This window comes from Lynx canadensis, chromosome B2 (assembly GCF_007474595.2).
Source record: "Lynx canadensis isolate LIC74 chromosome B2, mLynCan4.pri.v2, whole genome shotgun sequence".
Taxonomy (NCBI): domain Eukaryota; kingdom Metazoa; phylum Chordata; class Mammalia; order Carnivora; family Felidae; genus Lynx; species Lynx canadensis.
The window spans coordinates 76,654,370-76,726,458 of record NC_044307.1 but is presented as its reverse complement, the minus strand read 5'-3'; the positions used below and the strand labels follow the sequence as shown (position 1 = coordinate 76,726,458).

At 40.9% G+C, this 72,089-nt stretch overlaps 1 protein-coding gene across 1 annotated transcript; it reads left to right on the top strand.

Moving 5' to 3' along the window:
• The first annotated feature begins 17,931 nt into the window (after positions 1-17,931).
• Positions 17,932-47,206, top strand: TBX18 (T-box transcription factor 18). The gene is made up of 8 exons (XM_030315926.2): positions 17,932-18,238; positions 19,392-19,596; positions 21,775-21,876; positions 24,777-24,948; positions 32,834-33,001; positions 36,243-36,307; positions 42,558-42,652; positions 44,205-47,206. The coding sequence occupies exons 1-8, from the start codon at positions 17,932-17,934 to the stop codon at positions 44,927-44,929; spliced, it is 1,839 nt and encodes a 612-aa protein (XP_030171786.1). The 3' UTR covers positions 44,930-47,206.
• Positions 47,207-72,089: the final 24,883 nt, after the last annotated feature.

Below are 72,089 nucleotides of genomic sequence, written 5' to 3'. Positions count from 1 at the left end.
CAGCAGTTTGTGTGTGGATGAAGGGTGGGGGGCAGATGAAGGAGAGGAGAGAGTACAGAATTAAGGCCTCTCTTTGCCTTTACCTTGATGTAGCACTTCACCATTTTAAAGCACTTTCAAATATACTGTTTCATCTGATCCACACAATCAGTTAATGTGTTTGCCAGGATCCACACTGCTCTATTTTTCAGTGGAGGAAAAGGAGGCTTATAAAGGTTAAAGAACTCCCCCCACAGTCACACAGGCAATAAGGGAAGGGCTCTGCACCAGAAATAAAACTCTCAACTCTTACTCCTTCATTTGGTCCTGACTCCTACGTGAACAGTTTTTTATACTTCCACCTAAAAGGATATCAGCCAAATACTTTTACCTATATTTCCTTCAGGTATGATTGGTCTGCCTCTGACCATGCTTTTCCTGCTCTATTAATACAGTTAATTTATTTTTTTTATTTTTCACACAGTTCATGTGGCTATAAACTCTTGAAGGTGAAGGCCAGATCTTCTCCACGGTTAGCACTGTTCACAACATATGTCTCTGGCATTCAATGGATCTCCATTTAGTTTCTCTCTTTGGCCAGAGCTTCTTTGGGTACTTTAATGGCCAGTGGATACTAACCAATCAAGCAGTTTCTAAGGTTCTGGCAGGACTTCTAAGACCTACTCACATATAAGTTCAGGAATGAGAATAATATGTCAGGCTATTTTAAACAATAAATGCAACTGTTCTAAGGGCAGACAACACAAAGGGGTTTTTTTTTTTTTCTAGTCTCTTTGAAGACTAGAAATACAGATCAATGTACAATGCCCATCATCTCTCCCAGAAACTGAAGATTTCAAGTTTTCTTCTATTAACGATCCATCTCATCTGGAAAATTTGAGCTGACTAGTGTTGAACCAAATATCCTAAAATGCTATTACAAAAACTGTTCAGTAAGAAGGTAAAATGCAAAAGCGTGTTGGGTAAAGAACTTAACAAGAAGGCTGCAACCACTTTAGAAGTGTAAAACTCCTTCCACAGGGGAGTTGGGACACTAAAACTTCCATCAAAGCACATGAAAATGACATCAGTGGTCTGTTAGCCCCTCATAAATGGACCAGACCTGGGCAAAGACGTTTGAGCAATGTCAGCCCTTGTCAAACCCATAACAAAATTTGACATCTGTTAAATCATTAAAGATACAAATAAAATGTTAACCAAGACTGAGAAGGAAGGCAGAGTGCTGATAGTATGTATTAGGACTAAAAGTAAAAGGCCAGAAAAGATGTGATTAATTCCTGGACTTTGGAATATCACTATAGCTTGTTGGCTAAACCTTCCCAAGTTTCAAGACACTGGAAATGACTCTGGTAATAAAAAGACTATGGAAATCTGGACTAGATGGATTTAGGGCTTTTCACACTGATATGGCTGTTTCTACAATAAGGGGATATCCTTTGGCTCCTCACATCTTCATCTTCCTCCAGATACCTGGTTTCAATTTCACAGAATGTAATTCCCCCTGACCTCAAAGAGAACTTTGTCCTTGAACTAGCTCCACAGAGCAAAACCCAACTACTGGCCTATAGTAATCATCTTAGCTTTTGTACCTGATTAAACAGTGTTTTCTGTTTTCCTTGTCCTTTCAGTATGGGTCATGCTAGCTTGGAGGTTCCCTTGTCCAGAAAAGAGAAGAGTTTCTCCTCAAAATTTGTGACAGAGAAAAAGCTACTCAGACATCAAATTGTTTTACTTCCATTTTCCTGGGAAAAAGGAAATACCACATTTCCCATATTCTTCTGTAGGCACATGGTGCTTTGGGAATGATTGCTGGCTAACAGAATGTGACAAGAAGTCACACGTGTCATTTCCAGGCTGAGGTAATTAAGAATGGGCATGCTTTCCCCACACATTCTCTCTTCCCTTTCCACATCAAACTTGGAAGTCAAGTTCTGAATGGCATAACTATAAGAAGAGGTCAGCCTAGGTCCCTGAGTCAACAATTGGAGAAAAGATGCCACCTGACCCACATGGGGATCTTAAGTAAATGAGAAGCAAACTAGTATTGGGTTATTCCACTGTTATTCAGAGATTGTCTGAGACTGCACTTAGTATTAATTTCCATGACTAATAAATAACTTCTAGGGGTACCTGGGTGCCTCAGTTGGTTAAGTGGTTAAGTTTCTGACTCTTGGTTTCAACTCAGGTCATGATCTCATGGTTCATGAGTTTGAGTCCCACATAGGGCTCTGTGCTGACAGCATGGAGCCTGCTTAGGATTCTCTATTTCCCTCTCTCTCTCTCTGCCCCTCCCCTTCTCTCTCTCACATGCTAAAGAAAGGAAAAAAAATAACTTCTAGAATGTTGAAATTTTCTAAAATAGGTAAGTCTGAGACTTACATAATAAATGCACCATAAATGGATGGGGATGAATATGCAGCCAGTTGACCTCAAGGAAACCTAACTGGCCCAAAGGAGAACAGACTCCAGCCTTCATATGTGGGTACATGGCAACTTCTTGCACTACAAAGGTGCATAAGAGGAGAGGTACACAGGAAGTACTATTCCACACCCTTGGGACCTGCCAATGGGACCTTTTCAAGGAAAAGCCGGAGTGCACTAACGCACTAACAGGGACCTTCACTGCTGTCTGGGGGTGGGGCTGGGAAAGGGAGAATGGAGAATCAGCAGGAGGAAAAGGCAAGTAATCTGGACCACCACAGCCCAACTCGATACAGGTAAGAAGGCAACATGCCAGCAGGGCTTCCAACATGCAAGTCCCAAGTGTGAGCCCAGGCCTGGCAATGAGAAGCTGGGATGACTATGGAGATCATATCAGTATCTTGAGGGCAGTGAACAACAGCAGCAGAGGCTCCAGAAGCACCAGTCTTCAAAGTGGAAGTGTAAGACTGTCGAGCCAGCTGGGGCAGGTTGAGGCTCTGGGAGGGCCACAGCATGAAGGGCTGCTTGGAGGGGCTTCAGTTTAAGGTGAGCACCGAGGACTGAGGAAGGGGCAGGGTTGCAGGCCCAGTGACCCCAGTGGTGGAAGTAGCAAGGAAGTGCCTTTTTGTGAGAATTTACTAGATCCTTCTCCCACCAGGACCGGTCCAGAAAAGAGTTTACTGGTTCTGCCTACAGCCATATTCCAGAATCTATTGAAGACAGGAGAGGAATCCAGATGCACACCCATTAACAGAGTATGGCTGTCTTCTCACTCTTCCTTTCCACCTCCCTTTCCCTGCAAGAGCTTCAGGGAGTTGGCAAACATGGCCAAGAAAATCATGCCACAGTAACAGGTAGGCCTCGCTGAACTCCCTTCATGAGATGGATGGACCCCATTGCTGGCTGCATACCACATTGTTCAATGCCCACTATCTACACTCATGAGGAGAAAAAACTTGTTCCTCATGTGCCTCTCTCTTCTGCCATCATAAGGCCTATTTTCCTTCTATCACATTCTGTGCATTTGCTAAAGAAAGGAGCTGGATATTTGTTCTAGATCATTTGGCCTGTACCCCGAAACAACAAACACAAGCCTGATTGTGCACCCTGGCTGACATGGATATAAGACAGCAGGACTCGGCACAGAATGAGGCCTAGGTGTGCCAGCCCTCCCAAAGTTTAGCCTTCCCTCTTTTTACACCAAATTAGTGGATGTTATGAATAAAGGGTAAGATTTTATTCACTCAAAAATATTTATTGAGTACAGTGGTACAAAACACTGGAATAGCTCTTTTGGAAACACTGATGCAGACACTGTTCCTGCACTCCTGGGGCTTATGGCATGATAGAGATAAGAAATAGTTTGCAATAATTTTAATGTAAGGAAGGATGTGTTATGTGCCTAAATGATGGAGAAATAAAATGCCACGAGAGCTAATTCAGAGAGAGAGGAGATTACTCTCAGCTGGATTCACTATCATAAAGTATTGGTGCTATGTGGCATCACTGAGTTCACCCCATGTAAATACTTTAGGTAGAAGCTAAGGATGTTAGATGATTACACAAGATCATGGAGCCAGTGATAGAGACAACGAAGCCTTGAGCCCCTTTCTTCTGAATCCAACTTTTTGCCCACCCTGCTATGCCACGCTGCTTCTTAGCAGCTTAGTCATGGGACTGCCTGGAACAAATTACCTGCTGATCTAGATTCAGCCAATCAATGCATAAGCAGCATGAAGTTCATGACTTTGGGAAGCTTACAATCTAGCAAAACAGGTCAAACACATACATATAAGTTTCCGTACTTTTTTAAGATACAACTAACCTCGGCAAATATAGGGACTAGATTGATATATTTAACCCATTATCAACCTGCAAGATTTAGCAGGAGGAGAAAGGTGAGAGGTTAGGGTGTACTGAGCAGGTGAAAGACAGAAAAAGGAAGAGGGACAGAAAGAGAAAATCTCAGAGGCCATTTGCCCGGATAGTGCAAGAAAGGTGGTGGGTCCAGGACAGAGAATTGGTCTCCGTAAAACTTAGAACCACTGCTGGGTCCTCGGCAAGTACTCAGTTTAAAAGCTCTACACAGTAAGAGACAGAGTGAGTGGGGGAAAGGGGTCTATCACCTTGTATTTTGTTCCTACCCCAAATCCCCATTATTTAATAGAATACTGACTTTCTGTAGTGACCTGTAAAACCTTAGTGCTTCCACCCCCATCCAACATAATACTCAGAGACCTATCAGCCTCCTCTTGGAACTCATTCATGCAGTGACCAATATCAAGGTGATCCAAACAGCTGCCATCCACTGGTGACTAGGAGTGGAGCTACTGTATAGAACACACCAGAGGACCTGCAGCCTCTGGACCCAGTCCTACCCTTGCTGGTTCAGCGCAAGGCCTATCTTACCAACACCCTCTTGTGTCTCCAGAGGTTTAACCACTATGGGCAAGAAAGGAGGGTAAGGGAACTCAGAAACCTTGTTCACTTAACTGTACTAAAAGATCTTCACGTCCAAACTTTGGTATTCTCATTTGCTCTGAAACCCAAAAGTACAAGTACTCTTGAATATTACATTGCTGTGGAAAAACAGAAAGGAACCTAACGTTTGTATTATGTTAATGACAATAAAAAACAGCAGTAATAACCTAACATTTATAAAAAAAAAAAAAAAGTCTCTTAGTGCCCGGCTCTGGAATACCCTCTCTATAAACCTATGGGATAGATTGTCTCCATTTTACAAAGAAAACTGGGTTTCAGAGAGAGATTAAGAGCCTTGCCAAGGGTTACAGCAGAACCCTAAGTGCAGAAGCCAGCATTGAATTTAGGTCTCTCTAATTTCAAAGTTCTTTCCAGACATCAAACTGCCTCTATGTAGAGAAACAACTTTATTTATTTATTTACTTACTTACTTACTTATTTACTTATTTATTTATCCACATCCAGTTTGGAGTCCAACTCAGAGGCTTGAACTTATGACCCTGGTATCAACACCTGAGCTGAGATCAAAAGTCAGACACTTAACCAACCCACTTAACTAACGGAGCCACCCAAGTGGCTTGAAAAACAGGTTTATATCAACCATAACAAAGTAAAAATATCCCAAAAAGAGTATCACAATGGAAGCGGTGGGGGAGGGGAGCAGTTGGTCTCACAAATAGAGCAGCATGTAAAACATGCTATGGTGCCTGGAATGTCATGGTTAGCATTACCACCACCACCACCACCACCACCACCACAAGGAATACGCTGCTTACTGTAAGAAACTGATATGATTTCTCCTTCTGCTCATTGAGGATCATGTTTCACTTTTCACTCTTCCTGCTAGGAGGCTCAGAGACAAATTTAAAGTTCTTCTTTAATAACTGTCTAGTATTCCACATACATATCAGGGTTCTTATTTTCTTCTTATCTTGACCCCAGCATGTGATTTCTATTTTACCTTGTTCTACTCATTTACTCATCATTTTCATGTTTAATAGGTGCACTCTCATGAGAGTCCTCAAAACTTCCGTGAAATAAGATAAGGTATGCATGATATTAATTAAAAAATAACTTACCTGGGTAGAGCTTTCATCTGTAGCATCACACAGATTCTTTCGTCCTTTGAATTCTATTGCTAACAAATCTGAAAAAAGAAAAAAAAATCAAGACACCATCTGGCTGTCTTTGGAAAGGCAGAGGTAATTCAGGTCTTTGATCTGCTCTGCACATGGACTGAGAGAGGCAGAGAGGACCAAATCTCCCTGACACAGACAATCACTTGCTTTATTAAACAAGTGTCTTATATTATACACAGAGAGTAGTGCATTATGTGGATGCACAAGAAAAACTTATGATGAAAAGTAGATACTGAGCATACTGAGTACTCTGGGTTTTTAAACATTAACGTCACAGCTGTTTCTAATAATTTTTCTCTAACTGCAAGCTTATTTCCACAATATGTACTAATGTAACTGTAACTGCCCCAAAATGTTTTTCATTTTTTTAAAAAATGAAGTCTTCTTAGAAATAACTATGCATCTGAGAGCTCATGACCATCTTAGATCACTACTCCATACACAGGTTTTGTTGCACTCATTGTTTGGTCTGCTATGAAGGAAGGTGAGGCAGTTTGAAACAGCTGATCTTAAAGAACTTGTGAAATGTGTCTTTATAAACAACAATAATAAAGCAAAACAAACAAAAAAGAGAGCCTCACCAATGAGAAAAATCAAGGAAGTTATTAGGTGGTGCGCCCTGGGATTTTACATGGCAATGGCAATGGGGGAGAAGTTTATTCCTAACCCATATCTGGGGCAATGGTAATGGTAACAGGTCGTGTGGGAAGCTGAGAAAAAACCGGCCGCCGGTTGGCCCAGGGTTTGGGGAGATTTAAGTCTTCTGTTTCAGGGTTGGTTGCATTACAGCATTAAAACTCTGGGGTTTTCCTGTATTCAAGAGCAAAGAAAACGTGTATTACTAATCCTTTCAGGTTCCTCCTTCTAATTACCTTTTATTTTCAACTGTGTCCCTCCGTCCAGGTAGATGCTTAATTTTCCAGATGGTTTTATATTTTTGTGAAAGGTTGGGAGACTTCTGGGAGAAAAAGTTGATTTCTTCCTGGAGAGACTCTCCGCCTGGGTTTGGCAAAGTCAGAAACCAATGCCCTCTCTGAGGCTGGATCTCCTGCGCGGCTCTGGGTGGTCTCCATCGCGTCTGCGCTTCAGGACAACGCACACGGCTTCCTTTTCAGCCCAGGTTACGGAGGCCGACGCTCGGCTCCTGCCGCGGGTTGCGGAGTCCCATGGCTGCTGCCCACCGCCGCGACGAGGTGGAGGGGTCAGCCCGGAGCCGAGTACGGGGCGCGAGGCCAAGCCTGAGTCTTGCGGGACGTGCCGGGCCCGGCAGCTCTGCTTCGGGCCGGGATGGGGCAATGCGGCCAACGTTGCCAAGGGCGCCCTGTGCCCCAACCCGGCGCTCCGGCCGCGCCCGCCCGCCTTCCGGAAGCGCTGCGGGCCCCAAGGAGCCTAAACGTCCACGAGCCCAGTTCCTCCCGGAGGCCGCAGGCCAGGGCCTGAATACCTCAACGTCCACCTCCAAATATCTGGGGCGGGCTGTGAACAGGCACACAGCGGGATAGTTGACAGTCTCTCTGCCTCCCCGCCGCAATCTATTACCCCACCACCCGGCGGGCGAGTCCGGCAAAGATTATCCCAGTTGTAACTTTGAGGAGGTTAAGGCGGGGACGTGATCAAGGTCACGAAACAAACCCGTGCGGAATCGCGTCGCAAGCGCAGCCTGTTCTGCCACCTCCACCCCGCCCCGCCCCGTCCCGGAGTGCTCTGGAAGGGCGGACCACTGGCCTGGGCGCAGGCCGAGGCCTGAGGTCAGGGTGGATAGGAGATTACGCCCCGGGGTGAGGAAGCGGTGGGAGGCGCGGCTGCCGAGGAAGGCTAGGGCCCGGGACCGCGCGCGGGGCGGAGCGCGAGAGGGGGCGTTCGTCGCCGAGCCTCGGAGCCACAAGGAGGCCCCGGCTCCCCCGGCTGCGGCTGCGGGACCTCAGCGGCGAACGCGGTGTGCACCCTACCCGCTGGCGCTGCCCGCAGAAAAGTGAGGCCCGTGCAGTTCCGGAACTAGAGCTCCCCGCGAAGGGGGGGGGGGGGGGGGGCTTAAGTTTTCACTCACTTTGTTCTGTAACCTAGTTTTTAAAGGAAATTCTAAATTCAAATGGATACAACACACGAACCGTCTTCTCTACCCCACTCGTTTCCCTCCTCGGCTCTACTGTGGTAACCGAGATAGGCAGACCAAGCCTCACACGCGCGCACTCTCACGCACGCACTCTTTAAGCCTGGGGTCTTCATGGATTCCAAGGCTTCCGCCGGCAGGGTGGTGTGGCCTTAAGGGTGTGGGGAGGTTTCTGAGAGGCTTGATGGTCCTTATTGTCAGTCCCCTTAGCAAGAGCCAGACGCCGCGCCAGGCGGTGACAGAGGCTTCGTACCCTCTCACAGGCGAGAGGGGGCGTGGGGGAAGGGCGCGGGCGCCCACACTAATCAATAACCCCCTACGGGCTCTGAACAGCAGGGGCCTTTTCAAGACAGATGCCCCGGGAAATGATCTATTTATTGTTCGCACTTACTGTGCACTTAGCACCGAGAGGGTTGTTCTTTACACTTATCAACGGAAACCCGCGGCTGGGATTCCCTTTGGCCGCTGAAGCGCGAGTCCGCCTGTAGCCGCGCGTCGCCGCCGCCACAGGCAGCGCAAGGTCTTGGGCTTTACCATTCCAACAGGTGGCGAGGGCCGGCGGCAGCCGATCGGGGCGCCCCTTGCCCTATCCGACCTACAGGTCCCGGGGCGCCGTGGCCAGCCGCCTCGCTCCCGGGAAGAACGCGAGGGCTTGGCGGGAGCCGGGGTTCCGGAATGGGGCGTGTGCACTGAAAAGCGAATGCGCAGGCGGGCGCCGGACAGCCAACAACTACGGCGCCGCCGCGGTGAACTTCCCCGGGAGCCACCCTTGATTTCCCGTAAGAAGAGTTAACTGTGAATAGCTAAGACGAATATCCCTTTCAAGTGACTTGAGCAGAGGACTTTCTCCGGGATCCAGACACTGTGGAGGTTGTTACTCCATGCTCATCACCGCCCCCCCACCCCACCCCGCGTCAAGTTTGCTTCCCTTAGTCCTCTTTGATTTTACACACACATACACACACACACACACACACACACACACACACACACACCCCACTGGAGAATTCTCGATGGTGAATTGGAGGTGGGGGGGGGGGGTCGCTAAGGCGTAGCCATGCCGTTCTCCCCCAACGTGTTGTGTTCCTTTCTAGGATAACTCTGAACTCGGGACCGAGTCAGCGGGTCGCTCGGATCCCCGCGACTAAGCCCCATTCACTTGGGCCAGGCGAGCCCAGCGGCTGCTGAAAGTAGCTGCTGCTTGCTGCGGGCGCGCGGCTCGGAGCGCGCTGCTTCCCGAAGCCGCCCGCGACGCTGATTTATGCTCCAGCGGCTCGCGAAAACCCCGACGCTTTGGCTGGGTTAATTTTTGTCAATTGTTCTTCATCACACTGAGATAGTTTGCAGCTTGAGGCGGGTCTTATTTATCACCCTGCACATTTGAAATACAGTCAGACATAAAAATAACTGACTCTGGGACTCTGGCGCAATATTGGAGCCGTCGGGGAATAATTTGGCTAACTGACTTGGACGTTTCACCTTCTAAACAGAAATGCAACTCTCAGTCAAACTGTAAATCAGATTGTCTTCGGCAATGGGGGGGAAAAAAGGCACCAAATCCAGAAGGGAACACAAATAAAATGAAAGAAAACGCACATATTGACCAAAGGAAAAATGAACTTCAGAAATCCAGACTGGATTTTAATTTTAGACGTGGAACCTCATCGGGAATGTGAATTCCTAAATGTTTTACCAGCCAGATCCGTCCCAGAAATTTCTAGGGTGCTCCCCGGAAACTGAACTGATTGTTTCATTTCTTATTGTTACTGCTGTTTTTGTTATTGAATGAGAAATGCTTTGGGGGAGCTCTCCTTGAAGAGCTCTAATTATAAATGTTAAGGAGAGGGTGCAGAATGGTTTGGGAAGGAAAGGATGGGAGCTCGAAAGTGACCTAAAACTTGGAAAAGAAGGAAATCAGAAATTGCCCTGGCACTCGCCTTGTTCACAAAAGTTCTGTGAACAGATAGAAAAGAATTTGGTATTGTTTTCTGCGCCTCAGCGATTCCTGTCTCCGCCTAAGTGGAAGCCCCCAATAATGAAAGCTCAATTTCTTACCGCCCCACATAGACCAAGTGGTTAAAAGTCTGGCCAGGACTAGCCTTCGGTAAGGCAGGAACTGGAAAAAAAGAGAGAGAGAGAAAGAGAGAAAATCCATGCAGGTGACCACTCAACAATTGATCACAAAGGGAAACTCAAAACACAACCAAATAAAACTTATGCCCAGAAAGGGCACATCTGCTATCATTCTGCATTATTTCTACCCCAGGTAAATTTCATTCTAGCACACCAAAGTGGGAGATCAGCCTCCGGCTTTCACAGAGCAAATCTGAGGACCGTTTTCTTGACTTGAACCCACAGCGACCTTACCTGTAGGCAGTTGCTCCGCTTTTAGGGTGTTTAAACAAGTATATATTTGTTTAAACTCCTTTTTGACCAAGTTCTTTCACATAACTTGCTTCTAACATTTCTCCAAATAAAGTTGAACAAGAGAGCTGTGACTCTTAAAATCCACAAATTAAATTTAAACTTAAAGATACCACAGGGGGCTTCAGGTAGAAAATTGGACGGATTATTTTAAAATCACTTTGAAGGTTTAAGGAAAGATACCTTGGTTGTTGCTAGTACTTGGTATCCATCGATAATACTGAATATATAATATTATGATTGCAATCAAAATATGTAGTTTCAAAGGTGTGAAATGAAATAAAATTAAATCTAATCTTTTGATGGAAAAAAGATCAGCGATTTGGTGGGCATTTTTTTTTTCCTCAACAGTAAAGTGAACTGGTGGTGCGTTTTTGACATTTGTGGGATCCAGTTCTTAATCTGGTGGTTTTTCTATCGGCCCCAAGCTGGCTTTCCCCAACTTGACATCTCTGCTTCTTCGAAGAGGGATCTCTCTCAATAAATTCAGACCGCTATGCTGCCGGGCAATACCCCTGTTGTGAGTCATCCTTTGCCAATAGATGGTCTGATGTCCTTTTCAGTATAACCAGCTGGGAAATTAAAAGAAGGATGTTTGCTTCTCCACATGTTTATTTATTGGGGTTTTCCCCCCTTTATTCCTAACACATCAAGATGAGTTCTTTCTCATAGAATCCCAAACCACAAATATCTCCAAAAATGTATTTTTCAAAAATTAAATCTACAGATGTAATACATACTGTGAACCCTATAAAATGCGTTTACAATGCTGACTTAAAGAAAGAAATTTATAACTTTCATATGTACCTTCCTTGTGCAATAGGCAACTGCCATATGTTTCCGACTTCCATAATTCAGTTTTTTCCTGGACATCTGTAGCAGGTAGTGAGTGCTTCTTAAAGTACATTTTATGTAATATGAGAAGGAACCCGCACCAAAGACTAAAGGTTAACATAAAAAAGCAGAAGTCTTTCTAGAAATGCTAGTTATTCTAAATTTACATCACCTATTACCAATGGCCTGAGATAGGTTTTTTTCCTCCCTCTTTCTTCATGAGGCTGGATTTGGAAATGCAGTATTGTATACTCTGAGGATTCTTTACAAGCAGCATTTCCCAAACATCGAAATGTTTTGGTAGAGTTCCTCTTGTTATTACCATTCTTTAGGCTTTTGTTTGAAGATTCTCATTTGGCTCTTCCTGAAAACCCAGGTTGGAAATGTATTCCAGTAAGCTTATTTTATTTAATGCAAAGTTTAATATTTTTGTATTTCCCCCTATATTTTTAAAGGAAAAAGAACTCTAACCTCTTCGTTTTTCATTTATCTCAATTGTTCATGATACATTTCTTAAAGGATGAGAGAGTTCACACAATTAGAAGTGAAAAGAAAACAAAACCAAAAGTCATGCAGAAACGTCAGTTTGTTGTCAGACTTTTTGCCCACGTGTTCAAATTCAGGTTTCATTCCCAATGCTATTAATATTTTTCTATAGTTTACTTCTTTTTGTGCAATTCCTGTGCTAACTTTAAATTACTCTGGTAAAAATTTTTTCATTCAGCTGAAACTGAAATGTCTCATCTGTCAGTAGAAAAATATGAATAAATTCCAGTCACATTCTTCATTATTTATACTTTCAGCAGGTTATATAAATGCGCACAAAATTTCCACTGTTTAAGAACTTTGGTATCTGCAGTTGTGAAATATGAGAACAGGCCCCAATTTACAGCCAATTAGAGGATGTAATAATTTTTACAAAAAGCTAAAAACCATACCTAGTATGTCTTACATGGAGCCTAGACAGGGATACTTAGTTACATTTTCAATTCATTTTAGTAAGCAGCAGATTCAAGATAATCTTGGATTATAGGGAAATAATATTAAATATTTAATTGAAAGAATATGAAGGTATGTATTTTAAAAATCAATTTAAACATAGTATTATATAGCATAAGCTACTAAAATGCCCACTAACTACTTAGAGGATATTATTTAATTTCCCCACTCATTGTCTCAGTTTGATTTATATCCAAATCGACCTGTTGCAATATTGGTATCAGCAACATCCAACTACCCATCTTTAGTATTCATTTACATCTGGATGTTACCATTACTTCCTTCAAGCCATCTTATATTTGAATCAGGTTTTAGTGATAGAGAAAGTGTGGCCTTTCTCGGACATTTCTGTTACTAACCCCTAACTGTAGGGTTGTGGGAGGAGTGTGAGTCAATGAATGACCAAGTGAAGGCAGCGATTTTTTTCTAGCACAGGGTGAAAAAGAATTGTAGTATCCTCTGTGGACAGAGAGCAGATACTGCTGGAAATTGGGCACGAATGGGGAAGCTCATTAGCCTAGCAGAGTGAGTTTTGTTATGGACACATCACAGGTCCAACCCCTCCACTTGGTAGGTCAGAGGCATCATTCTCTCCCTTCCTTCTCCTTCTGGATGCTGGAGTGCTTGGAGATGGAGAGGGATGGAGGAAGGAAGCTAAACCTCAGAACCCACTCTCCTTTGGCTCTACCAAAACTCTGTACTCTTCTAAGCCCCACCGAGAAATGATCCTTGATTTAAAAACCAACACTGCAAGACAATCTCTCTGGGCCCTGAGGAGCCCTGAAGGGCTCTTTGGATAGGCTGCTGGAGTTCTTTTGTAGACGCATTGTGTCTCAGATGATTAGAATTGGGAAGAAACTTGTTGTGGAAGAGAAGAATGGTTAACAATCCTCAACACACGCAGAGGTGCCTGTCTGTGCCATGAGGGAGCAGTGAGGAACTGAGGTTCTGGATCACTCTCTCCGCAGGGCCTGGGTTTGCAGTAGTAGCCAGAGACTCCACAGAGAAGCCGGCAAAGGAGCAGCCAGACAGACCCTGGCCACCTGAATTTATTCTTGTAGACTTTGGAAGCTGGCAGGTTGCAACTTATTATTTTTATTAACCCAAATAAGAGGGAGAGGCAAGAAGAAGAGTATGTACAAGGAGAAAGAAGCGAGTGGGGAAAGTAGGGGAAGGAATGGAGGAGAGAGGGAGCCCTTGCCCAAGTGTGTGGCACAGTCCCGTGATGCTGGGCGGCTTCTGGCATCCGTGGCCCCTAATTAGGATAGGGCTCCTTCCCAGATCAAGTTACAAAGTAAGGCAGCCAAATAAGAATCCCTCTTGGTAATTGGATTGGGCCTTCCCTCATGCCGACTCTCCCCTCTATTACTCTATTTCTTGCTAGGCTAGTCTTTTAGCGAATAATAAATGTCTTTCAATGAATGGGAAGGAAGTCCAGATCCTGCCTGTTTGGAAATTCGGAGACAACGTGCTGCGCCTCGAGTTCAGGGCAAAAAATAGACTCTCCTGTATGCCAGGGTAAATCTCCCTGTGTCAGATCTTGAGTCTGGGAAATCAAACATGAGGTTAGAAACTCTTACATCGATTGTCAAATGTAAAAGAAAGACAAAAACAAAAACAAAAAAAGTCTATTTAGAGAATGAAATCCTGGCTCACAGGGTTTTAAAATTTGGAATTAAAAATAGTTGTTTATAAATAAAGTACAAAAATATAAAATACAGAACGAAATGCAAAAATATAAACAATAGTAGCTTAGGTGAGAAGCAGCAGCAAGCTATCTCCAAACATAGATAGACAGGTATAGAGATAGATATACAGTGCACGTCTTGGCTAAAAGCACAGCAGAAGCCTACAGAAAGAGTGAGCTAAAAAAAAATCTTTCTTAAGGATCCAATTTTAAACTGTGAAAGAAAAAAAAGGAAGGAAGGAAGGAAGGAAGGAAGAAAAGAAAAGGAAGAGAAAGAAAGAAACGGGACGAACCAGATATGCTTTTTAGCCTATCCCTGCCTTAGTTTTGCTCTCTGGCTGGATACAGATTCCACTAGGTACCATTCTTCCAAACCTGGACATTCAAGGCTCTTATGTCCTTTCCCCTCTCGCCGAGTCTCAGAGACAGACCCACGCTGATAATGTTCTTCCCTGGATGACTTTTATTACAAATAGAGCCTGGATAGTCTTGCCAGAGGCCTGACGGTTTAATTAAGTTTTAATCATTTCCTTAATATAGCACGACCTGGGAACAGGCATTTTCTCTCTTAAAGTGACAGGAGGCGCACGCTCCGTGTACATAGGCTCTCACCCACGTTTACACGCGCGCAGGTGCACACACGCTCATCCGCATACAGGCACGTATAGACAAGTGCACACGGGCGTACTCACGTGCACACAAGCACATACAGACATGTGCACACGCGCACACGTATTCCACCGAGCTTTTCTTCTGAGGATTCGCATCCTGTCCCCGTTTCTTTTGCTCCCTAGACTCGCTACGTGCAAGGCCCTGGCTCGGCCCTGGCACGCGCCAGCCACGCTTTTGAGAAAACGCCTTGTAAGGGCATTGGCTTCGCCATCCCTCGGAAGGCCGCGAACGCCCCCCTCCCCTCCCCCCCGCGGACTCTGGCCTGCTTTCCTTCTCACGTCTGGGAGAGATTCGGCGTCCCTTCACCCGGAGCAAAGGTCCGGGTGCGGTGGGGTCTGCGACTTGCTGCTTTGCGGGGTCGAGTACAGCTGGTCCTGCTAGTTCCGGAAGCCTGATCCACTTTCAGCGCGACTCCCAGGCTGCGAGCGGCAGTGCGGGCTCCACCGCTATGGTTCCCAAAGCCCAGTCTGGACCTAGACTAAAGGGACCAACGCTTCCTCCTGCCCTCGGCGCCCAGCGCACACCTGGATTATCTCTATCTGACATCCTGGGTGTCTGTGAGGTCCATCTTTCCAGCTGGTCGTCTATGTGGACGCAAGTTCTCCCATGTCTGTGGGTTCCGGGGTCTGTGTCCCTTTCTGCCCCAGGTAAAGGTGAAAGAAGGGGCAGAGAGATAGTGGAGGCCTTGGAGCTGCGTGATCCGGAGAGCGCCCTTGCAGGCGCTCTAGTCCCTCCTACATGAGTTTGAGCTTCGGAGCATATAAATGGACAAGAACCCGTCTACAAAGCAAGCTTCGCGTCTGGAAATTGCGTTCGTCCTGCGGCCTCAGGTTTCTCAGGATGAGCCACTCTTTCTCGGGCCACTGGGCCGGAGTAGGCCTGAGAGCCCCGGCGACTCCACCCATGGGCCTCAAACACTCCTCCGAGGTCTCAAGGGCTGCTCAAAGGAGCCGTGGGTCGCTCCTTCGCGTCATCAAGATCCTGGGCCTGGAGCTGGGCGCTCGGACCTCGCACGCTGCCAATGCGGGCTTCAGACGCCCAGTGCGCAGAGCTCCCGGAGCAGCCTCTAGCCGCATTTGCGCACCCCCCTTCCGCCCTCACTCCCAGCCCAAGCCCTCCAGGTGAACCCTGTGCTCTCCCAGGCCCGCTTCCCCTTCCGCCAGGCTTCAGAAATCGGGTTAGCGCTTACATTTTAGGCTGTATTACCCGCCTGGGGCGCCCTCCGGGGTCTGCACTGCTCCAGACTGTGCAAAGACTTCTTTTACAAATGCAAAACATCTCCTTCCACTTGAATCGGTTTCTTAAGCATTTAAAAAAAGCCCTCTTCCGCGAGGGTGTTGCCGAGTCGTTTTTGACTCAGGTTGCTGTGGCCCCGCAGGGCGGCGAGTTCGTGGATAACCGAGGGCACCGCCTGCTCAGGTTCCTTCTCTTCTAGAAGGTTACCTCAGAGGAACCGCATGTTCCCGGGAGCTGCGGTACAAAGATTTCAGTGGCGAAAGCTACTCCCTGTATTACTCTACTGAAAGCTTAGAGAGAAGTCGGAGATAATGAGGAACCCAGCAGTTGTAGAAGTTGAATTGAGCGAGCGAGCAAACAACAACCCTTTGTTGTGTCTTTTATACCAAAGATTTAAGAGTAATATGTATTAGGAATTTTATTCTACACGAAATTTGCTCTCTTTACACCAAACGCATTTGGGGTTTGACAAAAAAATCGAGTTGAAAGTACAAACAGTACAGATGCATGTTTGGTGTTATTCAATTAAAAAGCGTTTTTTTTTTTTTTTTAATTTGTCTTGAAGAAACTAGTTGACTCTTAAAAAAACTGAGAAAAGAAGTGGCAAATTTTCTAAAGCAGGACAAATATGGAGTTAGGTTAAATTACAGAAACTTTTTAAAAAAGCTGCAATGGAAATTTTATCGTGCCTTAAAACTGATTTCATCGTGCGAAGTTTTGGGGTTTTGAAGCTAAGTCCTTATCATTGAAGCCACACAGAATTAAAATCCTAAGACTTACGTTTTGAAATTAATTATCATACTTTGAGAGGAAAGGGAGGCTTCAGAAAGGACGTGCTTTTACAGACTAGTAAATATGAGAGACTAAGCGATAATGTAAAAAAAGTTCGCTCTCTTAAATATAAAGGACTTAAATATATCTTGAATTCCCACACGTTCCCCAAGAAAAATCCGCTAAGTAAAACACAAGTAAAGAAACAAACATAAATAAGCAACCCTAGTGCCATTCGTGGCACAGAATGGGCGCTATTAAAGGCAGGAATGTTTAAATGAGGAATGTTAAATGAGAAAAGGCGGGCTTCGTGGCTGTGAATTGTCTCCACCCGAAAATGTTGCGAGTTGTAGCAAAATTAAGTGATAAGGGAGTCCAACAGGAGTTTAAGGTTTTCTGGAAGAGTCTTGATATTCTAACTTTGGTGATCAACTCGGTTTAAAGCCAGGAGCCTCACACTTTCCAGGTCTAGGTGAGGAAAACTAGAGACTCAGGGGCTGGAATGGGTTAAGGCAGCCAGAAAGACTGGGTTCAGCGCCCGCGGCTGGCACTTCCAAGCCAGACGGCGGCGCTTTTCACTCTTTTTTTTTTTTTCCTCCTGCAACCTTGTAAGGAAGTGGGCGCGGGCTGCGCGGAGTCGGCACCTCCTGATTGGCTGGGCTGCCAGATGATTGACATGGCCTCAGACTCCACCCCTGCCGCTTTATTGACACTAATGAGCAAGTTCTTCCCACCGCTCTCCTGCTTGGAAGTGCTGACAGATCAAGGCAACAAATTTCAATTACAATCCCTAATTTGTGTCCGCAGAGTGTTTTTTTACCCATGGTAGTCCTCTCTGGCGCATCAGTCGAAGCAGATCTTGGAGCAGCAGGAGGAGGTGGAGGGGGTGGGAACGAAGGAGTGCATCAGTGAGAGAGCGCGCGCGAGAGACCGAGGGAAGGAAACTTGGCGGGCGCGTCGCTGGTTCCTCGGATCCCAACCCAAGCGAGAAAGAGGAAACGCCAAATTTGTTTTTGCCCGCGGCGGGGAAGGGGGCAGATCGGCCTGCGGGAGGCCCCGAGAGCCGTTCAAATTTTGGTGGGGGAGTAGAGCGAGTGTGTGCGTGTGCCCGCTTGAGTGTATATGCGCGAGGGGCGGGCGGGCGCCAGGCGGCGGGGATGGCCGAGAAGCGGAGGGGCTCGCCGTGCAGCATGCTAAGCTTGAAGGCGCACGCCTTCTCGGTGGAGGCGCTGATAGGCGCCGAGAAGCAGCAACAGCTTCAGAAGAAGCGACGAAAGCTGGGCGCGGAAGAGGCTGCGGGGGCCGTAGATGACCGAGGCTGTAGCCGCGGCGGTGGCGCCGGTGAAAAGGGATCCTCTGAGGGAGACGAAGGCGCTGCACTCCCGCCACCGGCCGGGGCGGTATCCGGGCCCGCCCGGAGCTGCGCAGACCTGGAACGGAGCTGCGGCTCCCGGGGAGCCGTGGGTGAGTCGGCCCTTTCCCGCCTAACTTCTTCCCCGCGCGTCCCTCCCGGTCCCGCGGGGAATCTGAACTTCGGCGAGTTGTAGGAGTGCGCGCGCGCGGTACCCGTCCGTGCCTGAGGCAATTCTGCCACCAGCGCGTTGGCTTTGGGTGTCCCGGCGCGAAGCTCACAGCCGCCCTGGCCGCTCTCGCCATTCAACTCTGGTCGCCCTCCAGAAGGTTAAAATGCCGCTCCTAGCCTCGCATTTCAGGCTGCCACAGCCCACTTGGCGACCCGCGCCCTCAGCCGCTGCTCTTTTCGGCTCTTGGCGGTGTAGGGCTTTGCCTTCCGCATCTGCCTCCCTTGGGGTTCCAGCCAATGGGTGCTCTTTTTTCTTTCCTAACTTTTAAAAACAAGGGGGTGGGGGGAGCGACGGCATAACCCCCCCCGAAACCGGAACGAATGCCCTAAACAGTTTGGGCAAACCAGGAAGAGGGCGGTGTATTTGCAAACGTGGTTTCCCGAGGGGTAGCCGAATCCTTCCCTTCCCCTCTGGATTCCCGACACCAAGGCCGACGGCCACCGTGGGCTGGCTTTTGGCTCCCTTCTCATCCCTTCGCTGCTTGGCTAAGGAGTTCAGGGCGGCCGGGGAGTTTGGCGGGAGTGGAGTCTGAAGAGCTTTCTAGAAGATGCCTCCGGCCGGGCCCAAAGCGAGCCGCCTCGGAAGCCTAACGGGAAGGGAGGCCCAGGCACTTCGGACCAGGGATCCAGACGCCAGGCGGTTTTGCAGCGTGCGTTTCGGGTTTGCCGGGGTTTGCACTGGGGGTCTGGACTCCGGAACCCATTTCAGACTCTTTTGGGCACTTATCTAGACCGTGGAAGCGGCGCGAAACTTATTTTGGGGCCTTGACCAGGCGGAGGCCCGGAGGGAGGAGTGGACGCGGCCCTCGTGTCTTGGGACACGGGTGTTCCGCTTGCACGTCGAGTCCCTTTGGTAGGCAGAGCGGTTGTCTACTCCTGGACCAGTTTGTTAGAAGAATCCGAAGGCACGAAAGCTCCCCCTTTTTTTCCTGGTCCTTTTGGTCTCCCCAGCCGCCCTCCAGGAGTCAGTCTCCCCTTTCGACTTCCCCTCTCAAAGCCCTCACCAGTTACCCCTCTTTGCCCTTTGCTGCCCAGGCGGCTGTGAGGACGGCTTCCTGCAGGGCGCTTCCCCGCTGGCGTCCCCCGGAGGATCCCCGAAGGGGTCCCCCGCGCCCGCCCTGGCACGGCCGGGGACCCCGCTGCCCTCGCCGCAGGCCCCGCGGGTGGATCTGCAGGGAGCAGAGCTCTGGAAGCGCTTTCACGAGATCGGCACGGAGATGATCATCACCAAGGCGGGCAGGTAAAGGGCGATCTGTCGCGAACGCCCCGGCCCTGGCCTCACCCCACGATGGGTTAGGAAGAAGGAGGGCCTGCAGAGCTGTGGAGTCTCTGGTTAGCACTTTTGTACGGACAAGACAAGGCCCGGGTTGTGGTTCACTTTTGAGACTGGCTTTGCCTGCCCACACCGCAGTGCAGTCGGTGAGGGGCACAGCCCCGCCGCCCTCTTGGATGTTAGGGAGAAAATCACCGTCCCCGCCGAAGCGGTGGCTGTTGCGGTTGATACTCCGTGTGCTGGGTAGTTCCAAATTCGTGGTTCTGTTTACGTCTGTCCACGTATTTATTTAGGCTCTAGTTATCGATTCCGGAACTACGGAACAGACGACTCTCCTTAACCCGTCCTTTTTTAAAAAGCGCAGTTTACTCTTTAGAAAACTCTAATTTGCTTCTTTTTTAAAAAAGATTCCGGACTTCCAAGTTGGTTCTTTATCAAAAGATTTCCTAGCAATGTAAGAACGTCTTGTGCTATTTTGATATTATATTAGAATGAAAAGTTACTGGAATTATCAGTAATACATGTACAATCGCTGCAAAAATAATTACCCGGTTTTTAAAAACCATTGTGTTGGTGGATCCAGTTACATGGTTCCATTTTTTTTTTCTAAATGAAATCTAACACATTCGCCTAAATTTGTTGAAGGATACCACACACGCAAAAATGTAAGAAGTTATATCTGTTTTTTGAAAATGAAAAATTTGCACACTCATTAGTAAAATAAATAGTTTTGTTGGGCAGATACCATTAATTTGAGGGAAGCACAGACGTATTTGCATGTTAAAGTTTTCAGTTCATTTAGTGCAGTGAAATCTATGAATAATATCTTCTTAAAAAAGAACTTTAAAAAGCACAGCAACTCTTTCAGGGAATACACATGGCAAAAACCTGGATAGCATAAAAGTATCCAAACTTATTAGAAATTACAAAAACATATTTTATTGAATCCATATGCTACCTTCTACATTTTCACAGAGCTTTTATTAATGATCCAAATTCAGTCTTCAACAACACAAAGCAACAGTTGTCTTATAAAGGATGTAGTTAAAGACCTTTACTCTTTATCTTACAGGTGCACTGAAATAACACTAAAACAGCAGCATATTAAACTGTTCTCATGCCTAGTTAGGAATAATGGACTTTCTTTACTCTGGAAGTGGTCTTAAATGGCATTAGTGTTATAGAAAAAGTTTTTAGTAAATAACAGTACTAAAATTTGTGTTACAAGGTTAAATTAGCAAAAATTAGATTAACTGGCAGGGTCTTAGACATAAATCTCTAGATGAAAGTTTAAAAAAAGAGAACTGCTCTATTTGTTTTTTAATATACAATAATTTACTGTTCTACTCATGCTATTGTATCCTTTTTAAAGGATAGCTAGGTGTACTTTAGCATCTCTGATACGCATCTCTGATATGCATCTCTGGGAAGCCTAGAGAAATGCAGATTTTCATTTGTTTTAATTAGCAAAGTTTGAGTAAGTGCAGCTAAATAAGAAAGTATTTCCAGGGTATAGTGGGGGAAGGAATGATTTGGTAAATATACATTGTGTTTAGTTTCTGCTTTCAATAAAGAAGTTTTACTATACCTTTCAAATTTAGAGCAACTTTTGCACTTCACCTTTACCATGCTGCAGACAGGAAGTCCTGTCTCAATAAAGAACATATTGTTTGGTTATAGCATGGCACATTGGCTCCTTGTGGTTTTTTATAACCCTTTTAAAATTTCACATTATAATATATTTTATCACTTGTACAAATTCAGATTTTCTATTTCTACCATTTGGAACATTTTATTATTCGTATTATTAAAGTAAATACGCTTATTGATTTTTGTTTAAGACATAAGCTGCTTTTTTTTTAGTGCTGTTACTCCTTCAGTGTACAGTTCTTTTCCTTTTAAGCTGTACTGACATTTCAGTAAACACAGTGCATGACAGTGTACAACAAATTATATTTAAAAGCCTCAGTTTTGATGTGTCCTGTATTCTGATTCTTTGAATTACATTACCAAAGTGAATGCTACAAATTTTTCCGTATGAAAAACAGAGAGGTTTCCCTAGGTTTCTTGGCTTATTCATTGTCCATGCCTAATCACAAACAAAAACAAAACACATAACCTCTTTCCTCCCCTCCGTATGCATAGGCGCATGTTTCCAGCAATGAGAGTGAAGATCTCAGGACTAGATCCTCACCAGCAATATTACATTGCCATGGACATTGTGCCAGTGGACAACAAAAGATACAGGTACAGTGATCAGATGGATACAAGAGGATAAGAAAATGCTAGGAGTTTACAGGCTATGCCTGTTTCATCTGTGATAACTATGATGTTTGTTTCCAGAAGCCTGTAGAATTTCTAGATCTATAACCCAACTCCCGACAGTTCCAGTAGCCCAGATGGTGCCTTCTCTTACAGTAAATGTGGAAATTTAATTTTTGTTTTGCTTTTAACAGATATAGAAGAAGTGTTTTTTAAGTATTGATAACTTTAAATAAGGGCTAGTTTAGTGTTGCTAAACTGTGTCTTTTATAATGATTCACTTTTCAATTAGGATTTTGAGAGGAAATGTTAAATTTGTAGGTGTACATAATATTCAACGAAATGTTTCATTTTCTTTGTGATTGTTTCGATCTTTAAAGAAATTCCCTTTACCTTGTTATGTTCAAAATCATAATTGTTGGTAGGCTTTTTTCCTTTAATATTAGAAAATTATTGTAGTAGTTAACACAGTAGATTTAAAAAGAATGTTGTAATATTTAGATTTTGAAAGAGTATATATTTATTTGGATATCAGGTAAAGTTGGAAAAGATACACATTCTTCAGTTTCAAACCTACCTCTGCTCTTTTTCTTCTGCAAATAAGCCAATCAGCAGTTTTCAGTGACAATGCTTTTTACTTTCCTGAGGAGTTAAAAATGCTAACATTTAAAAAAGGAAATTTGGAGTAGAAGATCAGAAGATGCTGCTTTAAATTTTGTTCTTCTTTGTTTCTATGTATTTTTTAATTTTTATAAACAGCTAGAGCATTTAGTAAGTTTTTTAATGAAGTCAGATTTGGTTTTCATCACTTTTTAAAATTTAGGGAGTACTTTTTTGAAACAGGCTTATCATGTCAAAAGTATACAGATTCAATTAGTACAGGCGCACATGGAATGCTAAAAGGATGGGTAATAAAAAAGACAGTTTTATTATTTGTGTTTTGTATTGTTACTGATTTTAATTAAACAACTCATTAAGGAGTTTGCTAAAATTATCTACTACATGGTAGAAGCTAGAAGGCATTTAGTCCTTAAATATACTTGGTTTAAAAATCCATATTCTAATTTGGCTTTTGTGTTGAGAAAGATAATGTAATTCTTAATGAGCTTAGAAATTATTCCTTTCTCTTGCAAACTTCTCTCCTATTTCTCCAAATATCTTTCATGTATTTTGGGTGGTTTCTTTGACTTAATTGATTCTTATTATTCTCACATACAGCAAGAAAATTTGCTAGTATAGTATTTGCAAGTATAGTATTAAGATGTCAAATTTTGAAAGATCAAATTGTAAATCATTAATTTGTTTTCACTTACAATGCTTACCAAGAAGTTTGGTTTTAGCAGTTGTATTAAGAATGTTTCACAAAGAATATGTAACATGTAATGTGTATTCTCTTGGTGGGTGTGGATTTTTTTGGAATAACTATAGTGCAGTTTTTTTCTTCAATTTCTAAGATTTGCATTTTATTTTCTAACTTTTTTAGGAGTAGTAGAAAAAATTTTTTGGTTATTTTCTGCTATCAAAGAGTGATATTTGATTGTTAAAAATCCTTGTGATTTATTGTAATGTAAAATTAATATTCACAAAAGCCTAATTCATTATACCAATTCAGGGAAATTTTTAAAAATTATTTTTAATTTTGTGATTATATATTTTTTCCCCAAGGAAAGGAATTAAAGAATAGAAGGCATATTGAGCTCAAAAGAGAATAAAATATATGACATTAGTTGAAACAGAGAGCCTTACCAGAGATGTTATGAAAATCTGTCATGCTATTTCTAAAAGAAATTTGCATATAACACCGGTAGAATTCTCTGAGACTATTCACAAATTATTGCTTTAAATTGTATGTCATATTTTAAAATACAAATGGAAGGAAAACACCTAAGTATGTAATTTAATTTTATACCCTTTTCTAAGTGAATCATCATATACTAGTTTCTAGTTTTTGAATTAGCGAATTTTAGATTAACATTAATAAATGATAATCTGAATATAGGATTGAATATTATGATCTTATTTATTACCTAAAACATTATTATTTAAATGTATTGTTCTTATGGAGTCAATATATTTGAAACACTTAAATGAACAGAAGAGGATGTTTGGTCTCTTTATTTGAAAAGTAATATTAATTAGATATGCCCTTATTTTCAAAGTTTGATGTATATTTTTATTAGTGGAATTTGAAAACTGAAGAATTTTCTTATAAGGGTTAGAAAGAGAAATATAGGCTATAAAGACCTACATTTTTTCATTATACAAAATTTTTAAGTTAAACTTAATACATTATCTGCAATTTTTAGCTTAATTGAATTAGAAAAATCTTCTAAATGATAATAGCTAAACTTTTTTTCTGAGAAAATGAAAGTATAGAACTTTTGACAGTTTCCCCTTGCCTTTCTACCATTGACCTCATCAGCCTGTACATTCCTAAAATGGGAAGTGGTCTTAAAGGAAGTGGGGCACTTTAAAGGTATAGCTCTCAAGGTGTTTTGAGATTCACTTAAAGGTGAGCTTGACAACTTAATAGTTTCTTCATGTCAATTGAATATCCAGATGAAAAATGGAAAATATCAGTATGCAGATGGAATGTCTAGTGTGAATAAGTGTGAATCATAAGAATGAAGATACTTGAATTTATGGTGGTGATAATGTGCATGAACCCTTAACACATCACTTGCTCTGAAAGGTCTGTAAACCATGGCTGCCTCCTAGAGTTTTTTGAAAAGTGCTTGAAATGTTATTTTATGTGTATTGGATGTAAAGAGCAAATTGTTTTTTAGACTTAAAAAAAATAAGATATTTAGTTTGTCTGATTCTACTGACTTGGAAATTCCAAGAAAGCAATATTCTATATACTGAGCCTTGTCATTGCCTTCTAGGTATGTTTACCACAGCTCTAAATGGATGGTGGCGGGTAATGCTGACTCCCCTGTGCCACCGCGGGTGTACATTCATCCGGACTCGCCTGCCTCCGGGGAGACTTGGATGAGACAAGTGATCAGCTTTGACAAGCTGAAGCTCACCAACAATGAACTAGATGACCAAGGCCATGTGAGTAGATGGCTTCCCTAAGGTGCCACCATTGGTGGTGTAGACATATATGTACTGTGTCTGACTGAATGGCATGAACTTCTCTCAGATCATAATATTCCTCTCTTGGTTGGTCAGCATGTGCTTAATCTGTGCAAAATCAAGGTTATATTGAAGCATATCCTATGAAACATTTAATAGGTTAAAACTAGATACTGCATTTGTATTAAAATGAAAGAATCTCAGGCAGACTTTTTTAGCCAAAACATGTTTGAAACCCTATAAGGTGCTAATTATTATGGTCTGACTATGAATACTTAGGAGTTGGGTCAACAGGGATAATGGTTTATTGTGTCCTGCCTGCATCTAGTTCTTTTCCCTCTTGAAGCTTATTGCTTCTCAGTAATGGTCTAGGCTTACACTATTTGTGTCCCATTTTTATAATCTCATCTAATGTGTCAAAATGTTACAGTAACAATCTTTTTAGTCTTAAAATTGCTGAAACATATGTAAATCAGTCAGTCATTCCAATAATATAGTGATTTTTAACGCCTTATTGTTATGCAATATTATTCGTAGGCAATATTTCTACCTTATTATTTTAATAAATAAGTAACTCTGGATACATGCTGATTTCCATCAAAAGCTAGCATTTCTATTAGGTTTTTGTTATTTGAGAGGGTTTTGATTGAGGCAGGATTGAAATATCTTTTGAAGAACACATCATACATAAAAGGAATATCGAATATCAACTAGTTCATTTCTCAAAGTGTAACATAAAGATAGCATATTTATAAGCAAATCTTTTCAAACAAAAATGCAAACTGTCATAACCTAGTAATACACTTATGACGGGGTATGATCTGTAAACTGCTAGATAGTATCTTAAGCAATGACCTTAAAAACATTCAAGTATAAATTTCACTGTGGTACAAATTCAGTATCTAGATTTTTAAGACACATCTATTTTACATTGCTTTTGTTTGTTTGTTGCCTTTTATGATTGAAAACAAAATCAGAGGGCTTAATTGGTCTGACTCTTGATCTCAGCTAAGGTCTTGATCTCAGTGTTCTGAGTTCAGGCCCCACAGTGGTGGGTGTGAAGCCTACTTAAAAAAAAAAAAATCAGAAAAGCAACATAGTAGATTTCATTTCTGAATCCAACTTCATGCTCTGTATTTTAGTGCAGTAGTTATTTCTGTTTTTATTCTTTATTTACACAGTCAAGTTGTAACAGTTTTCACTTGACTTCAGGGAAGGAACACTAGTTTCTTCTGTCTCATTGAGGGAGCGGACTGAAATATTGCCAGCCTGTTCATTGAGGGGTCTTTTGTTTTTGGAATAGAAAATTTAAAAATAGGGGCGCCTGGGTGGCTCAGTTTCTTGAGTGTCGGACTTCAGCTCAGGTAATGATCTCACTGTGAGTTCAAGCCCGCGTCAGGCTCTGTGCTGACAACTCAGAGCTTGGAGACTGCTTCAGATTCTGGGTCTCCTCTCTCTGCCCCTCCTGTGCTCATGCTCTGTCTCTCTGTCTCTCAATAATAAATAAACGTTAAACAATTTTTTTTTAATTTAAAAATAATACTGTTAAGTGTGACTTGTTTTCAAAAGCTTAAGTATCTTCTACTTTTCAGAGTCCTACAGTTTAAGAATATATCTTTTAAAGAGATAATTGGGTCTAAAAACTATACACTGTCATATATAAAGTACATACTTCTTTCAGTAATTTAAATCACTTTCTAATTCTAAATTTTTCACATCAGGTAACTGGCTTTATATCTGATACTTAATGTATCTGCAATATTTGATGTAGATATGGTAATTTATCTATATAATTTAAAGTTTGTAATCTCATTAGACTTTCTGTCAAACAGTATTCTCCAGAGGAACAGAACCAGTAGAATGTGTATAAATATATACATAGAGAGAGATTTATTTAAGGAATTGGCTCACGTAATTGTGGGGGCTGGTAGGTCCCAGAACTACAGCAGCAGGCTGGAGACCCAGGGAAGAGTTGATCCTGCATCTCAAGCATGAAGGCAGTCTCAAAGCAGGATTCCTTTTTCCTCAGGGGACCTCAGTCTGTTTCTTTTAAGGCCTTCAACTGATTGAATAAAGCCCACCCACATTATGGAGGGTAATCTGCTTTACTCAAAGCCTACTGACTTAAATATTAACCTTGTCTAAAAAATAACTTCACTGGGACACCTGGGTGGCTCAGTCAGTTGAATGTGTGACTCTCGATTTTGGCTTAGGTCTTGTCATGGTTTGTGAGTTTGAGTGCGATTCCCGCATTGGGCTCTGCACTGACAGCATGGAGCCTGCTTGGGATTCTCTGTCTCCCTGTCTCTCTGCCTCTCCCCTACTTGCTCTAATGCTCTCTCTCTCAAAAATAAATAAATAAACTTAAAAAAAATTACAAATTCCTTCATAGCAACATCCAGACTGTGTTTGCCCAAATATCTAGGGAACATGGACTAGCCAAGTTGACACATAAAATTAATCATCACATAGCATTTGTTTAAACACAAAAGAATACATTGCAATTGAAATTCAATTGCTTATACCTAAATAATTATAATATTTCACTTTTACGAAAAACAAAAACATAGAAAACAGTAAAAATCTAGAGAAATGTGTCATCTATCAATGAAATTTTTCTTTTAAGGTTATGGCAGGATGTAATATTTTAATACAGGGTAGGTAATTAATGAGTGTGGGAAACAGGGAGATAAAGATATGTACCTATTTTGGAAGCAAGAAAATTGCCTTTGTACATGGTAAAAATGTATGAATCAGTTGATACTAGAGGGGAATGTAGGAGGGAAGATGCTCTTTTCCATTATTTATCTTTAAAAAATTATATGTTTTTAAATTTATTTTTATTAATTTTTTTTCAAGTTTATTTTAGAGAGAGAGACACACACACACACACACACACACACACACACACGGAATGGGTGGGGGAGGGGCAGAGAGAGAAACACAGAATCTGAAGCAGGCCCCAGGCTCTGAGCTGTCAGCACTGAGCCCGATGCAGGGCTGGAACTCATGAACCATGAGATCATGACCTGACCTGAAGTCAGATGCTTAACCTACTGAGCCACCCAGGTGCCCCTTAAAAAAATATTTTTTAAGACTTTGTAAAATGTATTATAATGTAGAAAGCCATAGTCTCTGCCTTCAGTGATTTAACCTAGATGGGGAGAGAAGACATGCATACAGATGATCATGCTATCTGCCCAGAGAAATACAGATGCCACATTATTTCAGCCAGGAGAGACTGGGAAGACTTCATGAAGAAGGTGTCTATTGTATTTTTTTACTCAGTTTGATGACCCCAAGTGAGGTTAGATTGGAGATTAGGAAATTGTTCCTCCTTCTATTGTTTATTTGTTTATTTTTAAGTAGGCTTCACGCCTAGTACAGAGCCCCATGCAGGGCCTGAACTCAGGATCCTGAGATCAAGAGTCAGATGCTTAACCAACTGAGCCACACAGGTGCCCCTCTTACTCTATTGTTGATGTGATTCAGCATCTAGGAAGATAGTAGTACCATTATGGTGGAACTTTCTAATTCAGTAGTCCTTTTCTTGACTCAGAGACCTCTTAGGAACTCACCCCTCTGTCATCAGATGGTGAAGGTCCCCCTAACTGCAAATTCTGAAGGAAGTGATAGTAATTTCTAATTAATCAAGCTGTAGACACAAATTAGAGGTGAATTTTGCTTTCTTAACTTTTTTGACCTCTCACCTCCCAGTTTTACTCTTCTAAAAGTATATAAGCATTCAACATAGCGACCTGAGAACTGCATGTAGACTTGGGACTTTTATTAAACACAGTGTGTTTAACATAGGACTCAAATCTTCACAGGGCTGTGACTGAACCTAGAACTGCATGAGACATGAGGTTATGTGCTGCTAGGTTTTCCTCAATGTGACTTCATCTTTCCAAATACCAGGGATTATCTAGAGAGGAATATTGAAGAGAATCTAGACTGGAATGTCCTACCCCTCCACAACTAATCCTTGAATGTTGTAAAGACTTTATAATCTCTACTTCATGGTGAATCTGTAGCCAGCTTTACATTGGATTGTATACAGCCAAGACCGGTCCTTGGGCTACCCATGTGTAGATGGTTAGCATGCTTGGGTAAGGTATTTCCTTCTCATCATGTGCATGGTTCCCTGTTCATCTGGAGTTTGTTGTCTGGAGGGAAACATTTTATATGAACATCTCTGAAAAATTAGAAGATGTTTAACAGGTAATGGTGTCTTTAAACATTGGCAGGACTCCTACCCACAGTGCTGGGGTGCTTTGGAAGGAAGCATGGCCAGCTTGCCATAGTCAGGAGACCTGTGGAGGGTCTCTTTCTCAGCTGCCAAAGGGTTGGTGACATAGTCACCCTAGCTCTAAGTTTGTCCTCACCCTCTTTCATTTCTGCTTGAGATTCAGGTAGGGAAGCAAGGCATTACAAGGGAGATTGCCAGGATCTCCTTGAGAAAAACTTGTAACAGCTTGGAGATCCAACATGTTCATGTTCATGAGCATGTCACTTTCGTGCTCTGACGCTTGTTTTTCTCATGTGTTTTAGTAGAACCAGAGGATTTTGGGTGAATCAGATGAGCTGATGAACTTGAAAGTACATATTTGTAAGGAGTGTTGTATATTCAGCATCACATCTGAGACAAAACCAAGGCCATCTTGCCATGGAGCTTGTGATCCAATGTTACTGTCTTGACCCCTACCTTTAAAATGAGTCAGTACCAGTCATCACCAATAATGCAGGGAGCTAAGTATCTGCTCTTCCTCGGCCCTTTGCTTGACTTGTTCCAACACTGGCATTTAGGTCATCTAGAAAATTTCCAGAGTCAGCAGGTAATGTTTCCTTATTGAGCTGTTTTGTAAGGCACAGCTGGCCTGTCTGTCAAACTTCAGGCACTTTAGGCCCTTCATACTAGAGATAAGTAATATCATGCTTCTTTTGACTCAGAACTAGTGTCTTTAAAGTGGAAAAAATGTGTATCAAAGAAAACTGTGTTTATGAACATTAGTCCATGTAATTATCTATGTTACTAGGTAATGCCAAAAAGAAAACAAAAAAAAATCCTCCATTTAAACAGAACAGAGAGCATGGTACATGCAGATCCGATATAATTATTTAAGTTTCAGCATTATCATGGTGGGCTCCTTGTTTATAAGGCCAATAGTTCTCCTGGTTTTATTTCTTCTATTAAATAAGGAAAATGTTATTGACCACTCATCATTGTAAGTTTGATAGATCATTAAAAAGCAAATAATGCTATTTTATTCAGAAGAGCTAGGTTTGTTTAGCATTACCTGAAAACGTCCAGGAATATACTAAATCCGTATAGATAATATTGAAAACACGTTATTTTGCTTGAATGATCGATCTCCAGTTTACTATAGGCAGTTGCCATTTAATGTGCAAACATAGGCATACATCAGCTACTTCTGTACCTTACTCCAGTATACCCCACCTTAGGTCATCTTGGAAATTCTGTAAGGATATAAAGAAGGAAATAAAACTTAAGTATATATAGCAATATGGAGAAATCTGCTTGCGAGAACAAAGACTTCATAAAATCAGAACCTACGTTCATTGACTAGTAAACAGAAACCCAAATCAGTTTTAGTTTCCTTTACTCCAAGTTAGTTTATTCTAGTCTTCCAAAATTAGCTATGTATTTATTTTTGTTTGTTTGATGTGAGGTAGCTTTCTCCATTTTTTTTTTCTCTGGAATTTACTGATCATTAGAATCATTAGAATAAATCTTGCATTTGTGTTTTACCTGGCTCACACAACCACACGCACATGTTACATTATGACCTAGTGTAAGTAAACACACACAACATGAACAATGTTTTGCAAAACAGTACTTATCCTTACTATAAGGAGCACACTCGATGTTTCTACTTTATAATTTTATTTATTTAAAAAATTTCTTGTTGAGACCTTTTAAATTGATTTTTTGTGAACCACTAATGGGTTATTGAAGTTCTGTCCTTTTTTTAGATCTGGAAAGAGACTTTTCCAGAGGCTGCAGATTCATGTGTGTGTCCACACGTGACCATGAGAGCTATTGTATTCCCTTACCCTTTCCTTATACGACTAACCGCCTCCCCATCAAATGGGTCTGGTAGGCACTATCATTAGATCCGCCACCCAGGCATTTCCTCTCCTGAGAGGAAATTTTAGGGTGAAAAACAAAACAAAATTGACCACTGCGCTCGTTACTGCCTGGGAGTAGAGACATCCTCTTATGGTAGCAAACATGCTTTCCAGGTATAGAGCTGTTTGTTTTAGGGCTGACCGAATATTCTGAATTTGGCTTCATTAAACTGTCTCGCGTCCTGAAAAACATGAGGCAGGTCAATCACTGTGTTTTTCCAAGACTTTGTTTAAGTATTTCTTTTCTTAACTCCCAAACCCCCAAGTCTGAATTCAAATTGTGTAACTCAGGAAAGATATAGCTTTGTTAACTGAACTAATTAATGAATACCTGACTGTGGACTCTCAGCAGCAAATAAAAAATTTCACTGGACAAGGATATTTCTTTACTCCACCTCCTATGCCTTGAAAGCATAAAACGTATACAGAAGGAGAAAAAAATTCACCCACAATCCCATCATCTAAACATGACCACTGTTCATAGCTTTCGGTGGGTTCTTTTTATTGTCTATTTTCGTATAATTGTGATAAGTTTATAAACTTGGAACATTTAACGTTTAAACCGAAGCATTTTATTTTGTGGTTAAAAATGTCCTAAACAGGCTTTAGTAATGGCTGAATAACACCTATCCCATTGTATAGACTTTCATTGACCTAACCAATCTGCTCATGTGGCTTATTGTTTTTCCACCATTATAAATGGTGCACTGCCTATTCTACATGAAGTGCTGTTTTGGATTTGAAATATTTCCTTAGGATAAATTCTCAGAAGTGAAATCGTTGGGTAGAAGGTAGCTAAACCATATTATCAGATTTCCCTAGTAGAGTCTGAGTGCATTAGCTTTTCCATCCCCAGGTGCCTGGGTTTTGAAAGTTTCATTGTCATGAAGGTGTAGACACTGGGTTCTCTGGGCAAACCAGGGATATTGCAAGCCACAAGCCCAAGGCAGACCCTTGGGTGTTCTTAAAATTCCTTTTGGCCTTGAATAGGCACATTGTCATCACCAATAGAGGAAAAATGCTCTCCTAAGAAAAACCTTGGTGTGCAAATACTTATTTTTAGGGGATGATTGTGGTGGAATTTAAATAATCATTTAAATCTCATTTTTAGTTTTACTGATTTGGATTTTTTAAATCTCATTTTTAGTTTTACTGATTTGGATTTTGTGCTCCATTTGGCTCATTATAAATAAAATGTTGGGGCACCTGGGTGGCTCAGTTGGTTAAGTGTCCAACTTCACTCAGGTCATGATCTCACAGTATGTGAGTTTGAGCCCTGCGTTGGGCTCTGTGCTGACAGCTTGGAGCCTGGAGCCTGCTTCAGATTCTCTCTTTCTCTGCCCCTCACCCACTCACACTCTGTCTCTCTCTGTCTCTCAAACATAAATAAACATTTAAAAAAATTAAAAAAAAAGAAAATGTTGATGAATTTATTCTTGTGTTTTCAGAAACAGAAAATTAGATGTTAAGTTCATGATTATTCACAGGGTTCCACCAAAATTATGACTCTCTTTTTCCTTTTGTAGTTTTATGCATATTTTACAAATAACTTCTTAGCCCTTCCTCTACAATTTTGATATATTTTATTTGTTTTTTTGATTTACTTTATTAAACTGGCACTTCTGCCAATTTTTCTTACACATTAAATATTTAGTCATGGTGATAAGACTGGGCAGAAGTTCTTGATATTTTTGGCCTTCTTTCCTTGATACAGATTATTCTTCATTCTATGCACAAATACCAACCACGAGTCCATGTCATCCGTAAAGACTGCGGGGATGATCTTTCTCCCATCAAGCCTGTTCCATCTGGGGAGGGAGTAAAGGCATTCTCCTTCCCAGAAACTGTCTTCACGACTGTCACTGCCTATCAGAATCAGCAGGTATTGTTCTCAGAATTTGTATCTTTCTAGACTTTTCGTTTCAGGGGTAAATTGAAAGCTAGCTATCCTTTTCACTGTATCTCAGTGTTACCAACTGTCATAAAGCATTTGCCATATAAGACATCCAGGGTGTGTGTGTGTGTGTGTGTGTGTGTGTGTGTGTGTGTGTGTATAAAAATAATTCTTTTTCTGTGATTCTCCAAGTAAGGCTACTATCGCGAGAATTTCTTTAGACAAGAATGGGTCTCATGACTGGCAATGTAGGTTTACTTTCCATTTTGAGATATTGAATCATAAAGTCATAATTAAAATTAAAAAGCATGTGGAAATAGACAAGAAGAATATGAAAGATTGCCTAGGAAATAAACAAGTAGAATTTGAAAGATAACACATTATTTTAAAACTATAATCCATGTATTATAGGAAATATTTCAGAGGCATTTATCTTATATAGTCATTTTGGTACATATACAAAAAGGGCTGTTTCTTTCAAGATAGGCTTTAATTGTGACAGAGGGTGATACATAGGCTTATAAGCTGAGAGATCAATTGTGGAGTAATCTTTTCATAAAATTAGTAATAATTTCAGAGGTGAAGTATTTCTTTTTGATATTGGTAAGTGTATGTATTTCTTTAAGGCTGTGTCAAGTAAGTGGAAAATTGATTTGAGGCAATTTTTTAGTCCATGCAGTTACAGCGAGTTTTCATAAAAAATTGTGATGTAGTTGAGGCTGATATGGTATGTGGTAGATTTTTTCTTCTTTAGTTTTAGTGATCAACAGAATTATTTTAGCTCTCCACTTATTACGTTTATTTACATCTCAGTTAGATGTTAAACTCTGTTGTGGTTTCTGTTGTTTTAAAGCTTATGAGGAGGTTTGGATTCTGTCCTCTGCATCTTACTTTAGGGCTGGGAGGCTCATCTCCTCTCATCCATGGGGAGACGCCAGCCCCACAGCTGAAGATGTCCCGTTCTCTCATTCACGTTGTCATGCTTTTATATAGACTTTTAGAAACAAGCATGAAATTAACCTTTACAAGGACTGGAGATTATTAGGAAGATATTCTTAAAATATGTTAGGGGCAGATAATGAATTTTTTTTGTTTGTTTTAGGAAAAATGCATAGGGAGAAAAAGAGCTGAGATATTCACTACCTTTTAAGGAACCCCAGAAAGTTATCTTCTTTCTCTCTCTCTGCCTCTTTCTCTGTCTCAAGCACAAACAAATTAGCCATGTCAAATGTGTGTATTCTCCCAGCCTCTGTGATACAATAAACAAGATACAATAAGCTTTTGGTACATGTTGGTGACTAACACCAGTTGATAAACATTGACAAATCAATTAATAGGGTAAGAAACTTAGAAAGGAAATTGATAATGACAAAATGCAATGATCATTTTTTATCTTCTTGGCTACTATTTTTAAGAACTCATGGAAAATTGGTAGGCAGCTTAGCCTGGTGGTTAGCATGGGTTCTGAAGCCTAGAGTCCCAGCCTAATTCTATTGCCAAGTAACCTTATGAAACCATAGGAAACTTAAGCCTCAGTTTAAAAAAAAAACATAAAATTGGGATAATAACTATGTATAAATTGCCATGAGAATTAAATGAAATATGTGTATAAAATTCTCACTACAGCATACATAGTATGCACTCAGGAATAAAAATAATGATAATAGTAGTATATCTCTATTCAGACAAGGCACCATTATATAAATCTGTACTCTTTTTTGAAATACTACTTTAAATGAACATTTAAGTTATTTAATGTTATTTAAATATTATTTAAATGAACAAAGAATTAAGCCATAATGAATTATAAAGAACTCCATCAATGACAGAATGGCAGTCATGCTGAATTAATTAGCAAACCTTTACATTATATCCTTTATAAGGTAGTTTTATCCACATACTAAGACAGTATCATGTGGAGCACATGTATCTCAGGTACTGCACAGAGCACACAGAGGACAATATAGGGGACTGCAGAAGACTTTTCAAAGATGCCCACCCCCTTTTTTTTTTTTTGGTCTTAGTGTTATCCAGTAGTTTTCATTTGTCCTTAGCCAAAATGGTACCATCGGAAGTATGTTCATTAACTTGGTAGATTCCACTAAACCAAAGAGCATAAAAAACAAAGCATGATGTGCTTCTTTGAAAATAGGCTGTAAATTCCTTTGGGCAAGGTGCAGATCTGTTAAGAAATAGATGAGATGTTGTTTATTAGTGTCAATTACAAGATGGTATAACTAAAAAATATGTTTAATGGAAATGATTAGGCCATCTGTAAAAATTCTACCCCCAAATTTTAGTTAAAATTAAAACATCATTTATTTCTACTACATGAATAGGATTTAATCTCATTAGAGTCTTCCAGTAGGGTTACCTCTGGTTAGACATTCACTATATTGCTCTGACCAGGTCAGGATTCAACAGAAAAAAAACAGGAAAGAATAAAACTTTAAGATGAGAGCCATAAAGATGATTCAAAGAGAGACAAAGAGGGGCGCCTGGGTGGCTCAGTCGGTTAAGCGTCCGACTTCAGCTCAGGTCATGATCTCATGGTCTGTGAGTTCGAGCCCCGCGTCGGGCTCTGTGCTGACCGCTCAGAGCCTGGAGCCTGTTTCAGATTCTGTGTCTCCCTCTCTCTCTGACCCTCCCCCATTCATGCTCTGTCTCTGTCTCAAAAATAAATAAACGTTAAAAAAAAATTAAAAAAAACAAAAAACAAAGAGAGACAAAGAAAAATACAAAGGCAGAAAAGTTAAAGAAGTGTATATTACCTTCAGAAGAAGAGAGGAATATGTTGAAGCTTAATAGCATCCAAGCATATAAATAACTTGAATAAATAGAAGTTGGATATTAGCTGTTATCCATTACCAATAAAAATAGGATTAAACCATGTCACAGAGTTAAAGGGAAGTGCTTTAGTTCAGAGGGATTGAAAACAAAGGACAAGTTATCAAGAGAAGATTCAGAATTTCCTTCTCTAGTGATATGAAAAGCAAAACAAATTTTATTTACAGAGTTTGAGTATGGATGGGGATTGTCTTTTTCTTAGCAGATGAATGTCTAGATGATTTCTGAAATTTTCTTTTGATTTGCAGCTAAAATAATAAAATACCTGAGAAATAGGGGAGAGTCAATTTTGGAATTACTTGTAGTTCTTCTACCATTTCTGTCTTTAATAAACTTCCTTGACATTTCTAATATTTGATATGACTTTTTTCCTGCTCTGCAGATTACTCGCCTGAAGATAGATAGGAATCCATTTGCCAAAGGCTTTCGAGACTCTGGGCGTAACCGGTAAGTCTTAGTGAAGAGCATTTTGGCTCTGATAAATATATTTGGCTTTTTATTGTGAATTTTCCATTACAAGGTAAAGAGTTAAATTTACTGACATGATTTTGAAATCATTTTCTGATGAGGATTAAAATTTGTCGCTAACACTGGGCCTTGGAGGTAACTTAGTTTTGGGTCTAGTGCTGGGGTCTGCCCATTCCTAAGGTGAACTCTGATGTGTGATGCTGGCTGAAAAATGGAAGTTCTCAGGGTGCACAGTGCAGGCCACCTCTGAAGGGGGCTTGAGGAGACCTTCCCTTTAGGCACAGGGGCTTCAGTTTCTCAAATCAATAGCCTGCCTTTCAGGCCCTGGGGCTTCAGTATTCTAAGTCAGTAGCCTCTGTGCATCTGCTCATGGTTTAGAATTTGCTTAGTGATATCACAACAATCTATTGATTCTGTCTTTCGAAAATGATGGGGTTTCTCTTTCCCTCAGATTTCCAACTAGAATATGAAACTACTCCCCTTTGCCAAGAGAGCTGATGTTCTTTAGTTTCCAAATTTGTCTTGGCTCCGCTGACAGCCACACACTTGTTTATTTTTTCTGTGGCGTGTTTTATGGTGTTTGTACTAAGTGGGAGAGCTACAATAATGAATTCCACTCTATTACTTTTATCAAAAAAGCAGATCACCCTAGTCTGTGTGCCAAGGGTTTTTGAATTTATTGATATGACTATTCCAATACGGTTTGGTGCAACATTTTCTAAGAGAAGTATTGATGGTAACAGTTATAATAGACTAACGTTCTCCAGAGGCCTCTTCAGGGTAAGGCTTTGCCTTAAATGTTTTTAAAAGCATTTTGCTTTTAGAAAGAAATATTTGATAAAGTTTTATAATTTTACTCCAGAAATTATTCTAATACTTCTTGAAAACTTGGTATTCATAGGCTGTGTCTATAGGAAGTCAAAATCCCAATTATCTTGTTTTAGGAACTGTTTGATTTAAAATTGTTGAGAGGAAACAATCAGGTAGTAGTCCAGATTTTTCATTCTTCCAGTTGATTAATCAGGCAAGGTTGGTGCAGACAGATTTTTTTTCTCAGAATACACTCAAGTGCTTGAAGAGGTTTGATTTCATCTTCATATGCAATGGCATTGTTAAAACACCGTGCAATGGGAGGACTAAAATGCCGCTGAAATGCACTGAGAGTGGAGTAGCCTTTAACTTAGTGCAGGTAGATCAACAAGACTGACGAATAACAGTCTTATTGTTATAATTCCCTCTGAAATTCTTCATTCTGTAGGAAGATTTGCAGGTATTCCTATAATACCTGTTGTCTGATATATTGAAATTATTCTGTCTTTTTTTAGATGTTTGTTTCAGTGTGGAGAAAACTTTGCTTGGCTTTTGCTGTTACATTAGCTCTTAGTTAACTTTGCTGTTCAGAGGAGTTTTTAAAAGCTGAATAATTTAGTAACCGAGGTGGTCACTGGTAAGGGACTGAAGGAAGCCTTTGGGGTGACTTCTTTTCTACCTTGACAAGCACTTAATGGAATCTTCTTGTGGTTTTGGTTATAGCAGTATAGTATTTATCCATTTAAGAGTCTTACATTACTTCCAATTCATTATTTTTTTAAAGCAGAGAATACATTTATTAAAACTCGCTGAAACTGGGGCGCCTGGGTGGCGCAGTCGGTTAAGCGTCCGACTTCAGCCAGGTCACGATCTCGCGGTCCGTGGGTTCGAGCCCCGCGTTGGGCTCTGGGCTGATGGCTCAGAGCCTGGAGCCTGTTTCCGATTCTGTGTCTCCCTCTCTCTCTGCCCCTCCCCCGTTCATGCTCTGTCTCTCTCTGTCCCAAAAATAAATAAAAAAAACATTGAAAAAAAAAAAATTAAAAAAAAAAAAAAAACTCGCTGAAACTCCAGGAAGGCAGCATTGAGGCGTAAAGAATATATAGCCAGGAACTGTGTCCAGCTTCTCCTATAGGAATAACCTACCAAACACATCACTGCTGTCAACACTGGGAGAATCACACTGCTTGTATACTGTCGGTTCATTTTTGAAGCAATACATTTAAAAATATTTTTAAAGGTGTATTTTGGATAGATAACAATAGTGAATGAGCCTACAAATAGAAGTGAGATGATAAGATGCATATGACAAGTTTTCACAAAGAATTCTAGAAACATCAGCATAATGAAAATTGGGTTTTTAAAATTTGGTCAGTGAAAAAAAATCTGTGGGTTTGGTGAAAATAAACTAAGTCTTTGTTTGGTATCATGAAGTCAAAATACTAGGTTTGATATGAATTTTTTCCTTCTCTTTGTTTTACAAGTATAGAGTTGTCGCATCCATAGTGCTTGTTCCTATTTCTTTACTGACTCTTAATTTTTTAGTTTTAAAAACATTTTTTTAAATTTACATTATTTGTTTTTGAGAGAGAGAGAAACAGTGTGGGGTGGGGGGTGCAGAAAGAGAGGGAGACAAAGAATCCGAAGCAGGCTCCAGGCTCTGAACTGTCAGCACAGAGCCTGAGGCAGGGATCGAACTCACCGAGGCGACAAGAGATCATAACTTGAGCCGAAGTAGGATGCCCAACCAACTGAGCCACCCAGGTGCCCCTAAAATTTTTAGTTTTTAATGGACATACAGAACATAATGAATTATGTTTTAACACTTACTAAATTTTAAGTTTTAACACTGTTAAATTTTTTTTGTTTGCGCCAATTATTTAAGCAGTGTCACAGTACAAGAAAAACATGTTGAGCCTATCTATAGCTTTTTGTTAGTGAAGTAAATAATTTTAATTTTTAGCTTATTAAAATTAGTTTTCCTGCTTATGATAGATAGCCTTCAGTCCTTATTTTGGAATGCTAAATATTTATAAATCAATATCCTCTTTTTAAAAATTTAATTTTAACATTTTCTATTGATAAATGCAAAAACACATGTATAGAGGAGTGGATTTGGTCAGCTTTGAAGATTTCCAACTTACCTATTATTTTCCTTTAAAAAAGAGTAAGTTATATGTAAGACTTGGAGGGTGCCTTGGTGTTGAGGGCTTGGGGAAGGAGTGATATTTTTTTCACAGAAATAGAGAAGAAAGCCCAAGAGAAAAAGTTAATTATATTTCTTTAATACCCCTGGTTGTGTTGTCTTGTTGATACTACTTTTTAACATAAATTCTGTTTTTATTTTTCCCCACACATGAAATAAACAAATTAAGCAGGACAAGAAATAAACATGGACTTGTGATTTTTTAAACTTTATAAAACAATTTGCTTTAATTAAAAATTATCCCTTCCTGGTTATTTATGGCTCCACAGCCTATTTTATAGGAATCAGTAGCTTCAACCCTTAAAAGCTCTCCTGCAAGACATTTGCTACGTGAAAGAGAATTTATGTGCTGAGAATAGTTTCATTCTTCAGTTAGGCCTTGGGTTTGACCCTATAAAATTTTTTACTCAGGAAGGTACAGAAATTTCTCTGCTTTAAATACTTCAGGAAAAACATAACCATTTTACTAAATAAACTTGGCCATTTGATAGCATAAATTAGGGTGGTGATAAAATGTGGAAATTGTTCAAAGGCATCTTGTATAAATTATCGCCTTGGCTACACTCCTGCAGGAGGTGCTTTTATCTTTTCTTTAACTAGATGGGAAAAGTCTCCATTACTGGAGAAAATGAAGGCCTTTTTTAAAAAGTCCAGATTCAGCTAATAAATATTTTATAACTGTTTCCTGCACAATATCTGAAATCCTTTCTGGAACTTGCAGTGTGAAACAGCAGCCTCGAGAAAAATATCGATAGCTCCAAGTCAGCTGACTTGTCGATATGTCACCTTCAGAGCATCCCTTTAAAGCTTGGGATTATACGTTTGTGATGATCAGTAACGTCTCCCCAAGAATTTGGTCTATGGATTTGTATTTGAAGCATAGTAAAGTTTACACGGCTAAAACAGATAATGCAATAATGCACATCTCCGCAGTTAATACATGTCTAAGTCCAGTGGATGCTTATTAATTACCTCTTAGCAAACTCCCCTCGAGACCACTCCGTGACCACTTTGGTATCCTTAGTACTTAGAACTGTGATTACTAGAACTCATCCATGTGGTAATAAAAAAGCAGTTTTATACAAAACTGCATCCTAACATTCTTTAGGATTAAAAAAAAGCTTGTTTCTAGAAAGTCATAAAAACTGAGTACAAGCTAAATATAGATGAATCAGATAAGTAGTCCCCAGCATTCATTAGTTGAGTATTAAATGCAACCTGCAGGCTACATGGGTTTTGGGACTGACCAAGCTGCCAAACTGCCCCCAAATCAATACTTTCATGTATGTAAAATATTACTGAGTAGAGTGATCTTGCATTTGGCTTGTAGTCAGCCACAGATATGATGTCTGGTTTTGGAAAAATCACTTAGTAGCAAACAATTTTAGCACTAGGAAATGAGGCAGAGCTTTTGTAAAGAATCCTCACTTTGTGGGAAACTGAAGTCCAGGGAGGTTAAAACATTTACCTATGGTCACACAATGAATTTTAATGAGTTGCAGCCACAGCCCAATTCTCCTGACCCCCAATCCAGTGTTGTTACCATGAAATAATCCTCTCTCTGTGCAACACTGATTATATCCAAAGCCAGATTCTGCCCTTCACTCTCAGTGCAGCCCAGGTGTAAGGCATGTGCCGGGTCCACTCTGTTCCCCTTTGGCAGCCCAGTACTAGCACCTGTGTGGGACTGGTGATGGCTCTTTGAAGTGCTTTAAGAGCAGCACCCCCTGAGCTTACGACTTGAGAGATGAGTCAGGTCCATGCTTGGGCTCATGTGAGGATGGCTCATACACACAACTGGTGACGGATACTCACACCACCCATCCACACACATATCGCTGTCCCTTCTGTCACTAAGATGTGGTAGTGATGCTCCGTGGAGTCATGATAGATGCCAACAAATTAATAGATTCTATACTCTGAACACTCTAAGGAAGTAAATTCAGTGTGTAAAACCTTAGAACAGTAGGGCAAGTTGTATAAGATGGTTTTATCTGCATATAGCACTCACTATGAGTGTTTAGAGAGTTTTCCCCACGTCATGTAGGTGATATGACTCCAGGATGAGGGGGGTCCTGTAGTCTTTGTTCATAGTTCTTATTTGGGGATGCAAGGTGTCCAGAGGAAGTAGCAAGTTGAGCACAAGCTATTAGAGAAAGACCTGATCTTTAACATTTGCATTAAATATAGATTATCTGTGTTAAATAAAAGTGTGTTTGACAATCACAAGAGATGTCTGAGTATTGCTGGACACTCAGAAAGCAGGCATTTCCTACAAATCGCTTAGGGCTGTGGTAGTTGAGGGAAGACTGAGGTCTTGAGAATGGGTGAGTGAAGCACCTCATTTCCAGAACATAGAGGACTTAGTTATCTGATATAAGAAGAAGATTCTGAATCACTTATGGTAGGAGATACATACATACCTTTATGTATGTAGAGTAGTTACCCTTGTTTTCAAATATACATATTTCATGTAAATGGTTTACAACCAACTTGTCCTGTGTCTTTAAGTATCTATTCATTAAGTGTATGTAAAGGCCTGAAAAGAATGATGCTGATACTAGCCCCAGATACTACACCAGCCTGTGAGATCACCTTCCTGTGTTCCTTCTGCATGTTGGGCTGAGAGGTCAATGCTGCCTCCTACCTTCCTGGACTCCCTGTTGCTGGAGGGGAGCCCATCCTGGCTCTACTGGGTGTGGTGGAGATTGCGCCCCCCAGAGAGTAGTCAGTTTTCTTTGGATGAGTGCTCTTCTAAAGTTGGCTACCGAGGCACTGAATGATGGGCAGAAGTGCCTCTTCAGCAAAATTGGCTTTACAGGGTCATGCTTTTGTCGCAAAGCCTTGCTCATCAGAGGAAAGAGGGTGGATTCCAGATCCCAGCAGGGCCATGGACTCACATCAGCTAGGATGGACCTCTTTGCCTCAGTTCCTTAGCACAGAGGGACAGCTTTTTATTCTCCGAGGTCAGCTTAGTTTTCTGAGAATGTTCACAGGACATCTTGGGTGGTTTCCATCATCTTGTGCACCTGGTGACAGAATGTAGCCCATCTCTGAAGCATTTCTTCATGCCTGTGCCAAACTCCTACCCTACCAATGTGGGGGGGCCACCATCAACACCGGTGATGTTTTCTGAGCTGCTTATTACTGCCGAAAGCTCCAACTGCTCCTAACTAGGCTTCTTTTGTCCGCCTCCATCCCGATCCTTCCATTTAGAATGGGTTTGGAAGCCCTTGTGGAGTCATACGCATTCTGGAGACCTTCACTGCGGACTCTCACCTTTGAAGATATCCCTGGAATTCCCAAGCAAGGTAAAACAAAGTCTCCTGGGTCATAGATACAGCCAGTTCTTGACTGGAAGCTCGGGCACTGAAAAATGAATGAGTCATTTGCATCTACAATGGTGACCTCATTACCAACATCCTCTTGTGACAGGATCCATCTCTTCTGTGTGGAATGAGGATGGGGACCAGAAAAATGGTCATAGGTGAAGTCTTGGATGTTTTAGGCTGTTGATATATTTCACGACCTTTATGTCACCCTTAAACATCTTGTTAAAATTAGCATCGGACTGTGAGCTCCTGTGCCAGGCGCACTGCGCAGGGAGTGGCCAGTGGTGGTCGCAGTTCACCCTTTCTTGCCAGCTTCTTTCTTCACTTCCTTCAGCAGCATTGCCTGTAGACATGGTTCTCCTGTTGGATTTATGCTGAGAAGGTCAGGCACACTCAGGCAGACTTCCTCTGGCTCACCTCTGAGTATTTCCCCCAAGCTCAGGCTAGTGTTTCCTCATGGAGAGCTGCATGCCAAGGAATGATGCTTCCTTCTCTGCTCGGTAGGTAGGACTCTCAGCCCACTCCTGCACTCAGGCTTTTTATGCCTGATCCTGCCCAGCAACCCGGTGACAATTAACATGCTGGGTTTTAGATAATTATCATTGACCGGCTTGGGCTTTTAGATTATTTTGAGAAGCTATATAAAACACTGTTGCTGGAGGAATGAAGGCTTTACAACCTGTCCAGCCTGTTGGAATTCTCCTCTCCCCCTAACTTCTGTCAAGTTTGCAAACATCAATCTGCCAGCGAATCCAGAGAGGGGAAGAGGGCCACCACCACCATTATTGATTGGACCCAGGGTTAACCACCCTCTCTGTTTCAAAGGACTGTTTCTATGGTGGGCCTTTGCTCTCGTGTCAGCATGTGAGTCACCAACCTGTTTTCTGGTTGGAAATAAGATTTTTGAAGTTCTAGACTATTGTCTTCTTGCAATAGCCCTCTGGGGTACAGCCATTGATGCACACAAGCTTTTGGTGGGAAGCTGCAGATGTGTTTGAGGCAGGATGTGTCTTTGACCAGTTTGGCTCTTTCCTTTAAGTTACTTCTATTTTCTTGCAAGAAAACATATCGACCCAGAGCAAGGTCTGCTGAAAAAGCAAAATAAGGAAAGAAGACAGATGATGACTATATTTTCTGAAGACGATACAGAGTGAGATGAAATTTATAAAGTTGCCAGAAAAGTCAGTATTCGTAATATTTATTAGAGAAAAATCCGAAGCCTTTGGGAAAGCTGATGGAGGGAGAAAATGTGAAAATTCTATGTGGCAGTGTCCTAATATCCTCTGCAGTAAAAAAAAAAATTATTGCCTGGAGAGATCATTTGCCTTGGGAATATTGAGAGGATCTGTGTCTAAAATGTTGCTGTCAGAATTCAGTTAAGTTATAATTTCTTGAGAGACAAAAGCATCTCCTTTTTGTTGTTCAACGTAGGCTTCCTTGTGACAAGCTGTGTCTCGCTCATGCTCACAAAATCGAAAGGCAGACATGGCTGTAGAGTCGTTGCTCTTTACATTTCAACTTCTTTTTGTAGGAAGTACGAGTTCCTCCACATTGCTCCAAGGCTCTGGGAGTGGTGTCCCTGCCACCCACCCTCATCTTTTGTCTGGCTCCCCTTGCTCCTCTCCTGCCTTCCATCTGGGGCCCAACACCAGCCAGCTGTGTAGCCTGGCCCCAGCTGACTACTCTGCCTGTGCCCGCTCTGGCCTCACCCTCAACCGATACAGCACATCCTTGGCCGAGACTTACAACAGGCTCACCAACCAGACCGGCGAGACCTTCGCCGCGCCCAGGACTCCTTCCTATGTGGGCGTGAGCAGCAGCACCTCTGTGAACATGTCCATGGGCGGCGCTGATGGGGACACTTTCAGCTGCCCACAGACCAGCTTGTCCATGCAGATTTCGGGGATGTCCCCCCAGCTCCAGTACATCATGCCTTCACCTTCCAGCAACGCCTTTGCTGCTAACCAGACCCATCAGGGTTCCTATAACGCTTTCAGGTTACACAGCCCCTGTGCCTTGTATGGATATAATTTCTCTACATCCCCCAAGCTGGCTGCCAGTCCTGAGAAAATTGTTTCTTCCCAAGGAAGTTTCTTGGGGTCCTCACCGAGTGGGACCATGACCGATCGGCAGATGTTGCCCCCTGTGGAAGGAGTGCACCTGCTTAGCAGTGGGGGTCAGCAGAGTTTCTTTGACTCTAGGACCCTAGGAAGCTTAACTCTGTCATCATCTCAAGTGTCTGCACATATGGTCTGATGAATCCTTGAAGTTTAAACCATATTCAGATTGGTCTAATGTATTTTCTTTTCTTGTTTTCTTTCTCTTTTTCTTTTTTTTTTGAAAGCAATATGAAAAGAAACTATCAGTAGCTTGTAAGATTTACATATAATAGGAAGTGAAGGCTCACTGAGTGTTTTGACTTTCTCATGGTGAGATTGTAATTATCTATGGTATATACATATACCGTATATAGCATGTGGAGTTTTGCAGCCTACAAAACCACATCCTCCCTCCCCCCCACCCATTTCGTCTAGTTGCACAGAGTATTGGCATAAGTAATAATGTTTAACCAAAATTCTCAGACTCTTTTAAAAACCAAACAGCAAACTTAAAACTTGGCAGTGATACTAACCAGACCAAGACTTATAACTTAATTTATCAGAAAAATGCTCTACACAGTTTCATACTTGAGTGTTGATAACTAACAGTAACCAGCACATGGAGTCTTGTGATTTCTGTTATTCTTGGGCACAATGTGAGAACCTAAAATGCAAAAGCCAGTTGAGGTCTTGGTATTAGTTCTGAGGTATTTGTAATCATGAAGGATTAGCTTTTGTGTTCTTGCTTGCTCTTGTTTGTCACAGATAGTAGATGACCTTGGTTCTGTAAAAATCCATGACCTATGATAATTTTTCACTTAAGTGGAAGAGAGGCTTGTACTTTCTTTTCACTTTCCATTGGGTATATAAGAGGTACTTACTCATCTGCAGAGAATAAATTTCTAGTATTTTGGGTTTTTTGCTCATTTTATTTAGTTTAAGTAGACCGTTAAAGAATGTTCTAGTAAACATTTTTAAATTCCAGTTTTTGCCAGGGAAGGAACACATGATATGAGTGGAATGGTAAAAAGAAAATAAATCCACCTCAAATTCTTTGATTCCAATGAGAAGTGTCTGTCTTTTTAAATCAAGAGGAATAATGTTGTCAGCTATCCCTTAGATTTTTATAGTGTGGTTTTTCATTCAGGATATTTTTTCCATTTTGCTTTGAGATTCCTGATCCATGATCTATAAGGAAAAAGGCATTTATGCTACTTATTTACGTCTCGTAACTCCTACAAATTGAAACCTCCCTTCCTCCTTAACTTTGTTTCTCTGAGTCTTTCCTGAAACAGATAGATTCTAGGCTTTTATGGTATTAAATAACACTGTGAGGAATTTCAGGGGGTTATCTCCAGCAATCTGTCTTTTGGGGGTTGTAGTGCAAAGGCCAAAGCCCATTACTATAAAGACCCTCTTACAGGATGAAGGAGGAAGATACTAATTATGATAAAGGATCTATAAAACTTTTAACCTCAGCAGCATTTTCGACCTCAAAACTGGAAAAATGAAAACAGAATTAGTTTTTGAAAAATCCGTAAAATAATGTATACATGGTTGAAGATTTCAAAACAAGTAACTTCGATAGCATATTATGAGATGAATCAGAAAGGCTAAGAATGCATGGTGAGGAGCATTACCATCTGTCTGTTGAGAAACTAAAGTAATACGTCTGTTCCTTGACTCATTAACGACCTTTCATATATTTGTCAAGCTAAAGCAGTGTGATTTCCTTTCATTTGTAAACAGAATTGCTTTAACTCTTCCCTAGTTTAGATGGGGAAAGGGTGTAGTTCCTGATTTGCTTCTTTACTTTAAAACAACATGGCTGTTAAATATTTAGGCTGATAACTATTTGAAAAGTAGTTGCACAGGATATGACTCTGTTTATGGATGTTGATAAATTTCCCCATGGATTCTGTAACAATTCATCAAATTAGTATTGATTTTTAAATTGAAGATTAGCACGAAGGGACACAAACTATTTCCAGTAGGTAGATCTGTATAAGATGTTTGTGTGTGGTGTTGATTGCTTGAAAGAGATTTAGGAAAAGTCCTCATGAGTACATCCCAGCCTTAATGCTTAGTACAGTTCAAGAACAAGAGTTTTCTATCTTAAGAAGACATGGAAATTAATTAATGATCCATCCCCATATATACTAATAGGGAGAGCATTTTCCTTTTTGCTGTTGGTGATATGAAATGATACCACAATACGAGTAGAATTTTTTATTAATTTTTTTGATTTAGCAATATTGTACAAATTGCTGTTTCCTTTAGGCTTTACTGTAAATATTAATCACCATGTCACTTCAAAGACTAGCCTTTTTATCATTACATTAAATGACATACATGCATTGATAATTATAATTATATATCTGTATTTTATTAAAAAAGTGCTTAAGAAATTATATATTAAAGTGTGTTACTAAACCCTTTTACGACTTTGGAGGGTAATCATTTAAAGTGTCTATAAATGTTGTTCCAAGAACAAGCACACATATGAACACCCCAAACACAAATTTTGTAGCTTTTGATTACAAAGCATGGCAAAATGGGTCTGGCATTCATTTTTCATGTGTTAAATATAATTTCTTGGTGCCCTGACCATGTCATTGAAGGTGAAGCCCTGACAAATGTTGAACACATGAAAATTCAAATGTAAGAAGAGAAGGACATGGTGGTATGTTTTGTTTCTGGTCCAGGGGAGAAGGGCAAGCATACAAGAATGAGGTGCTTTTACCACTGACCAGTGATGACAGATCACTTCTAGACCCCTTGACTGGAAAACATTCCAAGGGACATTGTGATGAGGTGATGTTGCTGCTATCACAGCCAGTCACATTTTGAAAATTAACACTTGCTTCTATACAAGCTCCTTCCCAGAGGTCAACAGCTTTTCACAAGCAGGGCACCCACTTGCTGACCCCTGATTTCTGGAATGTAGGGGGTCAGGAGACTTCCACAGTCCCCAGAAGAGATTGGAGCACAAGGTTGCTGATCTAGCAAAGGATCACCCTCACTCTTCACATTAATTAATGGAATTTTGAGCAAAAGAAACCTCACTTTAAAATGTGAATTCCTCTCGGGGTGCCTGGGTGGCTCAGTCGGTTGAGCACCCGACTTCGGTTCAGGTCATGATCTTGCAGTTTGAGCTCCAGCCCTGCATTGGTCTCTGTGCTGACAGCTCAAAGCCTGAAGCCTGCTTCAGATTCTATGTCTCCTTCTCTCTCTGTCCCTCCCCCGCTCTCTTTCTCTCTCTCTCAAAAATAAATAAACATTTAAAAAAATGTGAATTCTTCTTGAGACATCACTCCCCAGATTTAAACCTAAATCAGCAACTTGCACCTCACTATGAATTAGATAAACATAAACTTTGGAGGTGGCCAGAAGTTTGATTAGAAGAAAAGAGCAATTTTTGGAGTAGGGCAATTCTGGAAAGATTTGGAAGGGAAGAGGAAGGTGCAAGGAGAAGGCTCTCTAACCAAACTTGGTGTAAAGCCATTAAAAATAATCATTTCATGAGCTTCTTTCAGGAGTCATGGCAGAGCTGGTGGATGCTATGCTGATGCTGTCTCTAATTAGACAGGTTTGTAAAGAATCCTTTCAAAGTGCAACCATGCCGGGTTTCCTCATGGGGAGTTTATTGACTCATTTACATGGAGGTTTTCTAAAGCTTTCCATTGGAAATTAAATAATTTTATTAAGTTATTACCACATTATGTTTTAATATCCTTGATTGTCAGTCATTCTGTAAAATACGTGCTGAGGGATGCCTGGGTGGCTCAGTTGGTTAAGTGTCTGACTTCAGCTCAGGTCATGATCTCATGGTTTGTGAGTTAGAGCCCCGCATTGGGCTCTGTGCTGACAGCACGGAGCCTACTTGGGATTCCCTCCCTCTCTCTCTGCCCCTCCCTCGTGTGCTCTCTCTCTCTCTCAAAATAAACTTAAAAAATACATGCTGAGTTGAGAGTAAGGTTGACTATGTGAACAGTTAGGTAGACATACATGAATGCAACCTTCTAAGAGCTCAAAGCTTAAAAACATTAGTGATGGAAATGAGCAAATAATAGATATTCAAGCATAAAAACATCCAAGACATATATAAACATAGTGTCCTTCTACATGCTGATAGACTTTCAAATAATAAATTTTCTTTTTTTTGGAATTTTGGTATGGTGAGAACATCATTCCTTGGGAATTAGGGAGCTTGGTTTCAAACCATGGACTTCCCAATCATGATTTTGGACAAAAACTTCATCACCTCAGATCTCAGTTTTTTTATGTGTGAAAGGGGTAGCCGAAATGAGGAACTTTACTGTTCCTTTCAGTTTTAAATTCATATGACAGTTTATAGAAAACATTCATCTGTATAATAGGAAAATAGTTTTATAAAAATATATCTTTATATAGGTCTTTTGGAAAAAAAATACATATTTGTGTATATCTATTTTTACAAAGAACATACCATAACCAGGATTATTTTATTTTATTTTATTTTATTTTATTTTATTTTATTTTATTTTATTTTATTTATTTTTTTAACGTTTATTTATTTTTGAGACAGAGAGACAGAGCATGAACGGTGGGAGGGTCCGAGAGAGAGGGAGACACAGAATTCAAAACAGGCTCCAGGCTCTGAGCTGTCAGCACAGAGCCCGATGTGGGGCTTGAACTCAACAGACCGCGAGATCATGACCTGAGCCGAAGTCGGACGCTCAGCCATCCAGGCGCCCATGGCAGGATTACTTTAAATTTATTGGATTACTTAGAATTTACCTTTTAAATGGAACTATCCTTTGTTAGTTATAATATGTAGGGCATACTTTAATGTTCTAGTATTTGGAAGAATCTGAACTTAAGGTATTTGCTACTTTACAGTGAACAGAAAAAGATGTTAATAAAATTTCTTTTTCATGATGCTCTTATTGAATGGCATAAAATTATTTCAATTTGTAATAAGTATCTAGTAAAATATCTAGAGATCATTTCAAGTACATTCAAAATAAATTTAAATCATCATCCAGAAAACACTTGAATGTGTCTTTTTGAAGGGTTTGATTCATGCTGAGACTCACATACAATAATATAAAACAGTTGATTATTCTCTGATTCATTGAATTTATACAAGGCTGGATCTTCATACACATCCTGTGTCCACATTTTACATTATAGTGATCAGGTCCTAGAATAACTTAATAAGGGCGAACTATTTTTCTGAATAACAGCTTTGTTGAGCCACAATTCACAAGCCATACAATTCACTTATTTAAATTGAGAAATTCAATGGTTTTTAGTATATTCAGAGTTGTGCAACCATTGCCACAATCAATTTTAGAACATTTTCATCACCCTGCGAAAATCTCTGTGCCAATTAACAATCACCCCACCTTTCCCTCTACCCCTTCTTTACCCCAAAGTCCTAGGCAACCACTAAGCTATTTTTCTATCTATAGATTTGCTTGTTCTGGACATCTAATGTGAATGGATGGACCACATACAATATATGATCCTTTGTGACAGACTTGTTTCACTTACAATGTTTGCAAAGTTCATTTGTGTTGTAGCATGGATTAATATTTAAATATCTTAAATTGCTAAACGGTATTTCATTGTACGTATTTTTCACATTGTATTTATCATTCATCTGATGGACATTGGCTTGTTTCCATTTTTTGGCTGTTATGAATAATGCTGCTAAAACATTTGTGTGCAAGTGTTTATGTGGGCATATGTTTTCGTTTCTTTTGGGTATATGCCTAAGAATGAAATTGCTAGGTCCTGCTATAATGTTTCATAGAACTTCCAGACTGTTTTCCAAAGTGGTTGCACCATTCTACATTCTTATGAGCAATGTGTGTGGGTTCCAATTTCTCCATATCCTTACTAACACTTGTTATTACCAGTCTTTTTGATTATAACCATCTGGGTGTGAAGTAGTATCTCATTGTGTTTTGACTTGCATTTCCCTGATGACTGATGATGCTGAATATCTTTTCCTGTGCTTTATTGGCCATTTGTGTATCTTCTTTAGAGAAATGCCTATTTAGATCCTTTACTCATTTTTTTTTTTAATTTTTTTTTTCAACGTTTATTTATTTTTGGGACAGAGAGAGACAGAGCATGAACGGGGGAGGGGCAGAGAGAGAGGGAGACACAGAATTGGAAACAGGCTCCAGGCTCTGAGCCATCAGCCCAGAGCCTGACGCGGGGCTCGAACTCACGGACCGCGAGATCGTGACCTGGCTGAAGTCGGACGCTTAACCGACTGCGCCACCCAGGCGCCCCATAGATCCTTTACTCATTTTTAATTGGGTTGTCTTTTAACTATTGAGGTATAGGAGTTCTTCATATATTCTAGATTTTAGAGTCATCAGATCTATGATTTACAAATATTTTTCTCCCATTCCATGGGCTTTTTGTCTTTTAGCTTTACATATGATGTCCTTTGCATTGCAAAAGGTTTTAATTTTGAAGAGATCCAATTTACCTATTTATTTCTTTTGTTGCTTGTGCTTTTAGTGTGAGGGCCAAGACATTTTAATGAACTTTTAAAATTTTCCTTTTCACATTGTTAGTAGAAATAGTAGTAGTAGCATTTTAAAGTGATTTTTGGGTTTAGAAATTTAATAGTATTTGCTAAATTACACCTCCTCCCAACACACCTAGAATGTTCTTAGGTAGATAATGATATATCCTTCAGTGTCTTTTTTAAAAACTTACTTATTCAGAGAGAGGGAGAGAGAGAGATTATCCAAAGCAGGCTCCACACTGTCAGCACAGAGCCTGATGTGGGGCTTAAACTCACAAACCATGAAATCATGACCTCAGCCGAAACCAAAAGTCTGATGCTTAGCCGACTGAGCCACCCAGGAACCCCTACATCCTCCAGGGTCTTAAGGGTAAGGTTAAAGGATCCCAAAGCATCATGAAATTTTTATTATCATAGAAAAAGTTTTGCACTCTCAATTTTTATTTAATCAATAAATATTTATTGAGCATCTTCTATTTGCTTGGCATTAAATATTTGGGGTATAGCAGTGAAAAACTTTTGGTGTCTTCAAATGTCTTGTAAAAGTTGAAATGTTGGTTTCCTGGAAAAACCTTCATACTAGAATATATCACAGTTGGCAGGAAAAAAAGTGTTGCCTCTTGGCTTCTCTATGAGTTGGTGCCCTTGCCCTTATTATGATGTTACATATCCCAGATGGTCACTGCAAAATGCTTGCTCCTGTGCCAAGGTACAACAGGGATGCATTATCGCCTTAACTTGGAGTTTGTTTTGTGGTTTTCTTTGGAAACCCTAACATCATTTAAATGCAATTTTTTCAATTTGGCTCTGTTTATAGAACTGTAATAAGATATTTCTCTATTAATAGCAGGAAGGGAAAACCTTGCTTGTTTAGGGTTTTGGAAAACTCCTGCACATTTTTCTTGAAGGCATTTGATGAAATGGATTGCAGGAGATTTGCAGATTCTTTTTTATTAATTTGCCTAAATGAATTTCAAGAGAAAATTAGTTAAACTACATTTTTCAAACAAAATAGAATCTCTCACTCAGCAAAAATAAGGAGAATCTTAAAGGAACATCTATCAAGGAATGTTACATGCTTCCAGTAGTGCCTTGCCTTAGGGGAGATTGGCTCAGAACGAACAAACATCATGGTGGGTCCCTTATAGCTTCTGCTCATTTTGTTTTTCCAAATGTGATAACCTTGGTGTGTGGGGAAGAAAGGAACTGGAAATGGTATATGTTTAAATGTCTGCTGTCTGCTCAGTTTTACCTTAAGGAAATATAACAATTTAGGGCCAGAAGATCCTAAGAGACCAAGTAGGATAGTTTTGGAGAAGCAAGTGACCTTCAGAGGTAACCCATGTTGACTCATCCACAAGCTTTGGACAAGATATTCAGCAAATTTGGTGGTAGTCTCCAATGACATCAGACATTTTCAAACTTCCTTGTCGTTCCTCATGTTTTTCCTTCAGTCCTGAATGTCCTTCAAACCTACATTCTCATTATTCAAAACTTACTCTAGTCTTTCTTCAATGAAACTTCAATAATTTACATTCCTCCCATTTTCCTTTCCCCAGTAGAAATAAACTTTCCCTCTAAAATACTGTCACAGTACTTTGCATTCTTCTTTTAAAGGAATATACCTCAACATATGCTTTTCATGTAGGTCAACTAGCTCAGCTACAATGGGAGATCCATGAGGGAGGGAGCTGTATCTCATTTATTTTTGCCACAGCATATGGTAAAGATAAAAAATGATTAATGAAGGAGTGGATACATGAATAAAAGTGTAAATAAATGAATAAAATAATGAATGCATTTTGTAAGCCTAGAATGGAACCTCAAATTTGGTAAGTGGAGGTTTTGCCTGGTGAGCTGCCATTTGCCATTATTATTTTTTTTTTAATTTTTTTAACGTTTATTTATTTTTGAGACAGAGAGAGACAGAGCATGAACAGGGGAGGGGCAGAGAGAGAGGGAGACACAGAATCGGAAGCAGGCTCCAGGCTCTGAGCCATCAGCCCAGAGCCCGACGCGGGGCTTGAACTCATGGACCGTGAGATCGTGACCTGAGCTGAAGTCGGACGCTTAACCGACTGAGCCATCCAGGCGCCCCTGCCATTTGCCATTATTAATGGAGACACAGAGGACTGTAGCTTCCTCATAAAGAGATAGGGTAAAGAATACTTCTCTCCCTCTTTCCTCTCTCTATTTCCTTCTTTTTTCTTCCTTTCTCCCTCCCTTCCTTCTTTGCTTCCTCCCTCCCTTCCTCTCTTCTTTCTTTCCTTTCTTCCTCCCTTCCATTCTTCCTCTCTATCTATTGTTCCTTTCCATTCCCTTCCCCTCCCCTCTCCTCCCCACCCCTTCTCTCTTCCTCCATCCTTTCCTTCTTTCCTTCCTTCCTCCTTCCTTCCTTCCTCCCTCCCTCCCTCCCTCCTTCCCCTCCTCCCTTTCACCCTCCCTTCATTCCTTCCTCTCCTTGAACTGAATTGTATGAAGAGAGAGTCATGGCCAACACCTAAATAAGATGCTCCTCCCCAAACTGTAGGTATTTTATTATGAATATCTCTGAAAGCTATTATGATGTTATGTGAATTCAAAGGGGAGACACTACTACAGGAATAATGTGTTACATGCAACTTGGAGATCATTTAGTGTATGGAGCTTCAGTGGGCTGAAGTTATGGTTTCAGGAATTGACTGTTTCTGTTGCAGGCACCTCCTAGAGTCTAGTCTAGAAATAACAGGGGGGAAAGTGAGGCTTTCTACATCCTGTCATCCAGCTAGTCACAGACGTGTTGTTGATTGTAGTGAGATAGTCAGGGTGATAGAGCAGCCCAGGCTTCACAAGAGATGGGCATATTGTATCCTGGGAGTTATGGGCCCAGTGGCTTTAAAGGGATTGCTGTATTAGGTTTTACTAACATGTTGACTTCTAAGTTATTAGTTGTATGTCTGTGCAAGTGAGTTGATATTGTAATAAACATTATTTCATCTAGCAAAAGCACTTATTTTTTAAATTTTTTTTAAGGTTTATTCATTTTTCAGAGACAGAGAGACAGAGCATGAGTGGGGGAGGTGCAGAGAGAGAGGGAGACTCAGAATCCAAAACAGGTTCTAGGCTCTTAGCTGTCAGCACAGAGCCCGAAGTGGGGCCCGAACTCACGGATGGCGAGATCATGACCTGAGCTGAAGTCGGATGCTTAACCAACTGAGCCACCCAGGCGCCCCAGCACTTATTTTATAATATAAAAATATAAAATTGTAGAAGAGGACCTAGAGATCTCTCCATCTACCATGGATTAGGGGTGATCTGTCAAGAAAAAAAAATGTTTTCTTTCTTGGTGGAGACCCAGGACACTTTGGGGAGAATCTTTGCTATGAGAGAAACCATAACGATGGCTGTTGACCCAGCAGCTGGTGCCATCTTAGGGGCAAGCATCTTAGATGAGTGGGTCACTGTATATTGGGACACACATACTTCTTATTGCTATTTGTCCAATCCTTTATCTCTGGAATATAGGATAGTACTTTGGCTTGTTGGTTTGCTTGATTTCATAGTCTAGTGGTAAGATCCACCAAGAGCTTGGGGGTGAAATAGTAATATATAGGGGGAAAGAATATATATAAAGAAGGAGGCCCTACTGAGTTCATGAAGTATGTTTTACCATAGCTCTGCTTTGGGGCTATCAGATATGTGCCCAGATTGATAAAACTGTACTCTGTATTAACTGCCTGTTGTTTTTTTTTTTTTCTACTTTCCATGTGTGTGTGATGCATCTTTCAGAAACCCAGGGAGAAGGTTGTGCATGACATCCTGAGTTCTTAACCCATGTGTTTGATTATTTACATGAAGTGCAAGCATTCATTCATCTCTGGATTTAGAATTTGTTAAGCATTTGCCACATGACTGATTCTGCTGCTAGAAATGTGATGATGAGCAAGAAAAATTTATTCTTTTGGGGGTGCCTCATCATAGGGTCACATGTGCAAATACATAGTCAAGACACAATACAGTAAATGTTAAAATAGAGGTAGTATCAAGAGTACCAAGAGGTAATACCAAGTTCCAAGGGAATATTGGAAGATGTGATTAAGATTATATGGTGGCAGGGGGAGGAGAGGGATCAAGGAAAGCTGTGAGGTGAGGCTCTGTTTGACAAAGGCCTGGAGGACTGGGAAAAATGGGGGATGAGTATTCTAGAACAGAATACTCAAATAGTCCAATGAACTTTCTGTAATAATGTAAATGTTACCTATCTGCATTGTCCCATACAGTAGTTACATGTGGCTACTGAGCACCTCAAGTGAGGCAAATATGATGAAGGACTGATTTTTAAATTTTCTTCCATATTAATTATTTCAAGTTTAAATAGCCATATGTGGCTAGTGGCTACCATGTTGGACAGCAAAGCTCCAGGAAATTCTGCAAAGCAGAAAGTAGTCCATGTCCTCAAAGAAGTATGGATTGTGGGCAATGGACATAATAGATTCTTCAGTATGTAGTTCACCTCTTGTGTGGATGATGCTTCTGGAGGGTTATTATGAGTAGGTCATGACTCTGTGGTCACTATGGTCACTAAAAGCTGACTAATTCTGTGTGACTCTGTCAGGCAACTCATTTATGAACACCTTTGCAGTTCCTCTTCTGTCCTCCAAGCAATTGGTCTTACTGTATAATCACTCAGCGATGACCCAGGCCTCAGGGTGTTTCCCTTCTATTAGGCAGACACAAACAGGGTATTTTCTGGGGAGTATACATGTTGTAATTCATTTTGACAAGGTTTGCTTAGGGAAGAGCAGTTATTAAGTCTGAAACAGGGAAGGTGGTTTTCAGGATCAGTGGCAACTTTCCTGCCTGGGGTCACTCCGCCACCCTCGCTCCTTTCTTCTTGCTCTACTTCCCCACCCTTGGTGCAGTACCCAGATAATCATTTACTGGTGAATGTGATTGTTTCTCTTGCTTTACTTCCATTAGATGGGTTAAGAAGACACTCTCCGGGAAAGATGGGGAAACTTAATGCAGAATTTTCTTCACGTGAGATATAAAAAGACAACTAGAGTTTGTGCAGCATACATACTGCATATTCACATACATGATTTCATTTAGTTTTTACAACAATCTTGTGAGATGCTTTGGTCCTCACGTTATATATAAGTGAGGAAACCAGGGCTCATAAAAGTTTAGGAGCTGTCCACAGTCACCCCCATCAGGTGACAGGCTGGGGCTCAGCCTTAGTCTTCTGATGCTTAAATTGTGTCTGAGAACATGGAAGAAAGGAGATTAGGGCAGTAATAATGATTGAGAATATATTCCCGACTGGGAGGGGAGGAAGAAAGAAGAGAAGGGAAGGAAGAAAAAAAAGAGGAAAGAAGGAGGTGCTCCTTGCTGATTTTAACTAAAACACAAAGCTCTTGTTAGAGAAAGCAGTCGGTTGACAGGAACAATCACCAAAACATATCCTTCAGTACAACTTCCTCCTGCCACCTGCTTCCCATGAACAGCTATCATGAATTGGTAGCTGAGGGATTCAGAGCTAGGGCAAAGCTAGTGGGAAAGTTTTGGTTATATTAAGAGCATTTGAAAGATGAAATGAGGCATATTAAATATTTTGAGTTTATCTGAGCAAAAATTGATTCTAACCGGGAAGTACCAAATCAGAAACGGTTGGGAGCATTCTGTGGATGGGAACTTAGGGACAGACTTTTATAGAGAAGAGGCAGAGGCAAAGTAAGGAAATTATTGATTGAATATAGTTTAAAGCCTTGTTGGCTGTTTGTGATTGGTTGTCCTTAGCATTTTGATTTCCTAATCTTAGAGCATTTACAGGCTCAGACTTTGGTTTACGTATATAACTACAACAGCTTTCGAGCCACATTAGTCCAGTGGCCTCTTTAGTTAGCAGAGTTTAGCAAAGAAGAGAAATGCATCTTCCAGCTGTCCCTCCAATGATCCCCCTGGAAGCATGTATCCATGTTCTTCAAAATTCTGTGGGAAATAATATTAGTGGTCAGGTCTTCATTTGAGAAAATTATTTTTTCTACGCCTGTTACAAGAGGGATCATATATATTGAGATAGTGAAAATCAGAGAAGAATGGTATCAACTTGTTTCTTTTTCTTTCTTTTTTTTAATGTTTATTCATTTTTGAGATAGAGTCCACGCATGCACTTGAGCTGGGGAGAGGCAGAGAATCTGAAGCGGGCTCTGTATTGACAGCAGAGGACCCAGTGGGGGGCTCACACTTACGAACCATAAAATTATGACCTGAGCTGAAGCCAGATGCTTAACCAACTGAGCCATCCAGGCACCCCAGTATCAACATGTTTCTTGAAGGAAAATACCTAGTGCCAAAGTTCTCCAATCTTGTAGCTGTATTAGCTGAAGGAAAATTCCACCAGCTTGAAATTTAAATCTTGAGATTGTTGATGTCATTGCCTGATCTTCTTTTAACATGAATTGTGGCCTCAGAACTCCATTACCAATTTTAATTTACAAATTAACAAATATTTATTGGACATCATTAGTGAATCAGGCATCATTCTAGGAACTAGGAATACTGTGGTGAATAGGGCACAGAATTGCCCTGAACACATAGCGTATGACCTTGCAGAGGAAAGAGACATTAATCAACTCAAATAAATATAAAAATCACCACAGTGTAAGTGTTCTCCATGAAAAGAGTGGTGCTCTGAGAGCATAACCAGGAAGAATGTAATTGAAGGAAGGAAGACGAGTGGTCTTGATTTTAAGTTTTAAGTTTAAAACTTAAACACACTCACTTGCATCCTGGGCACACTATACTGCTGCCCCTCACATAATGGGGATTGCACTGGTTTCCCAAGTGTCTCATTGCAAGCCAAGTACATTTGTGAAATTGCTTTACTAGGAAAGCATGGGGAATGTTTCTTGTGCGACTGCCAGAGTGTGGCATTAGAAACATAGCCTGATGGGGTGCCTGGGTGGCCCAGTCGGTTAAGTGTCCGACTTTGGCTCAGGTCATGATCTCGCGGTCTGTGAGTTTGAGCCCCACATCGGGCTCTGTGCTGACAGCTCAGAGCCTGGAACTTGCTTCGGATTCTGTGTCTCTCTCTGCCTCTCTGCCCCTCCGCCACTCAAGCTCTGTCTCTCAAAAATTAATAAATGTTAGGGACGCCTGGGTGGCTCAGTCGGTTAAGCGTCTGACTTCGGCTCAGGTCATGATCTCACGGTCCGTGAGTTCGAGCCCCGCGTCGGGCTCTGTGCTGACAGCTCAGAGCCTAGAGCTTGCTTCGGATTCTGTGTCTCCCTCTCTCTCTGACCCTCCCCCGTTCATGCTCTATCTCTCTCTGTCTCAAAAATAAATAAACATTAAAAAAATTAATAAATGTTAAAGAAATTTAAAACAAACAAACAAATATAGCCGGCTGAACAAATGAGCCTGACACACACATTCAACTGGTGTGTGTTTGATTCTTATCTGTCATCTACTAGCGAGCATCTGACTCTCCTGGCAATCATGACAGCTTATCAAGATTATTTAGTAAGTTTCTATGGTCTATTAGATCTTAAGTAAGGAAGAAAGGAAGACTATTTTATTTACTGGCAAGAGAGCATGGGATGTTTCATCATTTCTGTAACTGAGTGTTGCTCACCTATAAAAAACCCAAGTGATTCAGGGGTGCCTGGGTGGCTCAGTCAGTTAAGTGTCCAACTCTTGATTTCAGCTCAGGTCATGATCTCACAGATAGTGGGTTGGAGCCCTGTGTTGAGCCCTGAGCTGACAGTGCAAGCCTGCTCGGGATTCTTTTTTTCCCCCTCTCTCTCTGCCCCTTCCTCACTTGCACGCATGCTCTGTCTCTCAAAAATAAATAAACTTAAAACCACATGATTAATATTTTAAAATAATTACTTAAATAAGGAAATACATAAATTTCATCCAAGTATCCTCTGTGTTAGAAGGAAGAGCAGGAGACAACTTATTATTTGCCAAAGACAAGAAGTCCTTTATGAGCATATCACTCGGGCCCAAACTGAGGGCACAAGCTCTTTACTATTGCCCCCCATCTGCCTCTATGTCTATATCTATATCTATATCTATATCTATATCTATATCTATATCTATATATCTATCTATATACCTATATCTAATCTATATCTAAATTTTCATAATCTAACATGTCAGTGTTTGAATGACTACGAACAAAAATATGATGCTAATGAAACTTGAGACAAGGCCTTATCCACAGTCTTGTACAATACATGAATCCATCACACCAGTCTCTTGTTGCTTGGCAGTTTCTTCTGCTGTCCATTGCTTTGTTTGGTATGCAACAGGCTATTTTTTTTTAACATGTCTTCGACATACTATAAGGTGGCTTCTTCTACTTGTTCAGTCCCATAAAACACTTGGTTGTTGCTTTGTAAGGACAGGTGGAATTGATGTCATTCTTCCAGTGATGACTTTACTAATGTCAAATTTATGCCCCACCTTTCTGTCTGTGTGACTTTTTGGTGCACAATAGCCTTTTGTTTCAATGTTGTATCCCTATGTAATCTTAAAGACATTTTAGTTTGCAGTTAAACTTGACCTTTGTTGTTCGAACAGTGCACAGAACTCAAAGAAAGTGATTAAAGTAGGAGCAGCATGGCTAAATGGGCACACAACATGCAGGCAGCAATGACCTTATTATAGCCACTCCCTGTAAGATGCCATCAACTCTAAGAAACATTTCTGTTTGAAAGATGTTAAAAATGTAACAAAAAAGTCACATATTCTCAAATCTTTGAAATACAGTATATTATAAATTATTAAAATATTTTTACAGAATCTTTATGGAAAGTCTTATATCTGATTGAAAGTTCAATGGAAATGAAATTAATGGTGATATCTGCTCTCAATTTACTTCCCCCCGACCCATGCTCTCTCAGTCTCTCCAAGACTTCCCTTAGCTTCTAAGAAAACAGAGGCTTTACAGATACCTCGGAGGTGTTGTCATGAACTTAAACCTGGTGCCCAGATTTTTGACTAAGCTCGGAGAAAGAGGCACCTCCAGTAAATGCTGAGCAGCTTTCCTTCCTGCTCTGTGAACACTTGGCAGAAGTGTTGATGACAGTTGCAAGAATGTGATGCACAGCAGTATTCTTTACAGCAGTTTAATCTGTGTCATCAAATCCCCAGAAACCATGATTAATAGCAGCACTTGAGTTTGTTCTCAAGTTGTATATTTGGCAGTGGTGAACTTTGATCTACAGTTTCACTTTAAGGAATCATTATGACACAAACTTTTCTGTAATCCTTCCATCTAATTAAGCTCCACACAGATACCATGGAGGGGAACGTTTAATGACATTGCCTTAAGCTGCGTTTATTATACCGTTTTTAAGCACTTTCATACAGGGAAGGGGTGTGTGTCATGTCCAGCCACCGAGTAGCCAGGGTCTCACAGAGCAATCTCATCACTCGGAAGTAGCCCATGCAGGGTTTTAATTAGGAACATGGAGTGGAAAACTAAACCTATAGGAAATTGTAGGCCAAGGATTTAATCTCAAATGAAATTATTTTCTTTTCATATGGTTAGATGGGCTAAATTAGTAGTTTCTCATCTTTCCCTCCTCTATCCTTCTCTCCCTGCATTTCAGTGTAGAAACTACTCTCCATTCTCTTTATAATTATTTTCTAGAACATCACGGCCCAATAGAAATATAAAATGAACCACATATGTAAATTTAAATGTGGGGTGGTGGCCAATTAAATAAAGAAGCAGGTGAACTCAATTTTAATAAAATATTCTATTTAACCCAATATATCCTAAGTTGTATTATTTAAATTTTTGTAATGTTTTATTATTTATTTTTGAGAGAGAGAGACAGAGTGCGAGCGGGGGAGGGGCAGGAGAGAGGGAGACACAGAATCCGAAGCAGGCTCCAGGCTGTGAGCTGTCAGCACATTCCCCGTGGGGCTCGATCTCATGAACCGTGAGATCATGACCTGAGCCAAAGTCAGACATCCAACCGACTGAGCCACCCAGGCACCCCATAAGTATTATTATTTAAACATGTAATTAACATAAAAATTAATTTTTTAATTAATTAATTTATTTTTGGGAGAGAGAGCACAGAGTGAGGGGCAGAAAGAGAGAGAGAGAATCCCATGAGGTACAGAGAGAGGGAGAGAGAGTGTGGAGCGTGGAGTGGGGCTTAAGCTCACCCAGAGCAGGGCTCGAGCTTCACCTGATGTGGGGCTCAAACTCAGACTGTGAGATCATGACCTGAGCCGAAGTCCGATGCTTAACCAACCACCCAGGAGCCCCATAATTAATATAAAAATTATTAATGGGAGATTTTACATTTTTTGACTAATTCTTTGAACTCCAGTGTTGATTTTACACTTAACAGCACATCTCAATTTGGATGCCAAATTTTCAGCGTAGTCCTTCCAAAACAATAAAATTTTATTTAATGAAAAAATATTTTACATGGTTTCTGTTTTTAAATTTAAACTTTGGTTAAGTTTGAGCTTCTGCAGTAACATCAGCCACATCTCAAGTGCTCGGCTGCAAGGGTCTAGTGGCTATCAACATTAGCATGGTTCTCAATCCGTGAGAACCAGAGTCCCGTGATTTGGGGATTTAATTGAATTCTGTTAAACACTTGAACATATGCAGTCTTACTCTAGAATTATCAGGAAGAGGAGAAGTATGAGCATGGAGATCCTTACAAGGACCTGTGTGGGACTTGGAGGTAAAAGGACATCCTCCCTTTAGGAAAGTAAGGACTGAAAAGAGCAACTCAGAACCAGAACACGGGATCACTATAATCTCTTAAAAAGTCCTATTTATCTATAAATTAAAGACAAATTGGAATATTAGCAGAAAGTCTGCTGCCCTACTGGGAGTATTTGCTGAGTAAGAGGGAACAGAATCTGTTGAACACATCAGCAGAATGGAGGGCAATGAACAGGAATAAAACAGCAAAAGTCCACCTACTGCAACTTACTTACTAATTGCTAGTACATCTTTAGCTTCTTGTTAAAAACTACTTCAGAGATCATTAAATATCATTTATCAGTTAAAAAAAGTAGCAGCCATTGTTATGAACTTGTTAACCTTATATTGACGATATGAATTAAAGTTTTTGAAGTCACATAATGGGACTAACACATAACAGGTACTTAGTGTTAACATCTTTTACTTCTTTCCTCATATCCACTGTAGTAGCCATATAACACTTAATCAGTTAAAGGATAAAAACAAGTCTATTTATCCTTAAGGGCAGCTAATGGTGTGACTCGATGAATTCCCGTAAAGACAATCATTGGATAATTGTTGGAGAAAAGAGGAATTTCTTTTATATATTATGAAAATGATTATTGGTTTATGATGAGCCTTAGATAGACCTCGTGTGCTGGAGTTGCATGTATTTTGAAAACAAGACACAGTTGAAATTGGATTTTAGATTTATTTGTCACTGCAATAGAAGTGGAGGGGGTCAGGATGGGGCAAGCGGTGTGGAGGCAAGTAAAATTGATCAGAGAAGTGGGGAGACCTGTGGGCTGGCCAGTGGAGCAGTTCTGAGTGTGGCTGGTCCCCTATTGCTTGGACAGTATAGCTTGCTTCCCAGCCTGAGTCTTCCCAGGACGGACATCTTTGGCTTCTCTCTCTGCCACATGGTTTTAGATGCAATCTAGGCTTTCCAAGAGGGCACCTTGCCAAGGTTTCTAGGCTGGAAGGACAAGATAGCAACTTTTGATGGAAATGTGCCTGGCCTGTGTGATGCAGCGAGTTAATTAACGACGTTTAAAGTACTAAACTACCATCAGCTGTAATGGTTACAGAAACTGAGTCTCCATGAAGAACATTGAAGCAATGGAAATCCAATAAAAAGCAAAGTTGAGTTGGCATTAGATAAGGGGAAGAGGGAGCTATCAAAGAGGAAGCTGGACTTAGTGTCTGTTTAGCTGACCCACCATAACTTCAAGAAAAATCTGCTGGGCCCTGACACCATCTTTCCTACCAAAGTGAAAATAGGTTGGATAAGGAGGATTATCACTGTGGCTTCCAGAGAACAGGATCTCTTTCTGCTGTTACTGAATTTATAAGAAGAAAAGAAAATGTGCTGTTTTGAAAGTGACTCATTTATGGGCTTCTACATTGAGATGATTCTGAAAGTTCCTGAAATATGTGAATGGAAATGTTCCACCAGGATGAATGTCACTTTTAGAGATCGGAACAAATGCACTAGCCCATGAAGATTATGGTCCTATTAAAGTTATTCTTTAATTCCTCCAGCTCTGTTGGTGTATTTGCCTTGTTTTTTTCAGGTACAGAGAACTGTGCTCATTGACCTTTAAAAAACGGCATCTTCTTCCTAAGTTCTTTGATATTTGGTCTTCGTGTTGATTCTATTATAGGTATGTCTCTTTTCCTGAGTAAACAGCCTCGGGTTTCTTGTTGGCATCCCCTTTTCTATCAAGCAGTGAGGAGTAGGCTTTGTCAGGCACTGTTAAGCATCTGTGACTTGGAAGGAAGAAAGGCAGAGAGCTGGGAGGTTTCTTTTCTTCCTTCTTCCGGTGCAGGCCATTCCTTCCCCACACTCCTCCCAAACTAGTGGGTGGCCAGTGGTAATAATCACAACTGCTCTTTGTTGTGCACTTACGATGTTGCAGATACTCTACTAAGTCCTTTACCTACTTTATATCATATTGTCTATGTGAATGTGCTAGGAAGGAAATAATATTATGACCCCCATTTTACATGAAACTATGTTTCAACCAGATTAAGTGATTTACCAAAGTTACACAGCTAGTGAGTACTCATGGCAGGACTCATACCGGGTCTGATTTGCTCCAAAGCCCACTTTATCAAGGGTTCTTGAATGTTCATTGGCACTAGTAAGTCAGAGTCTTAACTTCAGAATCCTTAGCCCTAGGCCTTCCTCTACCTAGTGACTTCTCTCCAGGCTCCCCTGCTAACTTTTCCTTTTCTATTTTATATGTACAACACGCCCTTTGGGCTCTGCTGCTGCTTGTGTTTTGGGAATAGAAAGCTTCCAAACTTTATAATACATAAAAGGTTGGCAAAGGAAGCTTACGTTGATTAAAAGACATACACAGAAAGTTGGAAAAACAAGGGAATCAGGAAGTCCAGGACAGAGTTTGGCCAAGTGAGGGCTGAAAAGAGAAGGATGCAGAAATGAGAGTGGGAAGTTTTGGTTTTCACATTTGATGGCTTCAGTTCTGAAATAACACCTTTCATGTTTGTGTGTGTGTGAGCACATGCGTGTCTTAAAGGAGCAATTACTTATCGTTTGTATGTGCCAAGTAAAATTCTAAATGCATCATGTTTATTTTAACACATTTGCTCCTAACAACAAACCTATTATTACTATTATTATCACCCCCATCTTATAGATGTGGACACTGAGTATCCAAGAGGGATTAAATAATGTACCCAAGGTAGCACAACTTGTGAGTGACAAAGTCAGGATTTGTACCCAAGGGTTCTGGCTCCAGAAACCATGCTCCTCGTCACCCTGCTACCCCGCCTCCTGCACTGTGCTAGAGAACTTCAGTTTCCAGAGCACCTCATAAATGCTTTCCAAACATGTGAGCAGTAAGCAAGGCTCACTTACTACAGTTCATTCTCAGACCTTTTCTCTGTCCAGTGCTCTGTCTATTCTATGTCACACATGATAGTTTCACAATAATATTTGTTGAATAAATGAATATTCTAGAAGGGGAATAGGGAAAAAGTTTTTTTGAACCTTGTGATACTGGACATGGATATTCTTAATATTTAGCTATAGGATATAATCTCACTCCCTCACTACACATGCACGTGTGTACACACACACACACACACACTACGCTATTTAGTTTCCAACTGACATACTATCCAAAACCAACTGATAAGTGTCAAGTTCTTGCACAAATGTGTCCCTTGAGAGTTTCTTGCTGTGAAAGAATAAGTGTCATATTCATGGATTGGCAAGAGGTATTTCTTATTTTATCCTCTTTTTGGGGATCACCTGCCCAACCCCAGCACAAACCCTTAGAGCTAGTGGAGTAGATAGAGAATGACTGTCCAACAATGTCCCTGAGATCCCCCAGCTGAGTGGGGCCCTCCACAGTGACCGAGGACAAAATGTGTGAGCCAAAACACATGAGCTTTTGAATGCAGCCTGTTTCTTTCCCCACAGCTCTGTAAAATCAAAGTTTGAGGCACCGCAGGAGCTCTTTTTAAATGTCCTGGCCAGCTTGCTGCAGCCCAGATGTTGTTCCAGTCACTGCACTGCAAGCTCCAATAATCGCATGACTTGTGCCCCCCGGCTGCAGACCCACTCGCCTTCACTGGCACTGCTCCATAGATGTTACAGATGCCACAACTCATTTCTTTGAAGTCAGTGTGTTTTTTAAAAAAACACCTCTTTCGACAGATTTGGCCCAACTTCTCATTATATAAGCTGATCTGTTGGAACATCTGTCACCATTGCGGCTCTGGCCCCCATCCTCCACTGAAGTATAATAACTTGACATTAATAAATAATGAGGCAGTGCTGAGTTTAACGCACATATTATGAGGCATTGAGGCTAAAATGGCAGCCTTTCATCTTTCAGGAAGACCGAAAGCCCAGATTAAGCAAACAAGGGAAACTCAGCTAGGGCCCAGATGAAAACGTCCAACTATTGCTTGCTTAAAAAAAAATTATAATGTACCTCGCCTAATTGACTGTCTCTTAATAATACAGATTGACACAAGGTTAATGGGAAGGGCTGGAGCTTCATAGCTGGATGCATATTATACACAGTAACTTTCATTCTGCACCCTCTCGGTTACCACTTCTCTCAATGCTTTCTTCTCCCGGAGAAAGTGTTTTCTTAGCAGAAATAACCATTATAATTCAGTCTTGTGTTGACCTCTACCATAAAGAATAACGCCCTAGTGCTATGAGAATGCATGTAACACCAATGCATGAGAATCTCATTGGTGCTATGAATGTTTGCTCCTAGTTCTTCTGTGGGGGTTATCTTGTGTACCTGTTACATGAATACCTTCTGGGCATGTGGTAGCGACTGCCCTTTGTGCAACTAGAAAAGGAGATATAATCTGGTTATGCTGTAGTGTGAAACCCAAAGGTTTTGAAATTCAAATATATTTCCAAATATTAATGGTTAAAGATAACCTAAAATCAAGGCAAACGCTTGAGGTTATAAAGATGACAAACAAGATGTGGTTCCAGCTTTTGTTCTTCAGTGCACGCGCGCGCGCACACACACACACACACACACACACACACACTCACTCACGCAAATATTCACACTCCTGCCCTGGACTTATGTGCTGAGATTCTGCCTATCTTTTGCATCATGAGAGCTCTCTAAAGCCAGAGAGAGCGTCTATCCGGTTTAGCCTATACAACTTTGTGTCATGCATGTGGATGCTTAATAAATATTTAATGACAAAGGAAATGGTGCTGTAAGTGAGGACGGCTACTATTATTCCCACTTCAGAGATGGAATGGAACGAGATGAATGGAACGAGAGAGATGAATTGCCTTGAAGCCCACATGGCAAGTCAGTCTCAACTTGGAAGGCTGAGTCCCTGAACTGTCCCTGAACTCTACTATTTCTTCAGGTTTGGGCATGGAACGCTTATATTTGGGATTGGCTCAGAAGCATGCTAAAATTAAAACAAAAACCTCAGAACTCTGGGAGCTTATGTTTTAAAGAGAAGATAGTGCAGAAGTCAAAAGTAAAATGACCAGGGGCGCCTGGGTGGCGCAGTCGGTTGGGCGTCCGACTTCAGCCAGGTCACGATCTCGCGGTCCGTGGGTTCGAGCCCCGCGTCAGGCTCTGGGCTGATGGCTCAGAGCCTGGAGCCTGTTTCCGATTCTGTGTCTCCCTCTCTCTCTGCCCCTCCTCCGTTCATGCTCTGTCTCTCTCTGTCCCAAAAATAAATAAAAACGTTGGAAAAAAAAAAAAAAGTAAAAAAAAAAAAAGTAAAATGACCAAAGAGTGATGCCTGCCCAAATCGGTACTCAACTAGAGTGAAAGAAAGAAGGGAAACTTCTTTGATGGTGCCAAGCCCAGGAGAGATTTCTCCTTAGTTCCTTTAAGGAACTCTGCCACACAGTTCAATGTAGTTATGAAAAAACTCCATTTCCTTCACCTGGCAACAGTTCAGCGTCATTTACCAGAGTTCTTAGAGAATGTGACTCACTCGACTTGCCAGTTGGATTGCAGACACAATTGTTCCTACCCATCCTCATCCCTAGAGTTGATCTATCTGAAAGCGATTAAGGATAATTTTTTTAAAATACTACCCTGCCTCAGTCAGTTAAGCATCTGATCCTTGATTTCAGCTCAGGTCATGATCTCACGGTTCATGGGATCAAGTCCCACGTTGGGCTCTGCAGTGACAGCATGGAGCCTGTTTGGAATTCTCTATCTCCTTCTCTCTTTACCCCTTCCCTGCTCTCTCTCTCCTTCAAAATAAGTAAATAAACTTTAAATAAAATAGAAATACCACCCATGTGTTTATTTTCCACTTTAATGTAAATTCCCAAGTAGAAACTGATTTATACCAGTTCTGATTCTTTCCCTTTGGACCGATGCTATGTAAATGTTTGTGTCATTTTTGGTTGACTCAACACAAAAATATCAGTCACTTTAATGTGCCAGGGCTCAAGCTGCTTGCTAAAATGCTAGATAATTTTGATATTCAGTTTTACCCTTGGACTAAGTTTCCTTTTTTTTTTAACGTTTTTTTTTTTTTTAATTTTTTTTTCAACGTTTATTTATTTTTGGGACAGAGAGAGACAGAGCATGAACGGGGGAGGGGCAGAGAGAGAGGGAGACACAGAATCGGAAACATGCTCCAGGCTCTGAGCCATCAGCCCAGAGCCCGACGCGGGGCTCGAACCCACGGACCACGAGATCGTGACCTGGCTGAAGTCGGACGCTTAACCGACTGCGCCACCCAGGCGCCCCTTTTTTTTTTTTTTTAATTTTTTTTTCAATGTTTATTTATTTTTGGGACAGAGAGAGACAGAGCATGAACGGGGGAGGGTCAGAGAGAGGGAGACACAGAATCTGAAACACTCTTCAGGCTCTGAGCTGTCAACACAGAGCCCGACGTGGGGCTCGAACTCACGGATTGCAAGATCATGACCTGAGCCGAAGTCGGCCGCTTAACCGACTGAGCCACCCAGGCGCCCTTAAGTTTCTTTTAATTAGAAAGAATAGTTGAGGAGTCAGTGTTCTGGTGACTTAACCCTTTTGATACATCACTTTCTATTTCTTAACAATTCATAATTTGGTCTCAGAACTCAGAAAGGAGAACAAGAAGATTATAAAAAAATTTACATATAGATGTAGTAAATATAAAAATATTTATATCTGGATGTAATATCTAGGTGTAATATTTATACTTAGATATAACAATTTTATATCCCATCTGTCTAGAGTTGACTTGTTATAACAAAAGCCTATGTAACTTCATAAGCTGCTATGGAGAGCTTGGCCCTGCACCACTTATGTATTTGTCTAATTTTTGTTACCAAAATACATTGTAACCTGTTCACACTATTGGCTTTGGGCTCTGCAGGTTGCCTACCCAATAACCATCCTTCCTTTCTCCCTTGCTATCAGAACTTCAGTTGTCTTTTGAGAATTATTTGCCTTCCTGAACTCCTTTGCAGCTGTTGGTGACATTGTGAACACTTCAGGCCGATAAGGTATAAATTGATGTAGTCTAGGGATTTCTTAAAAAGTTTTTATTTTCCTGGTACAGGAAAACTTTTTTCACTTCTTGTTCCCTTCTACTTTTCTTCTTCTTACTTAAAATACAGATAAAATCCGAGAGGTGGAAGAGCCATTTTGTGAGCACAAACATTGAGCCATAGTAAAGATAAGTTTGAAATTGAAGATTTGAGCCAGATGCGGAGGACCTTGTATGTCAGGCCATGAACTCTGAACTTTTTCCAGTGGTCCAGGCAGAGCCAGCCACTGGCAGGTTTTAATTGTAAGAGTGGCAAGAGTAGAGTTGAGTATGGGGTCAGTTGTAGAGAAGGAAGATTCTCTACAGAATTGCAAATTAAAGACAGGATCGTGAGGAGGCTGGGCTTTAATCAAAAGACTGTAAAATGGTATCCTGAACCATATTACAGTGAACTACTGAGTCAGTAACTAAAACTGGGCTGGGGTCTGCTTGACATGAAATTGAATATTAATAGAAGCTGGTATCTGATTTTAGGTAGAGATGCAGGATTTAGCTAAATAGCCATTATGTATGAATGTCCTGTTTTTAATCCCTGCTTTCCTTCTTCCCCTTCTTCTACCCCCCTCCCTCTTCCCCTGTGTCTCTTCCTCTTTGTCTCCCTCCCTCCCTCCCTCATTCCTTTCACCTTCCCTATTTATAGCTTTATTCCAATCCAGGAATGGTTATCTTTGAGAAACATAGAGGTTTCATTTTGTGTGTGTTCACACATGCACTCATTTAGCCATTGAGCTACGGTAAAATCAATTGAGAGAGCAATTTAAGAGCTACTATCAGAGGGCAATAGTGGCTTATGTGAAGGAGTACATTAACTTTAGCCTACAGACCCCAAATCCCTCTCCTTTGGCCACATGGTATTGCAAACCTCATTGTTAGAGGGCACCATAACCTCATGACCCCAACAGTGGCAAAAGCTTGGCAGGCTAAGTGGTAAAACTTGTGTTCTGCTTTCTAATACTGCTGTCTGGTCTGGAGTGAGTTTTTAATGGGAAATAGCCTAGATGTGCATAAATTAAACTGACCACTACCTCCTGCCCTTACTCTTCACCTACCAGAGTAAGGGAAATCACTGTTTTTTGTTTGTTTGTTTGTCTTTTGCCTACTGCATATTTGGAAGGTATTTAGCTCCGTGTGGTACACATTCAGTTGATTGTTATTTGGGGGGTGGGCTTGGAAAGTAAGAACATTGCTGTTGCTCATTCTGGAGACAGCCAGAAACAAACAAACCAAGAAAATCTATAGGCTCCTAACAGATGGGTTTTAAAAAGTAGGTCATGTTTTGAGCCCACCAACTTTGATGACATCCCTGTAACAGAAACTGGATTCCTAAGTGTCAGGACAATACAAATGAGGTTCTAAAATGGTCTCTGGATCTGTTACAGCTTCCAACTACAGCTGGGAAAAAGTTGGGAGGGAGGTCTCTAAGGATTCAGGAAAGTAAAAACCATGCTGGGAAACCCTGAATTCATTGCTCTATCTCACTCCCTTGCCCCTTGGCCCCCTGGAAGAGATTGGGATTGACTTAGTCCTGAAGGAATTAAGATGATATGGAGATTTTAGAAAAAGTGTGTGTGAGTGTGTGTGTGTGTGTGTGTGTGTGTGCGCGCGCGCGCACACACGCATGTGTGTGAATGTGTGTTAGATGGGGTGAGGACCATTTTTCTTCTTTTCAGTGAGAAACTTAAACAAGGCATGAAGGCTAAATAACTAGACAAAGAGATTGTTGCTGCTTTAAGATGGTCTGTTTCTGGCAACCGAAGAGCTAGATGGGTAAGGTGTATGGTCTATGAGGAGGGAAGAAATCCACTCATCTTCTTCCTGGCCTGGGATGTATATACCAGGGAACCTCTTTTGATAATAGAATTATGTACAGATCAAGTTGATGAACTTGGAGCTCAGAGCAAGAGGATTATAGGTCTATGAGACCTTGTAAGACTAAGATAAAGTGCCCTTGTGTATTTTCCACTCTTCAGCCCTGGAGAGGGGGAAATAAAATACCTTCTTAGATCCAAATATCTGTGGTTTCTCAGGCTTCACGCCTCATTGCTGAGTGAGAACAACAATTGGAAACCAGGAGGCACATTTATACGTCAACACGGTTTTGCCTCCAACAGAATGAAGGACAAAATGGCCTCTCCTGATTGCCTCTTCTTGATTGTTTGGCTGACTCAACTGCTAGTCCATCAGAAATCTGTTTCCTGAGCTCAACTCCCTCAAAACATTGTTGAGCTAGAAATGCTTTTCCATTACTTTCTGTCTTGTCTAGAGTATTTGCCCTTCCTCCCTCCCTCATGATCCATCTAAGGCTGAGATCCATAAAGATTTCTTCTTTTATTGCTTTGTCATCTTGAATATAAATTTTGTCCTATGCAGAAATTCAGCATTATAGGCTGTTTACCAGGAATTGCTCACACTTGTTGCTTATGTGTTGATTTTTGTACTAGTATCTTCTAACATTGATTCTGCAGTAGATTAGGTCCACCCTTATGAAAATGAGTGATTTGAACCTTCCTTTTCCAGACAACCTGACAGACGTTAAGCATTTCATGTTCATACTGGGTGAGAAAAGAAAAGGCAAGACAATATATAACATTAGCAATAATAATGACTGCATATAGTTTAAAATATATGTGCATACTGTATCTTGATGGCATTTGAATGCACTGGAATTGTTCCTGACCATACTCACTCTGCCTCTTTCATCTTACATGAAACTGCTGTGGGACAGAGCTTTATCTGGTATGTGGAAGCTATTGTCCACTTGACTGGAGATATCTGAAAATTTTAAAGTATAATTGTAATTGTGTCAATGGCTCATGAACTCTGAAAAACACAAATACTATTAATGCAATAAACATGCCAACAGAAGGAGGTCAGCACGAAAATCGCTGTCTAGCATCTGGGCAGGCTCAAACTGCCAACCTGGAGCATGTCTTGGACATTTTATGAAGAGAAAGAACCCAGACTGAGGGTGCAAGGATTGGATGCCCAATGATTATCCACTGGGAGAAACCATATGCTATTCACCATGCAGTCACTCAGGACCCA

Bases quoted from the DNA above. Each gene is read 5' to 3' on its own strand.
- TBX18 (XM_030315926.2), top strand. From the start codon at position 17,932: ATGGCCGAGAAGCGGAGGGGCTCGCCGTGCAGCATGCTAAGCTTGAAG. The intron at 24,949-32,833 runs GTGAGTAGATGG...TCCTTGATACAG, and splicing joins AACTAGATGACCAAGGCCAT to ATTATTCTTCATTCTATGCA. The intron at 42,653-44,204 runs GTAAAACAAAGT...TTCTTTTTGTAG, and splicing joins CCCTGGAATTCCCAAGCAAG to GAAGTACGAGTTCCTCCACA.